Source organism: Sciurus vulgaris, assembly GCF_902686455.1.
Source record: "Sciurus vulgaris genome assembly, chromosome: 10".
NCBI classification, from domain to species: domain Eukaryota; kingdom Metazoa; phylum Chordata; class Mammalia; order Rodentia; family Sciuridae; genus Sciurus; species Sciurus vulgaris.
This window is the reverse complement of record NC_136470.1, coordinates 132,857,381-132,929,469: the sequence shown is the minus strand read 5'-3', so window position 1 is coordinate 132,929,469 and position 72,089 is coordinate 132,857,381. Positions and strand designations below refer to the sequence as shown.

General features: G+C 37.1%; 1 protein-coding gene and 1 long non-coding RNA gene across 2 annotated transcripts; one reads left to right on the top strand and one right to left on the bottom strand.

Moving 5' to 3' along the window:
- Positions 1–14,007: 14,007 nt before the first annotated feature.
- On the top strand, positions 14,008–65,267 carry PLSCR5 (phospholipid scramblase family member 5; the record flags this gene model as incomplete). The annotated part of the gene is made up of 8 exons (XM_079100451.1): positions 14,008–14,079; positions 22,938–23,049; positions 52,277–52,443; positions 56,912–56,954; positions 57,854–58,074; positions 60,367–60,528; positions 62,315–62,476; positions 63,864–65,267. 8 exons carry the CDS (start codon positions 14,008–14,010, stop codon positions 63,900–63,902), a joined length of 978 nt encoding a protein of 325 aa, XP_078956577.1. The 3' UTR covers positions 63,903–65,267.
- A 4-nt stretch (positions 65,268–65,271) lies between these two features.
- Positions 65,272–70,264, bottom strand: LOC306671141. The gene is made up of 3 exons (XR_013766603.1): positions 70,221–70,264; positions 67,076–67,124; positions 65,272–65,880 (listed from the first exon to the last, which is right to left on the bottom strand). It is a non-coding gene; the product is annotated as an uncharacterized lncRNA (long non-coding RNA).
- Between the last annotated feature and the right edge of the window lie 1,825 nt (positions 70,265–72,089).

Below are 72,089 nucleotides of genomic sequence, written 5' to 3'. Positions count from 1 at the left end.
CCTATATAGACAGTAACTGCAGAAACACACCTTCTTTCCAAGTGCAGGCAGTATATTTTCAAGAATCTCAGTTAGATTTCTCTAAGATGGCACATGCATGAAAACTAATGAGTGGGTTCTAGAATATGTTTTAAAGCTAGAAAAGCCCCCAAAGTCAGGACAAGCTTGAAGATAAAGAGCAAGGAAGAGTTACACTTTCAGAAATAAAGAACTATTACAAAGTTTCATTAAGACAGCTAGGTATTTGCAAAATGGACAATGTGAAGGAAAGAAAAAGTAACCAAATGCCAGAACTGTTGAGTCCTATACTTCCTAGCTAGTCTTCTTTCTTTGTGTTAGTGTGTACATGTTATGTTTTATCTTTCATTTTCGCTCTGGGATTGTATATACAAAGTATATCTCCTAAGAAAAAAGTGTGTGTTTACTGGTATGACTATCATAGGATTTTGTTGAGGTATATTTTCCACTCACATTTAACATTGAACTTAAAGTAATGATTCAAATAAAACTGATCCCAGAAACAGAACCCACAAGCTGACATTATTTAAATTATGAGAAAGTTGTTGCTGCAGTACTTTGAGAAAAATAACAGTTTACTTTTATGGAAAGAAGAGTGCTGACTCCTCTTTCAGATCATACGAAAATCAAATCTAAGTGGTTTGTAAACATAAAAGACATCCCAGAGAAAATCTTCATTGGATAGGAAAAGTTTATTTAAGCAGAGCATAAATAAGAATAAAAGCATCTATTGAGAAAAATGGATAAGTACTCTCCATGAAAATCAAAATTTGTTCATCAAATCACCATTACGACTACAAAAGAGATAATCCTCAGAATGGAATAATTTTAATACTTAAATGAGACATGAACATTTATCCAGAATATACAAATTAACAACATAAAGATAATATAACAAAATGAGGGGCAAAAGATTTGAACAGACTGTTGGTAACAGTGCATATTAGTAAGCATGTGAATAGTGAAATCAAAGTAAAACCCTGAGCTGGGGTGTAGCTCAGAGGTAGAAGACTTGCAGCTTGCCTGGCATGGGCAAGGGGCTGAGTTTGACCCCAGCACCACCACACACACACACACACACAGACAGAGAGAGAGAGAGAGAGAGAGAGAGAGAGAGAGAGAGAGAGAGAAATGGAGCAAAGAAAAGAAAGAAAAAAATAAAACACTAAGAAGGTTCAAGTAGAAAAAAATTTCTACAAAACTATGCTAGGGAGTATGGAATAATATTTGGAGTATTATACTTAGAGGTAGAAATGCAAATGAAAACAGCAACTTATAAAATACTTGGGCATTATGTATTAAAGTTGAGTATGTGTGATGACCTAGCAATTCTGCAATTTCATTTCTAGTTATGTATCCATGACCAAAGCATATTTATATGCATAAAATACATACAAGAATCTTCATAAAAGCCCAATGGTCAAAATCTGCAAGGGGTAATTATGTTTATTGATGATAGAATTGATAAATAAATTGGGTGTATCAATAAAATGGAAATCTCTCCTTCAATGAAGATAAACTATTACTGCATACAATAACATGGAGATACTTCCCATTTATCTATTTTTGTGGGGGAGGGGGAATGGTACACACATTTATTTTTTGAAAAACATATAAATCTATGCTAAAATTAAAGTTCACCCAGATGTTTTGAGAACAATTCTGGGGATGCAGTCAAGAGCAGAAAGAAAGTGATAAGAAAGAGGCCATGCTGGTCCCCCCAGCCCTGGATCCTTTTGTCTCCAACACAGTAGGTCAAGCTTTGAATAAAAGTGAATGAATTCACTCACAGGTTAGGAGGGCTGTGAGAGAAAGATGCAATTCAAAGATCATCCCAGTATTTCACTTTGAGGACCAGGAAGAAAGAAGTTGCTATCAAATGAGAAGAAAAAGGCCCAGGTGGATAAGGTGTTGAGGGGTAAAATAAGCAACTCAGTTTTGTAGCTGTCGTGTTGATTATATAAAACATCCAAGTGGAGCTGTTGAGTACATAATTGCATATAAAAATCCAAATTTCCCACAATGGCGGATACATGTAGATAAAAAAATAAGCTCAAGTAACCCATGTAGGATTGTATTGGATGAGTGAATTCAACAATATAATGCTATTTATGACTTCATAATAAAACTGGTGGAGAGTGGAATGAGAAAGACTAAAATGCAGGCAAAGAGAATAGATATATTATTTTAAAACTCTAAGACATGTACATAGGATAATGATGTCTGTCTCATTCTACCATCCTTCTTACCCCCGCCCCCTCCTCCCTTTCATTTTTCTCTATGTAATCTAAAGAACGGTATGAATCTATGTCGTGCACAACCATAGAAACGAAAAGTTGTACCCCATTCACGTAAAATGAATCAAAATGTAGTCTGTATAAATAAAAATTAAAATAAAAATTAAAAAGAGTTAACCAGAACCAAAAAAGAAAACAGATCAGATATGGGAATCAAAGGGACTGGATTTTTCTTTTTTATTTTGGAACTGGAACGATAAAAATATTTCTAACTTTAGATAACAAGATGAAAGTGCACTTACATAAAACATTTGTAAAGTATAAAAGCCTTCAATAAAAATTAATCTGTAAAAAACAAAACAATAACAAAATGTGCAAAAGAATATAGGTACAAAAGAGTATGTTCTCTATGGCTTCATTTATGTAAATAATCAAAACACAACCAACCTATGATGTTAAAAGTCAGGCGGGTGAAGGAGTTGTTTCTGCAGGGAGACATGGAGGAGATCTCCGATGTGCTGGAAATGTCATAATCTGATAACTATTTTCATGAGTATATCCAATTTGTGAAAAATCATTAAGATATAACCTTGCAACACGTGCATTATTTCTGTTTTAAATCAAGATGTGTGGACGAGAACTGGAGACAAAAATGTGGTAGGTTCTTTTAAAGACTTCATGCATTGAAACAAAAATATAAGGTGGTAGTGGGTTGGGGAAATGGAACCCAGGTTAATTTTTGTTGCTTTTTGTTTGTTTGTTTGTTTTAGTGGGAGGAATAAGATGTCTCTGTATAACCAGGATGATTCAGTTAGAAATGGGAAGACGAGGATGTAAGGGAAAGAAAATAAAACGGTTTGGAGTCATGTCTTTGTGAAGGTAGGAGAGAATGAAATCCAGCCAAGAGCAAAGGGTGAGCTAGGGAAGGAGGGTAGATCGCTCTCCGTGGTAATAAGGGAGAAGGTGATTTTGGATGACAGAAATGTGTGAAATGTTTTCTTTAAAAGGCTTTGATTTTCCCAGTTGAATAAAAAGCAGCATCGGTAGCAGGAGTGAGGTTAGGCAGGAGGTGAAGAGAAATGATCAGGGGACAGCTAAGATGGGGACAGGGATGGGATGTGGTGGGACCAGGCAGTGGTGAAGTCCCTTTCCAGGTCATCCATTTAAAACCAGGACTAATCAGCTCCATGGTTTGATTTTTCTCCTGCAATTGAGCGTCAGAGGTGGAGGTGGGGGAAGGTGATGAGTAGGGTTTCAACTATCTACTGACTTTGCCGTGAAAGGGAAAGAGGTTGGGGAAGGCAACAGAGAGGAGGGCGTACACAAGGATGCTTATGAGACCCAGGCTGCAGAGAGGAACGAGGCAGGAGGAGGAGGATCAGATGAATCCACTGCGAGTCCACGTGGGACTGAAAAGTTTGGGAAATCAGGCTTTTAATTGTATGTCACAAATATGCACGTGACATAAAAACCATCATTACCATTTTATCAAACAGTATGAAGTATGATTTCTCAGTGTTCCTTTTTGCATTCTAAACTGAATCTCTCCTCTTCCCAAAGCATCTTTTAGGACTTTTCTGAAAATGAGAGTCTACTTGGTAGTAAACGCTCAGTTTTTATTTAATTGAAAATGTCTTGTTTCTGTTCAAAGACATTTTTGCTGAAGATCCAGGTTGGCAGTCTTTTTCTCCCAGATCTTGGCCCTCTTCCACTGTCTCCTGACTTCCAGAACAGCTATGGATGAACCATTCTTTGTTCTGACTGTGAATGCTTCATGGGTGATTTTCCTTTTCTTTCTGGTGTGGTGTTTTGTGTTTTGTTGTTGCTGCTGTCATTTTATCTACCAGTTTTCCTTGGTGTTCTGCAAATTTGCCAGCATGTGTCTAAATGTGGGTTCATTTTTATTTATCCTACCTTGAATTTGTTGACCGATGTGAATCTGAAGACGGTTTGATTTTGATTATATTCTCTGAGGATAAATAAATGTGATTGACTATTTAAAAAAAATAAAAGTGGGGAGAGGGGCAAGGAGGGAATCCATAACTGATGGAAGTAGCTAGCTATGTTCGTGAGACTCAAAAGCACTCCAACCATGTTTTGGGGTGCACCTTAAGAACAGAGTTACCATCACTGAGAAGTCCAAATTTGAGTGTCTTTATTAGCGTGCTGGCTGACTCACACAATGCCCCAAAAATGGCTACAGGGAGGACAGTCCTGAGTGTAAGTTTTCAGGGGTATTTATACCATAAGTAAAGCATGTCAGTACATTGATCATAAGTGGTTGTTGCTATGATTCAAAACTACAAACTAACATCATGAGATCTAAAATCATAAGCAGAAGGAGAAGTGGGTTAATATGACCTTAGTCGGGTACCAGTAAAAGAATGGGTACTGACATCTAGACAATCATTCTCTGACTGGGCACATTGTCCGGGAAAAATAGGAACCAAAAAGAGAAAAATTTTACATTATATCAGAGTTGTCATTTTGTGTTGTCAAACATGCTAAGCAACTGTTGGTGGGTACAGAGGCAGGTGTTCCCACAGGAGAAGCATTTCCTACACGACATGGAGTCTCAGGGTAAAAGAGAGTCTGTTTGGTCATTGCCCAGATAGCCTGGCCCATAACACCCACAGCACATATCCATTGTTATGATTGCCCAGAATATCTCTACCGGCCTCTTGTCTGTGTCTCACACATGTGTGAGTAAAGGTGGAAACTCTGGCACCCTTTGGGACTCATGGAACACAAGATCTGTTTATGTCTCATCTTTTGTGTTCCTGTCCTCCCAGAGTCCCCTCTTGTCCCTTCCCTGGCACTGTTGTTCTTAATTGATCCTGAAAGGGCGGACTGACTACCTCAGGTAAGGGTAATTGAGTTTCAGCTAGAATGTTTCACGAGCTAGTTTTCCAGCACTTATACTTTAAGCCTTTCTGTCAATTAGTGGATTAAAAATACGTGCCACTAGCAAAAGGGAATTTCAGTCATGGTCCAATATTTAAGAAGAGCTGGGAATGGACAAATGAAGCAAAAAGCACACTATGCTGAGGTCTTGGGGAGTTCCCTGAAATCCCTCTCAGGACGGGTGTGCCGTAACCATACCCATACATACGGAACACAAGGTGGTTCCTGTTTGGTCTTTTTTAGAATGGACCGAGAATGGGAAATCTTTTAACTCATGGTCCATAACCTCTCTTGCTTTTGTTTTTCACCAGCTTCCCAAGATGAAGAGGAGGAGAATTACTTGGGAGTTGTTAAGGTTGGAAGAGTGTTTCTCAATTTCCTGAATCTGCAGAACCCAGATGCCTTGGGTCATGTACATTTGGCAGGATGCCTTTCTCCAGAGTTTCCTGGGATCTCCATTCTTTTTTTGGTTTCTCATTAAATCTTATGGAAATTTTGTATTTTAGTACAAAAATTCTGTACTTTTATAAAGTTGCTGATTTTTCTATTATGGTTTTTATTAATGCATTATAATAGCACCATATTTTATTCCAAATGTTTTGAACTGTCTCAAAGTGAACATAAAAGTAAAATATGACCACTGCCAGGCCTAGGCTTTTCATGTAATTTCTGGAATGAGCTATGTTGACAAAGTGTAAGAGAGTTGCTAGCAACATTGATTCTGGAAGCAGAAAGACCTGCACTCAGTACTAATTTCATCCTTTATTTCCTGAAGTTTCCTTATCTATAAAATGAGAGCGATCACCTGGAGGTCACTTACCATAAAGATAATGAAACTTAAATTGTGCAATGTGTCCATGAGGACTTGTTTCTCTAACACTTTGTAAAAGTAGATATTTTTCTACTCTTTTTCTTAAGCTCCTACCCCAAACTTTATAAGCTTATAAAACCTCCCACAAAGTCCATTCCTTCGGTGATGGTAACGATAAATGTTTGTGAACAGAATTAAATAGGGTAAAACTTCTTTTATCTTCTCTTATCCTCTCCCTTTGCCACCTAACCTTCTCTTATTTCTTATATTTCAACTTAATACCACTTCCTCTGAGAAGTTTTCCAGATCCCACCTCTGCCCCAGGCCAGGGGTGGGATTTGATGTTATTGAGCATTCTGCACTTTCACTTCCTGGAATTTATCAAACAATAATTAACCAATTACTTCTATAATTGGTTGCTTTCACGTATGTGTCCTCCTCCAGAGTTTGAAGTCCGTGAAAGCCCTCTGAATTGATAGTTTGCCACTGTATTTCTGATGCTTATGCTTAAGTCAAAAAATTAAGTAACTTATTCTTGATGAATCGGTAATCAATGAATTAATATCTACTTAGTAAGAGCAAATAAATACCCTCTGTTTTTTTAATGCACAACCACTCCACTAACATACATGTCAATTTATAATTAAAAATATTAAAATTATATGTAAAAAGCATTTTCAAATAATTGAGATAATTTATTTTATTTAATACTTAAGAAAATCCTAGCAACCTCATGAAGGTCTATGTATGGGGATGAAAACAAATTTATGAATTATCACCATATAATTCACTTGTGAATTTCATTTTCATTAATGGCCATGGAATTTCTTTAGTACTACAGAGAGACATTACCACATAATTCATCTCACACAAAAAAGGTCAAAATTCAGTGATGAGATAATCAACTCAAGTGTTGGCATGTAGCTACTGGGAATAGAAATGATTGGGGGGATACCCTTTGAGATCAAGTTTTGGTGTCAGAATTGGGTTCAAGGTCATGCTCAGACACCTGTGGGTTGTTGGGAAAAGTCCCTTAACTACTCTGACTTGGAGTTTCCTCATAAAATTGTGACAACATTCACTTCACAGTGTTTTGGTGAACACCCTTTAAGTCATTGGATAAAAAGTTACTGAAATACTTGGCATAAAGTGTTCTGTAATTGGTAGTTACTTTTGCCTTAAAACTTATTATAAATCAATGGCAATGAAAATTTGCAATTAACCTAAGCTATTTAGCAGTAACAAATAGATAGCACCTTTGTTTTACTGCAAAACAGAAAAACTCTATTTACAAGTTCGATGAATTAATTATTTTAAGCACATTTTGGGGGATTTATACAAAGATGTGACCACTTTGCCCAACTCCTGTACTATACAAGAAGCTAAACTTCATATCAAAACTTGAGTTTGAGTTACTACTCTAATTTGAAAAAAAGAAAAAGAAATAATATGGACCAGGAACACAGGCCATAGTAATATGGTAATTGTCAGGAACAGAATGTAAATGCTTAAAAATTCTTTTTGAGATCTCAACAGCATTATGTCAGAGCTTTGTCTAAAATCAAGGATGAGTATGTTTTCCTAGGATGACTCAAAAACACTCAGCAGCACCTCCTGAACTAAGAAAATGCTGCTGACGATATTCCAATAATCCTACGGGCAATGTGGAATGCTGGATCCTGAGAAAATAGAGAGCTTCTCGTGAGAATGTTTGAAATGTCACTCCGGTTCACTTTAGATCAGAGTGCAGGTGGCCCTACAAAGCGTTCGCTGGAGGCTTTGTGTTTATACAGTTGCTGCTTCCAGGATGGTATTGATTGGTTAGGCAACTAATAAAACAAGCAGCCTGGCTTTCATCTGTGAGCATCCTGGACCTTTGTAAAGATAGAAAAGTGGTTTTAATTAGGACTTGCTGCCTTCACGTATTTTATCTTTCCTTTTTCTTTTCCTCCTTGAACATTCCAATGCACATCCTTCTTGTATTCTGAGTTTCTCTCCCTGATCCTGGCTCCCAGCCCCCAGATACTTTAAAAGCCAAACAATCATGAGGATATTCCTGCTGGATCCTCAACCAGACAAAACCCTAAACATCAGTGAAACTGACACGCTTTATTGTCACTATTTCATTCAGTTCTATTCAGGGTCACATACTTTACTTGTATTTTGAGACTATATATCAAAGTGTCTCACTTTAAAATGAACTGAAATTTATCATGGAATCTTATGAAAAAAATATTCAGTGTAGAATGTTCTACAGCTTCCATGACAGCTCTTGAAGACATGGAAGCACCTTGGGTTCTGTAATGTACACGATTGAGAAAGAACCTCTTAAACATATAATTTTGTATTTTTGGATTGTTTGCCCTTATTTTCTGTGGGTTCTGTTCTTAATTTATATTTTCATATTTCTTATCACATCATTCTAACTCAATATTTATCTTATTTTAAACTGTCCAATATATGATGTTTGCTGATAAATAATGTCCAAGGAAAATTGAACACAATCAAAAAATATATTTAGAGACTATTGATAGGCTTGTCATCTGTACAGAATATGCTGTGAAGGAAAACGTGATTTTGTTTTTCCAAAGACACTAAAATATAGGAAAAGGGGGTAAATACTAAAATCTGATCATATAAATTAGTATATGAACTGGGAACTAAAGTGTTCCCAAAAACGGACATAAAATATGGAAGCGCTAGTGTGAATCAAATAATGTTAAGCATGTAGGTAAGAAAGCGAATTATCACATAATTACTCTATCTTTTGGCTCAAATAAGGCAATTCTTCTTTCATTTATAATTCATTTAAAGTGTCTTGAGGATCTAAAGCGGAAGACAAGAATTCATTTTAATTGAACTTAAGCTATGTTTTTGAAATGCGAAGGCCGAATATTGAAAACATTTCTATAGAATGTGATTTAATTAATTTGAATGAACACTTCTAAAAGAATTCATGGATGATCAACATCCCGAGGCAGCAGGCAGCGAGGACATTGTAGTGTTCTCACCCCGAGGCTTCTGCACAGCAACCAGGAGCAACCTGAAGGAGCATTTGACTTAAGGGGGCCCAGATTGCATGGGGATTCGGGGCGGGGCCTGAGCTGTGCGCTAACACGCTCTCCAGGTGGCGCTCTAGAGCCAGATGGACAGATTTCAACATTGCTACCGGTTAGCAGGGTGCCTTTGGTCAAGTCATTTTTAACTCACTGTTCTTTTTACAAGCTAGAGCAAAAATATTACCTCATATATTGTGAAAATTAACTGAATTATGAATTAGAGAGAACCTGGGTCACTTTTTTTATACACAGGCAACAGTAAATATTGTAAATATTGTTATTTATTTGAAGATAAGTTCCACTGAAACTAAGTGATACAGGTGGGCCACACCTGTGATCCCAGCTACTGGGGAGACTGAGGCAGGAGGATCCCAAGTTTGAGGCCAGCCTGGACAACTAGGAGACATCCTGTTTCAAAATAAAATAAAATGGGCTGGGGAAACAGCTCAGTGTAAAGAACCCCACAAAGAAAGAAGGAAAGCAGAAACAGAAGAAGCCAAGTGAGTTGGTCAGGTTTATACAGCTAGTGTCACATAAGAAACCCCCATTTTTCCTCAGTTATAAGCAGTATGCTCTGCACACTTGTTAAGTTGTTCAAGACCACCACAATTTGCCTAAATGGCTAAGAAGTAAATTAACCATATTAACGACAAAATTTGTATATTACATATTTCTTGGTCCATATCGTCATTTTGCATTTTTAATAATATGTACTCAGCATCCTGTACTGTTTTCATGAAACCTTTGAGTAGTAACCTACTAATCTCTCTTTTGGTTTTTCAAGAGTGACAACCCACAAATTCCTTTATTTCATAATCTATATTGGGCATTACCATAAATTATGGAAAGGTTGTGTGAAACCCTCACATAGCAAAGGTACTATGTTTACAATCAGGTAACTTTCATTCTGGCCCTTGGCATGAGATAGATGCCTTGACTTTAGTACCAGAGTTTCTTCCATTAACATTAAATATTAAATTATTAAAATATTCCTAGCAAAGTCAACCCAATAACAATATTGTAATTACAAGCCAATGGGAAATAAAATTTAAAAGAATGTTCTGGCCCATTTAGACAGCCAAAATTCATAAAATAAGTCAAGAAATTAGAAAATATTTTTAAATCCTTCTAAAAGAAATCCTTGTTTAGATAAACATGAGGTTTTGTTTGTTTTCTCTAATTATCTCAAAATTCTGCTTCAAACATCAAGAAAATGTTCTCAAGAGAAAAAGAGGAAATCTGTAATATTTGAACTAAAATAACTCCTCCAGAATGCATGACTTCCTTCACGCTTTGCTGTTCTGATAGTTCAGTATGTTTCCACCTAGAACTCACTTCCTCCAACATGCAGGAAATGAGACCCCTCCAAGTCAAGCAGGATGCCGAGTTTCACACAATGAAGAACCAGGGATGAGAGGGGGGGGGTTCAGCTCCCCCTCGTAGGCATCAGAGTAGACTTGTAGCTTCACTTCCACTCCTGCCTCCTCCATCCGGCTTGCAAACTGTGCAGAATCTGCAAGAACACGAACCATGTGAACTAAAAGTGGTCCCACAGACAGACCCTCTAAGGAGTTGCATAAGACAAAACAAGGAAGTCACTCGAGTTTGATTTGGAATTCTCTAAGTTGCCCCCTCCCCCACGCGTGCACACACATACACACACACACATTCAGGACTGTTCCTTTCTCTGCTAACATTTGCTCACTGGGCCTCTAAGTGTTCTTCATGGTACTTAACTCTTTACAGACACTAGGCCAGCATTTTGCAATATAATAATCAATGTTTAAAAAAAAAAATCTCACATAGTAGTTGTTCAATAAATGTTAGTTCATAAATCTCATCAGAAATGTTTGCCCTACTGTAAAAGGATCTTAGACTTTGATTCATCTAAACTCTATAATATTAAGGAATGAAATTTTACTTATAAAATCCTATTTCATTACAGGCATTTAGGGAGAGCTTTGAGGGCAACACAGATCTCAAGCAGTCAGACCACATAAATTGTTACCTACACACGAAGATTTCCTCTGAAATCAGTGGTTCAGGAATCACCGCGTTGAAGGGTCAGCAGCTCTTCCTCTGCTCCCCACCAGAGCATAGCTTTTGTTAAATATTGTAGCAGGCAGTTTCATGTCACGGCACTCCCCATTTCTGTAGCTGCCTCCTCATGGGAGAGAAGCAATTCAAGATGGAGCATCCCTTCTCAGAGCGTGTGAAATTAGCATTATTTCAAATGCCTGTAGCCCTATGGCTTCCAGGACACTTCATGAGGAAATTAGTAGTGCCTGAACTTTTAATTATTCTTAATTGTATTGATTGTCAGCAGATTGTAAATGTAGTCTGATTGCTATTTTAAGTAACGGGTTTGCAATTCTATAAACTATAAAGTGGAGTACATGAGCAGGCTGGGAAGAAACTCATTTTGAAAAGTCTTAGATGTCAGTTCTAATCAAAAGCAACCCTCTCCTGGCGGCTTCAGGCAGCTAACTCAATAGCCTGCCAGTCCAGGAGACTTTTTGACCAGATACAGCTCTAGCTTCCAGAGTCCAAAAAATCAATAGCCATTTTCTAAGGGGAAAGTAGATTAGGAAATATGTGTGCATTTTGATTCACATCATTACAATATAAAGACTTTTAATAACAGTGGCCAACATTCTAAGTGTTATGCAGTATGTGGCAGATCCTTGTACCAATGTCCTCTTTTCCTGAATATGAGTTTGTAACTCTTATTTTCATTTTTATATTTTTCGTATTTTATTTTTATATTGCTAAAGTCTAGCAATGAAATTCTATATCCATTCCATTTCTTCACAAACGCATACATAGGGAGAACACCAATCTGCATGGCCACACTGCTGGCAAGGACAGAAAGCCTCAAGGGTCTGCCTCATTGTTGGAAGCATTTCATGTGTGGTGCAATGACTTAAATACACACCAGAAAGTACTTTTGATTTCACTATTGGCCCCAAATCCAAAAGTAAGGAAGAGAGAAAGAGTTGAGAATTTTAAACATGAAGGTTACTTTACACCACCTTTCGAAATTCTTTAGATTTAACAGCAACCAATTCTAAACCCAGATTTCAGAGGGTAAATATTTCCTTCAGCTTCTCTATCATACCCTGATCTTAGCCTAAGGCTTCCTATTTGGGCTATATTAATGGTCTGTTTATCCTGGCAAAATAAAATATAGTACAATCTGTTTCTCAGTTGTTAAACACATTCAGTATAAAACATTAATTTTCCATAATTATAAAACGATCACTATCATTTTGAAAGCAGTATCTTTGTTCTATTTTGCCCTTTTTAGCTTATATGGTGGATGTGGTTCAATGGTATTGATGCTATTCTGTTGACTATATAAATTCCATTCACCTGCATACCAGATGTGTGAAAAGTGAACTTCCCATTCAAATTTCTTCATAGAAATCAGGACCTATGGCACTGAACTATCAAAATAAGAAACGTTCACGGCAGATCAGTGGTTTCTTTCCAATGTGACGTGGGGATGAGTAAGTCAGTAGTGACAAAAGGACTCAGGAAACTCTTTGGAAAAATGGTCCTTAAAATATCAAATATACAAATTGAGGGTAATCTGGCAAGTATTTATTCAGTCTTGATAACACTATGAAAGAAGAAGCAAAAGAAGGAAAGGAAGGAAAAAAGAATGAAAAGGAAGGCAGAGGAACGAACATCAATTTCATAATTTCCTAGAGCACATTCAGGTGGGAATTCGGATTAGGAATGAAAACCATAAAATGACAGATGTGTACTCCCTGTCTTTGGAAACTTAGGGATGATCACCACCATGGTGGAAGCAGGTGGATCTGGAAGAAATAAGCCTTGAGTGCCATTACCAGTAGAGACCCACATTCATGAGCCAAAACACAAAATCCATATATTTCCATCTAATGAATTGGCATAAGCCTTATGATTTGTTCAGGTTTTGCTCCCAGCTTCATTAGAGTGAGGTGACCCACAGCAAAGGACCCTCAGCCACCTCGGCGGCAGTTAAGATGTACCTGTTCTGAGTCTCACCTCACCCTCAACTCCAATATCTAAACCATCTTGCGTAGTATCATTTAGTCTGTTGGAAAACAATCCTTATTGTGATTTTAAGTATAGCCTCTTCATATCAGGAGATTGTTATCTGTACTCAAGATAAATTAGAGATAACTTTTTGTGTTCTGTAGAATTCATCATAATTGGAAGTTTTTCCTCACCCTAATCTTAATTTTTTCCAGAAACTTCCATCCATCTCTTCCACTAAATAGGACACCAACAGGCAAGGAAACAAAAAGAACACTAATTTCTGACTAAAAGAAAACATGAGAAATTCAAAGAATCAAACTGAAAATATTCCAAAGTGTCCTTGTTTTGCTTAATTCACAACAGGACATCACATCTGTTAAAATAATGGACTTTACTTTCATCAACTCGCTCCCATCTCTTTGGCATCTCTGTTTAGCTGTAAGAATAGAGACCTACTAAATAGTATTAGCAATCAAAGTTTTCTCGGCCAAGCTGAGTCCTTTGACTGGAATGTTGTCTTCTCTCCACACTAGTTTTAAATCATTCATTGTCTCCTACTGTAGGAAAATCACAGGGACAGAACTTTAATTAAAATACACACTGATATGTTTTAAATTCACTTTAGTGTGTATTTTTCTGATTAAAAGTACATTAATTCAAAGATTACTTACTGATTTCCAACAACTTGTGCCCTGCTGGTTGGGGATATTAAGATGAACAATAAATAGATCCTACTTCATACATCCTTATTGGTTTGTTGGAATATTATGTACTTCTATACTGCTCAGCAAAGAGCCACTGCCCATGTTCTCTGGGCACTTTCCAGAGCGCTGGGACACCTTGAATTTCCCAGAACCCAGCAACTAAAAGCTTTAATGTGCCGCACAGCTGAGGAGCTCCGAGCCTCTGCATTTACCATCATCTGCACCCCATGACCACACTGGTCACGATGGAGATTCATTTTGTGAAGTGTTCCAGGAAACCAGAGCATGAGGCAATTTACCCCAGCTCTGAAGATCAGGTAGCCCATAGGAAGCAGATGAAATGAGAGTTGAGTTGTGTCATGGCAAAAACAAACCTTCTTTCTCTTCTATACTCTTCTCCTTGACATTTTTAACTGCCTCTCTGTAAGGAAATAAAGAAGGTATATTGCTTATTTGGTTGTCTTCTAGAATGGTGCATTAAATACAACAAAGAGGTTTCTCATAGGAGGCTAGGGTCCTCTCCTGGACCCTGTTTGTGTGGTGGCCCTGAAGTCCTCAGCCAGCAGCTTCAGTATGGCAGGAAACATTCTGTCCATTTCCTAGTCCTTGAGTCTGCTCCGATTGAGATTAGAGAGGAAGAACTCAGTAAGCAGATACCAACATCATTCTGAAAATGTTTTCAAATAAAGCGACTACTGAAGTCAGTGTGACAAAACTACAGCTGAACTCACATTGGAGTTGACATCTCCCTTTTTAATGCTACTACGCCTACTACCTTTAGGAATGTTCGTGAAAAGACAAGATTTTTTCCAATATTTTTGTCAAACCAAATCTGCACCAAGGAGATTTTGTTGTTACCCATCACATGTGCCTTGGAATATGAAAATGATAAAAGAAAGATTTCAGAATAAACCTGTAAGGAGGCTGGTCATTTAAGCATCGTACTTAAAAGCTCTGTTGGGGAGGCAAGTCCAGTTTAAAACATAAGTCACGTTTTTACACAATATTAAAATGAGAAATCTTCGATGATAGTTGCTTTAAAATGTCGCGCAATTATATAGGATTCGGAAGGGCGACCCCCCACTGCTCTCCATTCAAATGAATGGGAAGCACATGGGTAAATTACCGCCCGCGGTGCCAGATAGGGGACATGGTATGCGGCTGTCACCGCAGCCCTGTAATTATGCACGTACCCTTCCACTATTATACAATTAGAGGGACCTATCTTTCTTTCTCCCACTAGGTAATGTTTTTGTTGGTGTCAAGTGTAGGCACTCTACTTGTTCAATCACTTGTGTTTGAGTTGAATATATCCAGCATATTACAGGGGACCCATTTTTTCAATATCATCTTGGGGATCCCTATGAGAAAGTTCTATCATGAGAAAGCTTATCTTACTCCAGTTAACCCTAATTCAATTTAAAAAAATCAACTTCTACCTCCGTCTAAGTGGTCAACTCCACTGGACCCTCTGAAGATGGAGGAGAGAAGATCAAACATTTTAGAAAATTTTTTGAATACTTTATGTCAATCAGAGGACAGAAGTAAATGCATTCATCAAGTGTCTTTTTCCATGTTACCATTATAATTTCAAAAATAGATTTTAAAAATCCAGAGACTAGTAAGTGTTTAAATTTCAAAATATTTCAAGACTATGGATGCATGAAACACTCCTTGAATTTTATTTGAAGTGAATTATGAATTACCAAAAATAAGAACATAAGACCTAATAGAAGATTATATGTCAGAAGGCACCTGGTTAAACAGATAAACATTTTGGCTTCACTCAAAACTAGTCTGCAATAGGCACAAATAGTGACCAGGTCATGAATTTGAGTCATTTTTATAAGAGAAAGAGTTGGGTGATTGGTTACTAAAAACAGTCTTCAATAACATTGCATATATGTTAGTTGCTAACAATATTTTTCTATGTACATATATATAAGAATATATTCAATATATGTTCTTCCTGAGTTCACTAATTTTACATTAGCATTTACTTAGCAAGACTAAATTAAGAATGAATGAAAGGTCACATACAAAACCAAAAAAGAGTCATTTTAAAATGCTGACAATCAGGTAATTGAGCATTTGAACTCAGCATATAATTAGAAAAAAGTAAATTTCAAACAAGTTCAATATCACATGCTAATTAAACATATTCATCACCAACAGTCAATTAATAATCAACAGTCAATGAATAATCAGGTAATATCAATAAGTCAGTGATTAATGCTGCCCAGATTACTTAAGTATAAAAGAAGCAGTTATAACAAAGCACACAAAACTTTAAAAATGAGTTGTTTTATTTTAAGAGGCTTATCTCCTAACACGTTTACATTTTTAAAGAATTACTGCATTAACTTCAACACAGGAAAAATAATTTCAAAAGCATTGAAAATTTGAAGTTGTTTTAATTTCATAAGTCGGAAAACATAAATTGTTACAATATACAGCTTAAGCCAGGCTCCTTTGATTGTTAGAAGATGCTTTTATATTATATTTCAGAGAAGAATGCCATAGATTTAGGACTGAGGACTTTTTAAATCTCAGAATTTAATATTCAGTACCTATTTGAAAAATGAATTGTCTCAGCAATGGTAAATTTCTCTTTATATTGAACATAGTGTCCATCAGTCCTTGGTGGCAAGCATCCTTCTATCAAGCAAATAAGACAATTATTTTGTATCCCAATTTTTCAGATGCTGATTCTGGGGTTCCAAGATCCCAAGAAATGGGCAGAAATTAAATAAATCATTAGTGGCCAAGATGGAATTTTGATCAAGTTTTGACTTTCATTAACCTTGACATTGTGTGATGTAACGGTGAAGTTCACTGACCTGCTTCAAGCAGGCAGTCAAAGCTGGTGTCTTCTTGTTGTTAATGGTTTTAATTTGTTACTGCTTCTCCGTGTATTAACTAAGTCCAATCAGGGCCATGCTCCTCCAGTGTGCCTTGGATTTTATATTCTTCAATGCCCCGAGTTCCAGTCCTCGCATAGGCCCTCCTTCTGTTAATGCTGTAGGTTTTGTGTCCATGAGGGATTTTTGCCTTTCAGGTGGCAGAAAATTTTCAGCTGAGCAGGTTGAAACCACACAGGTCTAGGCTGCTACAGGTAACTGACTTATCTCCAGGTGCATTTGACAGTAGGAGTTGGGTCCACCCTGTGGCCCTGCATTCCTAGGTGGGCTTCGTTTTCACCCTGGCCTTGTCTTTAAGGTGGTAACACACCTGCTACCAATTCTAGACTTTTAACAGACAGTTTGAAAGCCAACAAAATGGGACTATTCTTCCCAGCAGTTGGAGCTAAAATCCTGCGCCTCATTCTTCTGGGTTGAAAGTAAGTCCTGCAGCCTCTTCTAAAATGATGAAATGGACTTGCGTTTAACCAAGCTGGAATCACCGAGGACCTCCAGAGTCAGAACAGAATGAAGGAAAACAGACCTGCAGGGGCGAGGTATGAAAAAGAGATTATTTTTTCCTCGAGCCACACTGTCTAATGGAAATATAATGTGAGCTGCATGTGTGATTTTTTTAAAGGTTTTAGTGACCACCTTTTTAAAAAGTAAAAAGAAAGCGGTGCAGCTGATGCATGAGTTGTAATTTATATTTCATGTAACTCAGTGTATCAAACATGTTTTCATTTCAGCATCTTATTAATATATAAACACTTGTTAGAGATATTTTACATTTTATTTAAATCTGGACTAAATGTTCAAAATTTGAGGGTAGATTTTACCCTTTCAGTACATGGCAGTTCAAAACTGAGTCTCTCAATGGCACTGGCCTCGTGTCAGCTGGGAAGTCATCAGTGGCCACTGGCCTCTGTGCTGGGTGGCATGACTCCAGTCCACAGGGCACTGGAGTGTAATGTTATCTGAGGAAAAGGAAATGCTACAGGTTGGCAAAACAACACACGCACATTGAGGCCTCCCAGTTGATTTCCCTCTTTTCTGTCTCTCAACGTCCAATAAGGAGCTCAACAGTGTGACCAAGAAGTTTCAACAGTCTGTTAACAAACTCCCTTACCAATTGGTCTCGATTTCTTTTTGTAAAACTAACTCATCACAATATGTCTATACCTAGTTCTGATCCAAACTAAAAGCGGTCACAACTGGACTGTCAGAGGTGGCTTAGACATCCCTACAGAAGTGGGTGTCATTTGCAAATATCTTTTAAGAGCATTTGAATCTTACAGGTTTGAATCTTAGGGTTTGCTGTTGGTCTTTCCTGGGCAGCTGTCAGAGATACCATTCATTTCACAATGAGTAGGAAAACCCCACAGGAAGAGTTTACCTAAAAGAAATGCCAATAGTGTTTCCACTTAAGAAAAACTCACTGATACACTCGGAGCAAGCCTCCAGAAGAAGAAATGCCCAGATTTCCAGAGTTTCCCAAATTTCCATGGTACAAATACTATCATTACTGCTATGTTCAAACCAACAACCAATATTTTTAAAAATGTGTACAGGTACAAAAATCACCAGCTGGAAAAAACTATCAGTGATTAGAAATTTTAAAAAACCTACATCCTAGTCATCTTTACCTGAATTATTAAAAATTCAGAATGTACGACAAATGCATAAGGATGATTATCTAAAAAAGGGATTGGGACTAGAAAAGGAAATTAAAAGTTGATATTAAACTATTATTTAATATTTTAATTTTATAAACGAAGGTAATAAGATAATGTTATTTGTGTGTGTGCGTGTGTGTACACGAATATATATTACTTCAATAAAACTTGGAGTATTGATAACTGTTAAACTATTTTGGATGGAGACAGAAACCATGGTTCTAGACTAGACCTGCCTTATCCTCGGTTTCCTTATATCTGCTTAAAGAAATATACGAAAGAGATGTTCCACATTATAAAACATTCTTTTCCCATGCAAACTTTCCATTTTTAACTTAAATATTTAATTTACCACATTTTACTTACCTCTCATAATTTGACAGTTAAATCTCAGGTAAACCTTGAAAATATGCCATACATTTGAAAGAACTATAATTTCAGTATAACTATGAAAATATTTTTTATTTAAAGTAATGCACCATAGTTGTCTCAAGATTTCACACTTTCATGAAACTAAGCCCAAAATTTCATGATTTCAATCTTGAGTAACAAAAACTTACATTCACGATAACATGTAATGAAAGATTATTTTAAAATATTTGGAAATGGAGGAACGACCTCAGTTTAACGAAGACAAAAGCCAAATTATGTCTTGAAACTATATATTCCTGATTAACTATAAATTTATTTGGATTTTTATCACATTAGGAATATGTATATATAGTGAAATAGACACAGTTATTTTTCTCTTCAGAAATTAAATCCCTAAAGTATATATAATGAGCATGATGTTTATTGGAAACATTGTCAGAATGAATCAAATATCCTTTAGAAATTAGAGGAGTTATTTTTTTCAAGAAGAAAAACCAAGTTTTTTTCTATGAATTAAAACACATTCCTGCTGAGAGGGAACCCAAACGTGACCTCGTAACGCCCCCTATGGTTTACAGTGGGGTATGCGTCAGAGATCGTTCCAAACCGAATGCAAATAAAGGGACATTTTATAAATTATGATAGCTTTCAGAACAGACACAAATATTTAAAAAAAAAAAAACCTTAGACTTTTGAAGAAAACACTTCCAAAAAGTTTAAAGGTTTGTAACTTGAATAGTTGACCTATATAAAGTAGAAAATTCTAAGAACGCCCAAAGATACAGATTAAAATCCAGTTGTGAAAAATAACAGTAAGTTTATTTACTGTTTATTTTGAATTATTATGCTTTAAAAATTCTTATTGTATTAAAATAATGTCCCCTCCGGGCACCATACCTCCCGCAACCCTCAAGCACGTTATAAAATCAGCCCCAAGCTGAGTCTCTCCCTGAGGACCGGGGACGGGGCCATGGGCAAAGTGGCCACACGATGGCAGCATTTCACCATACAAATGCAAATCAGCTGCCATGTGAGGCTGGAAATCCCCTTTTATTAAAGACAGTGCAAGAAACAAGTAATCACCATTTTCTATAGTAAAGTAAATAAATAAAATCCTTCCAGGTATTCCCATTTTAGTATGAATAAATATCCATTTTACTGTGCGGCTAAGTAGGTCCATTTCCACACATAATATCGTTTACAGGTAATATCCAGTTTATTTTCATGTTTTACAATAGTCCGTTAAACTTGAATTGTCAGCAGGTGAAGGATTTGTGGATGCTTGGAAGAGTGAAAGGTTCCTGGACACTGGGTCGTGGAACTGTGGGTCGCCAAAATATATTCCAGATCGATGCCTCCACTCAATCCCTCCTGAGACCCCTTCCTGGTGGGGGAATCCTCTGAACCCCTTCTGGACAGCCCAGCTGTTCCTGGCACCCACTCTGCCAACAGCCCCGGGGTTGAGGGACTGTGATTATGCTTCCGTGGAATGGCCCCCGAGTGGGAAAATAAGACATTCCAGTTCTCCTGACAGCTGGGCCCAAAGTGCTTTCCCAACAAAATCTTTGTTTGTGATATCGTTGACAATTAAGTCCAGAGCATTTAAAAGAACCAAGAGGTAAGGTCTGATTATTTACTGTGATAAAGATAAAAGTAAGTGATGTAGGTTTCTGAAGAGTAGTTAACTACATGTAGAGAAGTTTGAAAACCCACTTTGAAGTCTCCTGGTGTAGGTATCAGTCACTCGTTCATCCATTGATTTATAAAGTGATATCGGTATTAAACTCTATTCATTAGCATGTAGTCCAGATCAAAGATGCTCTCTTCCTAGAAATTACCTAACATTTATGTATCATTCTAAGAACAGCCTCCCGCTGCCCCTCGCAGGTGGTGCCCGGTGTGACAGCCCTAAAGGAAAAATAGTCGTCTTTTTACAAACACAATGCTGTTGGAGGAGTAGTCTCCATGACACATTCCAAAAATTCACCAATTGCAACATATTGACTTAGAACACACTAACGTCCTATCACTCAAAAATAAGTTGAAAAGCAGTAAGCGTAAAAGCGTGTATATAATTAGAACTAAATTGCAATTTACAGGACACATTTATGATGGCTCAAGAGAATGGTGGTTATATGCCTTCCAAGGAAATCAATTTTATATGAAATATTTATAATCCGGCATATAACAGCTAAGAGTTTCCTGTGAATATCAGAGTCAAATCTGTGTGTGTATCTATGTTTTCATGTATGTATGTGCATATACATATTTGAAATTACAGAAAGATGAAAGGAAGCATACTGAATTATTCATAAACCTTTCTGTACTTTTATCCTACTTATATTCAAGATCCCCAAACGTAACCTCCCCCCGAAATCAGATGGAGCAAATATAGTACAGCAATTTGAACATAATAAAAGACCATTATGTATACTTGTGAAATAGAGGGACATTTTCTTGTTCTATTTTTGCCCTGGGATAGTTCTAAAACTTAACATTACATAAGGAAAATTTGTGTTAATAATTTTCTTTTGTACACAAATGGGGTAAATCATTTCATTTCTATGGTTGTACACGATGTAGATTCACACCATTCATGTAAGCATATGTGCACATAGGGTAATGATGTCTGTCTCATTCCACCATGTACAATGAATCAAAATACAGTCTGTAAAAGGAAAAAAAAAAAATGTAGGCATATTAAAAATAAAAGAATGAAAAAAGTTTTTTTCTTTTATTTATTAATTTCTGGAACTGAGGATCGAACCCAGGTTCACTTACCACTGAGCTATAATTCCCAGCCCATTTTATTTTGAGAGGACTTTGCTAAGTTGCGTAGGGATTATTGATTAATCACTGAGGCTGACCTTGAACTTGCAATCCTCCTGCTTCAGCCTCCCAAGATGCTGGAATCACAGGCATGCACCATGGTGCTGGCAATAATTTTCTTTTAATTTAGAGTTAACAAAGAACTATAAGATACTTTATCAATGTCGTTGCACAGGTCAGGGACCTTTGGAAATGTCAGTAAGCCTAATTTATAGGTAGGGCAACTGAGATGTACAAAAAGCTCATGACTAAGTTCGGTACTATTGACCTGTTTTAGAGGAAAAAAAGGAAAAAGGATCTAAAAATTTTGCACATGGAAATTTTGTTCTTGGGTAGTAAGAAGTACTTACATTGTAAACACTGAAATTCACATCACTTCCTATCATTATATATATTCAAATATTTACATATTATAATTCTTCATTTATCATCTAAGAAGGACAGGTAAAATAATGAAAAGTTACTAGCAAAATTATACTTTGTATTTTCTATTACTTATATATTATAGAAGTTATCACTTGCATCTTAAATATTATTTCATAAAAGTGGAATACCCAAACACTAAATAATTTTTGTATCTACTGCATATTCTCCTCCCCACTAGATGGCTCTGTTATGGAAATTTCTCCCCTTAATTTTACAATTATGAATATTTATAGTTTTCTACTATATAGATAGATTTACAAAATATACATTTATAGTGTTCTAGGCTTAGGTATTTATTTTTTAATGTTTCTTTTCAGTGTTACATGAAAAAAGCAAAAATAAGTAAATCAATAAATAATTCAAGTATTTGTTTTAATGTAATGAATATTACCTAACTGATCTTGATTGTTGTTTCATGTTAGGGAAACAAAGTTTTACCCTAATTTATTTCACTACAGTAGCCATTTTACAGTCTATGTCTCCAATATTAGTATGTTTTAAACCTCAAATATGCATAATAAAATTTATTGAAAATTGTAATTTTGGTTGCATTTTGCATAAAAGCAAATTCAAAGTTGACTAAATAAAAAGGAAATTTTGGTGCTTACATAGCAGACAGTCCAAAGTGGAATAAACTATCTGTTCTTCTAGGTCATGAAGCGCTGACTGTTTTCTTCTCTTCGTTCAACCATGAACAGTTCCAATGGAAGGTGGCTTCCAACATCATGGTTTTAAGATAATTACTTGTACTGATCAAAACCACTTGTCTTCTTGTTTGTATCCTGCACAAGAAAACACCTCTATCCAATGAAATTCCTTCTATTAGACTAACCGAGTCTTTAGGTTATATGCCCAGAAATTGTCACCGGGGGATGCAGTGCACGGTTTGACTGACACCTAAGTTCCCCAACACAACTAGAGAAGCAGGAATTTCAGGATTGCTTTAGACCCCTTGTCTCTATTTGGATTCAGGTACAGCTTGGTGAACTGCATGGCAGCTTCATATCTGTGGGAAATGCAGGATGCTTGTCAGTCAACACAAGTGCTGTTCCCCCACAGAGCAAGAATGCCCCCCTCACCTCAGGTACCGAACACCCATACACGACACTTACGATCCCAATGCTAACCCAGTATCTTTTAATGCATTTATATTTAACTTCCCTCTGAAATTCTCTAGAGGGTTTTCTTCACAACAAAAACTTAGTCTCAACTCCCAAGAACGTCCCTTTTAATGCAGAAATAATGGAATGTACCTCCCAGCTGACAAATGGATGTGAAGAAAGCATTTTACTTTCAGCATAGAAAATATATTTAGTTCTACTCTACATTCGCATTAAAATTAACTTGTATGTAAGTGTTTTCTGATAATTTAGATGCAAAATCATGTGTCTGTTTTTCCATTCTAGATACATTTTCTTCAGTATCACCTAAACTGTGTGCAGGATATGTCATGGTTTTCACAATCAATTCCTGATCAACAGATAACTTGGTGATTTCCTATTGGGGCCGTTGCCAATTGGGACTAAACTTTAGATAGAGACTCTGGAAGGGAAAGAGAGAGAAGAATCTGGGAACTGGGCAGGGAACAAAGTTCGTAAGGCTTTGAAGATCAAAATATGTTTGGGTGTTTTTCTAAGGGTATCCATAGTATTGAAAAGTTTCAAACAGAAAACTGACATGATGTAATTTTGGGTTTTTTCCTATGGTGTGAATTGAATAAGAAAGGTCCAGAAAGGCTGTCTATAAATTTTAATTTATAAGCATTATAAATTATTTTTCTGATTATTATTAGTTATATTATTTTAAGTTATATTTATAAGCATAAATTATAAGAATTTTTTGCTAGGAAGATAATTTCTATATGTGAAGTACATATTTTGCTTACCCTGAAATCCATGACTTGAAATAATTTTCTAGGAGAGCAGATTGATGCAGCCCATTAGGATTCTCGAGATAACTTCAAAGGAGTTCTCTAAGAATAAATGTTCAAAATAGATTTTGACACTGTTCACATTTAGAATAATGCGAAGATCCCCATAGGTCATAATCTATTTACGAATCGAATTCTGTGGTTACGAAGGCAGAATTGTAAACAGTGTTATGATCAAAGAGAATCCTGAAAGTCAGTTGGCTTTTCAGAAACTACAATTTTTTTTTAAATGCCATTAGCTCACCAAACGCATAACCATACTGTACATTAGAGCTAGTAGTACAGTTTCATGGCCTGTGTTGATTCACAGTGACCTATTTCCCCAGAGTGACCTCATTTTAGACACCTACAGCCAATTCTATTTTGCACATGTATGTGTTCATATTAAAGTATCCAAAATAAAATGATCACTGAAGATAAGTCTTCTGTTTAAGGAAATTGCAGATTTATTATTAAATAACCAAACTTTCAATTTCATGGAAGATCTAAGTTGTTTAAAAAGAAAATGTGTGGTCTTCACTGAAAGAGTCAGATTCCTTTATTATAGCAGTTATTAATCAAGAGGATTTTAAAATTTATTCTCCTCTTATTTGACATACCTTTTATTGCCTTTGGAAAATGTATTAATTCTTTCTCCAAAAACTGGAAAAATAATTGTATTTTACTAATCTAACTACAAATATTTAATCTTACTGGAGACCCTGGTACCTGAAGTAAAAATTGATACTAGGACAACCACTACTGAATACCCATTCTAAGTCTGCCATGTGCCAGGAACTGAGCTGTCACCATAACATGGACGTTTTATCATCCTTAACCAGTGTGGTAAAGGATCTGTCATTATTACAATTGCAATGGTGTGAAACCAATGTTCTGACAAGTTAAAGAACTTGCCCAAGAATCATGCAGCCGTTGACAAACCAAGATGGGAAGCCAGGTTTAGCTCACAAAGAAGTTCCAAGCTAGCGGTGGGTGGCAGTATGTAATACCATGGAAGAATTCTAAGTTCTTTGTTGTTTAGCGTGTAAATTAAATGAATTTCTAATATTTAAAAGTTGGGATTATTATTTTACAAATGTAGTTCTACCTTCTCTGAAAGGTCAGAAGATTAGCCCCCTTGGACCATACTCCCCCTTGTCTACAAACCTTGGTGATATCCCCAAGACCCAGAATGTACCCCTGGCACTTGTTCCTGCTGGTCTATGCAGTGCTGAAGCTGGGACTCATGGTTCTTTTTTTAATTTGATTTGTTCTATTTAGTTGTATCGGTCATGCAGTCATTCATGTACATGAGGTGACAATGCCTGTTTCACTCCACTATCATTCCTTCCCCCATTCCCCTTCCCCTCCTTTTACTTCCACCTGCCTAAACTGAAGTCACTCTCTTTTTCCCTATCTACCCTTGTGAATTAGCTTCCACATATCAGAGAAAACATTCTGCCTTTGGGGTTTGGGTTTAGCTTATATCACTTAGCACAATATTCTCTAACTCCATCCATTTAGCAACAAATGCCATAGTTTCATCTTCTTTAAAGCTGAGTAATATTCTATCATGTATGTAAACCACATTTTCTTTATCCATTCATCTGTGAAGGGCATCTAGCTTGGTTGTATAGTTTAGTTACTGTGAATCGAGCTGCTATAAACATTGATGTGGCTGTGTCACTGTTGTATGTTGATTTGAAATTCTTTTGGGTATAAACCATGGAATGGGATAACTGGGTCAAATGGTGGAATATGCTATTTTCTTAACCCCAGTCAATACCAAACCTTTTGATCAGCAGACTAGTAGGAATAGATTGAAAGGTCAGAGACAAAAATACACATGTCGAAGTGTCACCTGTCTGGACACATGGCGTGAGAGATACTGAGATTTTTAAAATCAATATTAATATCCACCAGAAAACATGCATGGAAAAGGAACCGGACAACCAAGCAGACAAAATTACTTGACCAACTGACGTTAGCAAATATCATCAGCAGAAACTCCAGACATAGGACAGGAAGCACACTGGGGAATGGTCACAATTGCAGAGTTAAAAGCCACATATGGACTGTGAGCAGTGACTCCCATTTAGCCAGTTCTATATGCTGTTCTTGCTCCTGAATGTGTAACGTACTCAACAACAGACCAACTGTGCACTGATGGTTGAAAACAATTATCCATGTGTCTCACACATGTCTGAACGTTTTATTAGCAGAGGCACTGGTTGCTTTTATTCAGGACTTTGGTTTTAAGGGCTTTTTAAATAGCGAACATGTTTGAGCGTTAGATTGTCTCTCGGATGGGAACAAGTACAGGTTAGTTTATTGTTTGGGGTAAAAATGATAACACCTCTCCCAGTCAACTGATGTAAGCTTACTTCCCATTATGAAATAGCTGGATTCCCTAACCCTGTCCTGTGATTCAACTCATTAAGTGTGCATTATTCTTTACAAACTTCTTTGGGAAAGAAGTCCAGGGAAACCAGAGCAAAATGATGATACATTTTAAAGAATAGAGTGAAATGATAGTTATCAGAGGCTGGGGGTTGGGTGGGGAGGTGGATGGAACAAGAGAATAAGGAAATGCTGTTCAAAGAGTATAAAATTTCAGTTAGATAGGAAGAATGAGTTTTGAGATTGAACAGCAGGGCGACTATAGTCAATAAGAAGGCATTGCAAATTTCAAAATATATGTGTGAATTTCGAATGTATCATCACAAAAATGATAAGGGAGGTGATAGATATGCTCATTAGCTTGGTTTAATTATTCTACATTATATACATATATCAAAACTTCTCATTGTGTAGCAAAAATGTAATACAGTTAAGATTTGTCCATTAAAATAATATAAATTGATTCTGACTATTGCAATTTCCAGAAGTAATAACTCCTTATTGTCTCTGATCCAGGAATCTCATGTCTTCTGCCAAAATATCCGAAACTGTGGCAGGCAAATATATCAACTTGCACGTAGGTTAGACTATCAGATCCTTCCCAATCTTGATGTCAGTATGGCAATATTACTTAAGGAAAAACTGACCACCTGGAGACAGGAGACTACATAGACCTCTGCCATATTTGAAAAGCCCATCAGGACACCTTATTTTAAAGGAACAGATGCATATTCTTGGTATGGATTTGCCATTCTTACCTACACAGATTCAATCATCACCACTTTTAAGTGTTTTATTATGAAATCCAAAGGTAAGGATTTCATGTAACACAGCATCTGAACAGTGGGAAAGGTATGAGAGTGAGTGCTTAAATCACACTGACTGCCCGATAATAGATGGTTTCATGGAACGCTGGAATAGGTCTATAGAGCTTCTCAGCCCATTGTCAATTCTATTACAGAATGAAAGCATGGGATGTCATTTTTTGGTATGAATTATAGGCATTGAATCAGAAACCTCAGTTCGATGTTGCATCCCCAACAGGAAACATACATAATTTGAGAACCAGGAATAGATGCAAGAGTGACCTTCCCTTCCCTTACTCCAAATGATACCCTGGATGATTTTGCACAGCTCTTGGACTGTGCAGGGATGGTTGTCCTGAAACCTCCACCGCCTCCCCCAAAAGCATGCTCGTACCAAGCGGAACAGCAATGGTCCCATCCAATTACAAACTGTATCTGCCACCAAGGCTTCTTATCCTCCAGGGCACCCCATGTCCAAGAATCACAGACAAGACTAAGAATCCCCATCCTAGCAGGGGTAATTGATCCCAGGAAGCAGGGGAGGGGAGGGATGCTCTCACACATTACAAGCAGGAAGCAGAATATGTGAAACTCAGATTATCCACAAGGGCCCCTCCTGATACTCTCCTGCCTCATTGAACATGTGCAGGCAGCAACACAGAAATGAGATGGGAAGGATCACCCAGCAATGAATGAGACTCCCAGGAATAAAGGATAAGATCAGGAAAGCAAATACTGTTTTCTGAGGTGAGAGTAGAGCACACAGATATTTAGAAAGAGTTGTGTGGGAGAAAAATGATGAGTACCAGTAGCCTGGTATCAACTGCAGCGAGGGGAGTTCTACTTCACCCCACCTATTTCTCCTTTCCAAGTTTTCCTCTCAAGAAAAGAAACTCATTAAGAACCACGGAGGAGCTCTCCCCAAACCAGCGTGGGGCAAGTGGTAAGCAGTGTCCACCAGGAAATGCACCACTCCGACCTCTTGCTGAAGGGAGTGTAATTGATTGGCGGTCTGGCTTTCGCATGGGACTCTACCAACAAAACTGAGCTGAGGCCAAACAAGCACAGCAGGAACTTCTCTTATGGGTCACTTTGGCTCAAGGACTCCAGATTGATTTGTCTGAAACTTTCCTCACACTGCATGAAACATCATATTGTACCCCACAAATATGTGCAATTTTTGGTGTGTTGATTAAAAATTATAATAATAATTTTTTTTAAATCTGTATTATAAGACCTTTCTTTCTTCCCTTATTTCTTCATAGAGATCAGAGAACTGCATGACAGCCTTAAGGTTCTCCCCACATCTTCCAGCTCCTCCTCCTTTGTCACATTAGTACAATTCCCCTCATTCATCTTGTGCATATCTAAGTCCGTCATGGTGCCTGCTTCTTACATCAACTTAGTGGATTAATATAAATAAGCACAACAAGAATAAAGACTTTATATTAGGTAAAGCACTACTGAGGGTCTCAATCATTGTCTTTTATGACAAATCATCAATTCTGTGAATTTGCATCAGAAATAGGAACTTAATATTCTGACTTTTTCTAATACACAGAAATTCTGAAGCTCAGTTTTGACATTTTTTTTGGCTTTTTTTGGCACCAGGGCAAAGAGTGAAATTTTGTATTGGAGAAGAATTGCCTTGAACCACTATTTTGCCTTGAACCACTGAATTCCTCTGAAAATTACATTTTCCCATTAGTTTGAGAATGTTCTTTATTAATCTGGCCTAAAATTGGAAGTTACCTACACTAATACACAAAATGTATATTACAGGAAAATCTTGGCATGACAATTCACGTTGAAGCACAAATGATATTAAGCCACTTCATACACTTCTGGGGCAATCAGAACTTAAGATCAAAAGGAATACTGCCATTCCCACATAATCTTGGCAGGAGCTATACTTTTCAAATTTCAACCCGTAGTTCCATAGTTTCAACTTCAAAGGAAATTTCCGTATTTCAGAATCCATTCGTGTGTGTAAGTGAGGAGCTTCCACCCAATTTTCAATTAGAAGTGAACGATCTGAATTGAGATGACATGCTAAAGAATCTGGCAAGTTCTACAAGCCCCTCCATATGCCGGTGAGTCCATGTCCGCCTTTAGCAGTGTCGATCTATGAAAGTGCATTTTCAAAGATGAACTACATAAAATCTCTTTATAGATCAGCATTGACAGGCAAACATTTGCAATTGATTTTGATTGACAAATCAAAGTTTGTCAGGAGACAAACTTTGAACTTCAGTTAAATGCAATATTCCTTCTAAAACAGATTCCATTTTATTAGTAGACCACTATTACCAAGGTTATCTTCAATTATTGTTCCTTTTGAATCACATCAAGATTTGTTAAGACCTGAGTCTGATCTACTATTTAATGACTTCCCTAATACTCTTAATTTTGCCTCTTAGCCCATAAGCCTACCCACTACATGCCCTTTATCTATGCCCTTTATCTATGACGGCATAGAGTGTGACAGATTCAAAAACAGAAACCATACATGCCATGTCCATTTGTTTTTAAGTTTGATGTTGACTGAATATCAGTTCTATTGAGAATAATTCTGTGATGCTTTTGACTACAACATGCTGGCAACATAACATCCCTAAGTGGGAAGATTCTAGGAGGACTTTCAGAATCAAGCCATTTTGCTGTCTTAATCCAGCCCCTCTAATCTTAAACTGCCTGAAGACATCATTTGTGGCTGGATGGAAGAGAATTATTTGAAATTACTAAACATTTTCCACCATGTTAGTGCTTTCAATGCATTAGATGCACAGTTAATCTTTTAATTATAGTGTTGCCTAAACTGTTTTAGCTGCATTAAAGATAGTCTTAAAAGTGCAAGAATATGCCAATAGCAGCAGTGTAGGGGGGAAAAAAATGACCATGCAGAAATGACAGGTTTGGGCCGAACAGGAAGTTATTTACAGATTGTATGCACATTACTGCCTAGTTATACCAAGTAGTAGATCAGAAAAAAAAAAAAAAAAAATGGGGAATGAAATATATATAAGATTTATGCTCAACAGGAAGTTTAATAATATAATATTAAATGAACTCATGCTGATATTAATAATCGTTAAAAGATACAATATTAGAATTACAGTGCCACTAATAACAAAGCTTGTAAAATATACACACTAAAAATAAAGCTTTAAATTAAAAATAATTCATAGTACTTATATTACTCTTCTAGATGAAATTTCAAGACTTATTAAATGTGTAAAACAAATTAGATCAAGATTGTTAATGCTCTTTTTATTATTGTAGAAGAGAAATGCTTTGTTGGAATTAAAGTCATCTCTAACTTCTTTCTTCCACATGCTAATTAATAGAACAGGATCATGGATTTGTTAATTAAAATAAGATACCTCAGGGAATTGAAATTAATTTTGATGTCCTAATAGATACTCTTATATCAATAAATCTCCCAGATGTTTTGTCAGCATTATATAAACATGGATAAAGGCATTTTTTGCTTGACTTTGGCAAAAGTGAGAGGGAATTATCCATTTTAGACTAATCACAATGCATGAGGTAGATTAATGTAGTTTTTCATTAAGACTAATCTCCATGGATATGTTAGAAATTTCACAATAAGCTTTCAAACACTATATATCTAAGTCATTTGTTCAAATGCGATCCAGTTTAATAGTTACTGAGAGCTATAACCATCTGGCAGATGTTTTCTGGTCTATGTGAAATGAGTTGAGGGGCTCATTTCTGTTTCTATTGAACACATGTCCAGGTCACCAGAAATACCACCACAATTTGCACCCTAATTAGCAATATCAAGCACGTTGTGGGCTGCATGGTAATGGAACATGGGCTACCCTCCAAATTTGGAAATGAGTCTATTCAAATACAAATGGAAATGCCCTTCTGGGGTCAGCATCCAGAAAGCTTGCATTTCTGTGTAGTGTAAATTTCAAGACCAAAAGAGAATTTTTTATTTTTGCTTAAGGTATTCATTTGCCATTTTCTTTGAAAATGTTTTTTGGTAATATTGCAAAATACAAGTCGGAGCAAAGAGTATTGTCAGCGTGGTCCTCAACAGTTTAAGAAAAACAGATCACTTCAATAATTTGAAAAAAGTCACAGAGCTTCTCCAATAAAATTATTTGTATACATACACATCTGTATACAATGTCAGACTTCCAAGAATATCCTTACCCTAGCAGAAGTAAAACTGATGTGAATTACGATCCATTTTTTCACTGTGATTCTTAGGGGAGTAGCAGTTAACTTATCTTTTTTTTTTTTTTTTTTTTTTTCACTGTAATACCAGGCCCAATAAAATTACATTATAAGAATTTTTAAATGAAAATATTTAATAAACTCTGTGTCATTTCTTTCATACTCTAACCGAAATGGTACATCACACACACACACACACACACACACACACACACACACACACTCACACACACCAAGAATTCTAGATGCTTTCATGAGTCAGTGCTTTACTTTTTTTTTTTTTTTTTTGTCTGTTTGTTTTTTATTTTGTTGCTTTGATTTTGTTTTTCTCATACATTAGGCTGCATTTATGGGTCTTTGGTGACATAAGTCAGTCCCTTACCAGAAGTCACCTGGATTTTTTAGGAATCTGTCCTTTTTTGTTCATATATATCAAACACATACTTTGATTGGTATATAGAATGTTCTCAACATGCTAGAAAAAACTAATTGCAGAAGTATGAAAATGTAACTCAGGGGAGAACAAGAATTTTCTTTGAATATCAAATTTGTATAATATTTCGGTGGATGCTGTGGTCTGGGTACTAAAATTCACTTGGCAAAGCCCTAGTCTTTAAGTTGATGGTATTAATTTATGGAGATCTGGGGGTGATTAAATCATGAGGACGGAGTCCCCACAAACGGAATTGGTGCCTTTCAGAAGTGGATTGAGTAGCACCCGGCCCCTTCCACCATGTAAACAGCAAAAGGAGAAGCTCTCCTTCGTAAACCAGGGGTAAGAACTCACCATGCATCAGATCTTCCAGTGCCCTTATCATGGATTTCTTGATCTCCAAAATGGTGAGACTACATTTCTCTTATTTTATGCTACTGAGTTTATGGTGTTTTTTTGTTTGTTTGTTTGTTTGTTTGTTTATAGCAACCCAAACAGACTGAGACAGTGGATGTGTACTTGGGCAAAAATCCATTCACCAAAGTCGGCTAACGTATATTTGTAAAGAAACATAAAATACACAGAATTCCTGTTCTTTCAGTCATCTGTAAGAGAAGCCATGAGGAAATGGGCAGTTACAACAGAGCATAATGCAGCCTTGATGGGTAGGGCCAGTTGGCTTCACAGCCTCTCAGAGAGAGCTCCTGGGCAGCCATGGGGGTATTTCATTTGCTTCTAAGTCCTGTGTTCAGTATCATAACTGGCCCATAGAAAGGAACATGGCAGAGTTTTAGGGTCGCTGAAAATCCAAATTATCATGGAATTATCATTGTGGATACTGGCGATGTGGGCATGCATGCACATGTACATAGGTATGTACAATGTATACACTACCAGTAAGTGTGTGTGTGTGTGTGTGTGTGTGTGTGTGTGTTCCAGGACATGGAACCTGGGAGCTCTACCACTGAGCTACATCCTTAGCCCTTTTCATTTTATTTTGAGACAGAGTCTCCTAAGTTTCCCAGACTGGCCTCAAACTTGAAATCCCCCTGCCTCAGCCTCCCGAATACAGCTGGGATTGCTGGTGTGCACCACCACGCCCAGTCGATCAGAATTTGGGGGAGAAATCAGTATGGGTAATTATGTAAACAATTTAATTAAAAAATTTTGTACAACTCTGAAGACCAGGTGAGCTGTATTCTGTAGTATTTTGAATTTTGGAGTTGAGCAAGATCAGAGCCAGAACATAGACAAGCTCGTTCAGGGCTAGAATACACAATGATAAAATTAAAAAGCACAAGGATACCTCCTAGATGTACCAGAACAAAAAGCAAAGAAAGCCATCCGAGTCATTAAAGCAAAACCAGGAGGAAATAACGTTAAATAAGCCAAAGAAGAAAAGTTTTGAAGCAAAGGAGGTCAGCAGTTAAGCGCCCAGAGAGGTCAAGTGAATCAGGATTTCAAAGCATACTTGGTTCTGGCAGCCCAGCGCCATGTGTTGCCTAGGAAACAGCAGTCTCCAAGAAGGGAGAGCTTCAGACCTGGGGAGTGCAGGCAGATTGCTCCTGTCTCTCTGGTGCATGGTGGGTAGGCAGCGGAAGCAAAGAAGGCAAATATTGACAAATATTTTAGGAAGCTTCTGTTCAGTGAAAGAGGCAAAGGGCCAGGCATGTCAAGTGACAGCCGCATCAGGGAGAGAGATATTCCTTCACCTTTTCTTTAATGGAGACTGAAGTTCCTATACAGAGCGTTTCACCTAGATTTTAAGAACTTCCTGCCATATGGAGGTTAACTGAACAGCACAAAGAATTACCAGGAATGATTTCTGGGATCACCGTCCCTCTAGGTTCATCTGCCCAAATGACTTGTTCAACATGCTTGAAGGTGAAGAGAGGGAGCAGGGAGCCCCCCGGACCCTGGCCAGCTCTGCAGAGCTATCATTTGTGTTTGCTATTTTAATGAACCTTCTGGGGAGCAACTGGGAAGGGCCAGTGCGACATTTCACAGGTTCTTACTGGTCACAAAGAAGATAAAATATGAGGGGACAAATTAAACCCATAATATGTAAGCCCTGACCCCGTCTCTTTGTCGGTAAATTGACAGCCAAATTCTACTACTGTGTTGACATTTTTTCCCGGCTGTTTTTATTTATTTGTTTGTTTGTTTGTTTGTTTATTTATTTTGTTTCTTTCTTAACTGTTTCGAGGTTTTCTTCCTCGAGTTCTCTTGTACACTAATATACGTAAGTATAAATAAACTAAAGCAGTTAAAAAAAAGGAATTAAAGTCCTCTTTGGCTATATATAATAATTTCTAAAACTGCCAACTCTCAAGCACAGTTTTTGTTGTAGACTCTGATCTTTTCCTTTTGCCAGCAGGCTCACAGAAGGGAAGGGTGTGGTGGGTGGGCTTCTGTGAGATCTCCTAGGGTCTCCTACTTTGTTAATTACATTTTAGTTATAAAAAAAAAAAAAATCGAACTGTTAGGAATTATTTTCCCCCCAACTCTTTCCTCAGTGTCTTGGTGGCAGAGTCACCAGACATTTTGTGTAAATAGATGGTCGGGTTTCACACCTTTACCTGATACGGAGGGCTTCTAGATGCTTTCAAATGCAGGATTCATACAACACATGGAGAGATTGTGTTGCTCATTAATTCAATTAATTCCTTGACTCTCTTTCCTTTTGTTTACTACATATATATATATTTTTTTTTTGGTTGTATATATATATATATTTTTTTTTTTTGGCTGTGGATGAACCTTTATTTTTATTTATTTATTTTTATGTGGTGCGGGAATCAAACCTGGTGCCTCACACGTGCTAGGCAAGCACTCTACCACTGAGCCACAATGCCAGCTCCTAAACAGTCTTTTGTTGATAAATATAAGAGGCTCCAACAGAGTGGACAAATGTCAGGTCCTGGGGCGCAACGTGAAACTCCTTGTTGTTTCAGATCACATGGTTGTTCATGCACTGGCTTTAAATGAGTTAAGCCACCTTATGAAACAAAATAGACAATACTAGGTTTTACGTGGATAGCAAATTGGTTATGGGATCATTTTAACTGTAGTAGCCTTTGAAAGCGTGTGCCATTGATATATTCAATTCAAACTGATCCAACAATTTTTATATATGCTATCCCAATGTTTTTAAGAAAATTATGAAGCAGTTACAATGAACCTTCCCTGTTTGAAAAGAGAGAGGAGGAAACCCACAGTCTCCATCCTTTGGCCTCACTTCGTCTGCCCCACTCTTGGTCTGCCCCTGACATTCAGAGGACCCAGAGGCCCTTCTTGGAAAATGAGGACTTCCCAGGGAACATTTTGAAATTCAGTGATCTACTCTAATCTTCTCTCACATTTTGTTCCTGTCCTATCTTGTGTTATTTTATGGCTCATAATCACCTTCAACTGAATCCCAGTCAACATACATGATTGGAATCAAATTTTGTAGAAAACATATGCAGCATTTATAAAATGGAGAGACAATTACTCACCTTGCCAGTTTGCTGTGATTCACTAACTTAAATGAAGCATCCATCTATCTGAAGTTGCATTAGCAACACGTAAATCAAAAGATACTAAATGCACGGGATTTTCCTTCCTTCCTCTTTTCATCCTCCAAACACTTCTTTTCCCAAGTGAAACAGGACTTTAGAAGCTTCCTGCAAGCATGCTTTGAAGGAAAAGGTCTTTATTTAAAGTCATTGTTCCCATGGTAGGAATTATTTCGTTGACCTCCCAAAGCAGGGAAATAAAGGATAGATAGGTAGATAGTAGATAGATAGATAGATATCCTAAATAAAGGCTGGAGAAAAAGCAATTCAAAGAAATTCTACCTTAGACCTCTGTGGGGTTAGTTCTCCATCTCTTGAGTTCCCTCAGGATGTCCCTTTGATGCAATGAAATTTAAATTCAAAGTAGTGACCTTTTTACTAAACAGCATGTCATTGTAACTAAAAGACGTCCTACACAGGGCCAGGCAAGTTCCTTCATTCTGAACGTTTGCTCAGACCCAGGGCATCGCTTAGCTGGTTGCACAGTGTATGATGTTCCCTATCACAGACGAGGTCACTCACACTTTAGACACAGCAGATATGTATATTGATTACAATTTTTCTGACAGATGGAAAATTCTATTTCGAACAAAATCAGAAAAGGGTCTTCTTTTTGCCTAAAGATCTATCCCCACCTTTCTCCACCCATCCCCACCCCGCCAAGCTGACTTCTAGCCAAGCTGACTTCTTTCCTCTGCAACAGAGAACCTCATTCTCCAGCTTCCTGATGGAATTTAGCCACCCAGGAGGTGGGAAGAGAACGTGGTGGTCAGAGTAGCTCTCTTCCTCTTACCCTCTCCAGGAAGTCAATATCTGTGGCTCTCTCCTGTGGTTCCCTTCTGTCATCTACCTGCGGGTGGGTCTCTGTGAGACTGAGTAGTGGACTAAGGTGAATCATTCTGGAACTCACGTTCACATGTCTATAAATAATCCCTTCATAATGAAGCCTTCCTGATCTATCCTGAAGTGTCTCTTGGTTCCTCTTGTTTGCCTAACTCCTGGAGGTCATTATGTGATTCACATACATGTCTGGACAACCTTCTGCTCATGCACCACATTCAGGCCCTGGATTCCACTCATGCCCACCTCTTATTAGGAAAAAAATAAAAAATGAAAAATAAATGAAGAGACAATCCAAAAGCTGTGCGGGCAATGGGATCCTTCCACAAGATCTGTCACGGGTGACGATGTTCATCTTCAACTAGGGAGGACAAAAATGTCTACACATTCCTCGTGAAAAACTTCCCTCCACATTGCAAAAGAGCAAAGACACTGATTTAAAGTTTGTTTCAAGCACTGAGTACTGGAAAAATAAACGCCAAAACATATAAAAGTTTTAAAATGGAGTCTCAGATCTTCAACTCCAACCTCTGGGTCCATTGTCTTTTTTATCTGGTGGGGGGATAGGGGACTGAACTCAGGGGGACTCGACCACTGAGCCACATCCCCAGCCCTATTTAGTATTTTATTTAGAGACAGGGTCTCACTGAGTTGACCACTCGAACTTACTGCCTCAGCCTCCTGAGCCACTGGGATTACGGGCATCCGCCACTGTGCCCCGCTCCATTGTCCTTTTAACAGTTTATGTTTTTTTGTTTGTTTGCCTTTGGGTGGGTATCCGAAGTTATTTTTAAAACATTCTAAAATTATTCAAATATTTAAATGCTATGAATATCTGAAAATATAAGATGATTCTAAGATACACTTCAGATTCCTGATTTGTTAAATAGTGCCGACTCTCAACAATATTGATTAGATTGGCTATTTCATGAAATCTCGTTTCCTTTTACTAGGCTTTACGTACATACACACAATGACTTTTATGCTTTCAGGGGTTCTACAATGTATCTTCCATTGTTTGTCTAAAACCAGGTCCTCTGTGCTCTGTCCATGGGTGGATTACGAAAATTGAAGACCATAATAGCATTTATAATATTAAGGGCATACAATTCTGCAGAATGAAGTCATGTGAAGGAAAAAAAGAAAAAAGTAACCTGAAGCTACCAAATAGGTACTAAAGGGAAATTATTCCCAGCCTCAGTGTCTAATTAATTCTCTTGCCAGACAATCAATTGCTCAAAATATTATCATGCTAGTGTGTTTATCTTTACATCTTGAACTATATATGCAGCTATGTATAAATTTAAATGGGAGAGAATTTAAAAAAACCTTATACCAATCCATAATCATACACAAATATAGCATTATTTATGTCAAAATTTCAAAGAATTTATTAATCCTAGGAAAAGCTGATAATGAGAATGAAATAATGGTTTCAGGAGGTAACCTTGGTAACAGTTTGGCTTGGTTTCCATGGTTACAAAGAGTACAGCTGAGAGGCTCAAAGAATCACAATTTCCTTTGATTGGTAGATTCTCAAAAATGATGATTTGGAAAGTGACAGGGGATTTGAAAAAAGAAAAAGATTTCCCTTATGAGGAATGAGACATTAAGTGTAATAATAGCACATTGATGGTCGGACACAGACAGGCCTTTGAAATTTAATGAAACCTCCCTTTGCTCCTTCATAAAAAATTGGGTAGAATATCTCAATTTATAACAGCATGAATCTGTAGACTAAATTTCCTGCTCCTGATTAATAGCCACTGTATACTGGATTACTTATAAGGTACTCATAAAATTAGCTTAAAATTCTATTCAATGAAAAATTATGAATAAATTCACAGAATAAAATAAATATTTTGTGAAGCTTAATAGGAAAAAATGGGTAAAATAGAAAATATAGTGAAAAGGAAATTAAGAAATCCAGAAAAATCAAGAGAAATCTCTGTAGCTAGTTGTATGAACTCGGACATATGATTTTACTTGCCGCTAGCTTTTCTACTCACTAAGTAACTACCAGTACTTACTATCAAAAACAACACAATCTGAATAATTACCAAAGCTGCTCAGCTGTTCATTGGGAAATAGCATATAGATTCTCCTTGCCTTTACAATGGATAAATCCATTGGAAATTGAAAATACTGTAAGTTGGAAATGCATCTAACCTGTAGCTTAGCAACGAGGCAAACATGAGAGTCTCAGTTCTTGAAACTCGTGATAGCATGGAGACAGGATCAGCTTCACACTGCTACTACCCAGTGTCAAAAGAAAATGACACCATGTCACCAGCCTGGGAAAAAAAATCATATTGAATTATAGACAAAAAGTCTATTGAATGCTTATTATTTTTGTACCCAAATAAGGTAAAAATATAAATTGAATCATGATAAGTCAGGAACATCTGTAACACGTTATTTTAAGGATCTCTTTTCTGTTTGAATTGTATGATTTTAAAATATTTTTCACCAATGTGAAACACAAACTTGGAGAGATGTACAGACAGGCTAGGAAAACTCTGGATGAAACTCTGGATATTGAGCTCCTGTTTACCATGGCAGAGTCTCACAGAAAGAACAACAACAGCAAACCCTCTTCATTGAGATTTTCCTAGGAGAAAGGATGTTTAAAGGAAAGAAAGATTGAACAATATTTCCCAGATGGTTTACATCTGGAAGACAAAGCACTGAATGATAAACAATTGCAAAATCAACACAAGCCTCTGCAAGGAGGAGGTAGACTGGATAGACTAAAGGCCTTGGGTCTAGGCATCTTACTAGTAGTCTCTTGCACACAACTAATGGAATAGGAAAGTTTCCTTATGTGAAAGCATAAACATATGTACAGATCAAAAGTTTATGTGCTTCAAAAAAGAAGTACTGTAAAACAATAAGCTATTTGACATATGCTAGTCAACATCTTAAAATCCAAGGATAAGGAAAGCCTTCTTCAGTCATGAGCAAGGGACTCATGAGGCAGAAATGCCTACTATTTTCAGATATCTACACAAATACTCAAGAGCAATAGGAGAATCTACAGTTATCTACAGGAAACTGAAATGGCAATCCTGCAATGTGATACCCAGCCAATGTGTCCATCAAGTGCAATGGTAACAATGTTTGCAGGTATGACTGCCTGAATTAAGGAAACAAGCATATATAAGACCTTCTAGAAAACACAATATTATGGCAACTCATGACATGGCAAAATTGTGACTAAAGGGTTAATGTTAATTATTGAAATTTTATATTTAGGACTTGAACAAATGCTGTTAATATACATAGTTGTAGAAAAATTACTTTAGAGTTTATTACATAAACATGCCCAGGGCTAGAGAAATATAGGTCACTGATAAAACACTTAGCTAGCATGTTCGAGGCCCTGAGTTCTATCCCCAACACTGAATTTTAAAATAAATAAATAAATACATTTAATATGTAAGGTTCTATAAGAATAGATATACGATCTGTAATTTAAAAGTCAAGAGAGGACAAGAAAATAAGAAGAAAGAATAATGAAATCCTTATCCAATAATAATTCTAAAAGTAAAAGAATCACACATAACATAATATTATAGAAATCAGCCTGTATAAGTCAAAAATTGTAATGAATACAGAAGAATAGCTCAGTGAAATATCGATTTTATCAGATTAGATGGTGTATTAGTCCATTTCTTGTGACTATAATAAAATACCTGAGGCTGAAACTTTACAAGGAAAAAAGGTTTGTTTAGCTCACAGTATTGAGATCAGTTCAGTCAAGCAAGGACCTTGTAGCAGACTACATCGCTATTGAGAGGATGACATCTGAGAGAAAGAGATCCTGTTGTAAAACAGGAATACAAAGAGGGTTGGGATTCAAAGAAGTTTCTTCAGCCTCAACCTTGTTATAAAAACTAACTCAGAGTCCCCATAAAAGCACCTTAACTTCCAAAGTGATCTAATGACCTCCCGCTAGGCCTCACCTCTTACATCCCATGCCTCTCTTAACTTCGCCACTTAGAGGACCAACTTTGGGTCAGTAAATATTTACTGAGTGCTCGCTCTGAGACAGGCACTGCTTAGATGGTTAGGATGTGTCAGGAGTAATAAAGACAAAGACCCCTGCTCCCAAGAACTTGTGTCTTGCCAGGAGGGACAGGTGATATGTAATAAACACAATAAACAAAATAAACATATCGTGTATTGGAAATGCTAGTGCATAATAAGAGAAAGAAAAATGAGGAAGGATTAGAAGGTCAGGGGAACCCCAGATAGAGGACTGTGTAGTAGTAGAAGGCCTGTTCACAGGGTGCACAGGAGAGTGAAGTGATCTGACTTAGAGTTTCAAACAGAAATTTTGCTGCCATCCATGAGAATCTGGTAAAGGGGAGACGGAAACAGGAGATGCATTCAGGAGACTGGTGCAATAACCAGGATGAGATAGATCATTGCAGCTGCCAGAGGAGGCCGCAATCAAAGTGGGGAGGACTCCTTTGAGTCACAGGCTGTGACGTGTGGTCGATGGCGCGTGGGAGGAAGAAACTGGAGAGCAGAGACTGGGGAATTTTCAAGAGAAAAAAATCAAATTCTATGAAGCAGAAATGTGCATTGCATCATACAGAATAGAATTTAACACGGTTTTCATAGAAGCTGGAGACCTAGGAACTGTTTTGAAAATCAAGCAATCCACAGTGATGTGTTGGAGAAATTCATATATTTTAAAGGTGTTCACGTGCACTTTTTAGGCATATACATACATTTTGTACAAGCCCACTATGGGCAAAAGGCTGCCTCTTAGCAATGCTACTCAATCAGCCCAGAAGACTCTCCTTCCTTTCCTCCACCTTGCAAATACATTCTGATCTTTCAAAAATAATGTGTGAAATTCCACATTCTTAGTGTCTTCAATGTTCCAAGACCAGCAGGAGTTATTAATGTCCTCATCTTTGTTTGGTGCATGCTTTGTGGGCCTTTTTACGTGCTATGCTTTGCCCCAGATTTCATTACCCAGCTGTTTCTCACCGGGACTGCTCTTCCCATCCCTTGCTTATCTTCTCAGCCCCAGAACACAGTACAGAGCTTGGCATATCCAAAAGAGTCAAGCGATGCCTTAGAACTGACATTTAGTGGACACTTCTTAACAGGTATAGGCCAAGGTGACATGTCAGAAAAACTTGTCTCAGTTGTATGTGTCCATAAGTAGAGCAGGAAGACAAATCTGCAAAATTCATCTCAGTTGTATGTGTCCATAAGTAGAGCAGGAAGATAAATCTGCAAGTAGTTAGATACAAACCTGAGCCTAAATTTTTGCCATGCCCATTTGATCACATTTTATTTCTGCAAAGAACACTTTAAAAATGCGCTATCAAAAAGTTGTAACAGCCTATATTTCTAGTCACCCTAAAAGCACAGAGGTGTGTGTGTGTGTGTGTGTGTGTGTGTGTGTGTGTGTGTGTGTGTGATATACACAGCCATACATTTGCTAGTATGCAGAATAATTAAGGGTGGAAAGCTCAAGTCATAGACGATGCAACCTGTGGCGTCTACACCATCGTTCTCCAGTGAGCCTTTCCTGAAAGCAGGTCATGCATCAGTATCTGTACTAGGTGACAGTACCTCCACTAGACAATGAGAAAAAGGAAAAGAATATACACAAATAGCAACCACAGACCTTGCTTTTCCACCCAACCTGAGCCTCCCATTCAGAAAGTATCATTCTCCAGATCCATGGGACTCATTCCACTGTTTAAACCTCTGCTTAGAGCAGCATGACCTTGAATGTGGCAAAGTTTCCTCAAGGACTTAGCCTACTGACCCCATCAGAAGTAACCTTCCACATGCACTATTAAACGCCAATCAACTGAAACATGTTTTGCCTGTATGCTTAGTGTATATTTATTGCAATAATTATCTCTGTTCCTTGGGAACTTTGCTCTTGGGGAATCCCAGCTCAGGGAAGCAAATTTCAATGCTGGACATGTGAAGAAAATGTACTGCAGAAAACTCCCAGTGCATGCTGGCTGGCCCTGAACTGCAGCTTCCCTGGCTGTGCGTGATGCGGCTCAGTGGAGGGAGGCAGTCGGGTGCAGAGCTGCCGGGCTGGCGCTGCAGCTGCTGAAGGGCTTGGTGCAGCATTTTGGTGACATCTGAAAATGCAGACAGATGTTGGAAGGACAAAATGACCACACTGAGCAAAGCACAAGGTAAATATAATTTAAATAATGGTAGAAATAAAGAGCTTTTCACAATGATAAAGCAGTTCCTGTTGGGGAGTACCGGTGTCTCTGAAGATTGTTTGTTCTCTTAATTCTCCCTTTCCATCTACTAGCTGCAAATCCTCTCTCTCTCTTTCCTTCCAACCTCCCCTTTATCTTTAATCACACACATTAACATACACCCTGAAGAACGTGTAGACGTTCTACACGTTCTAATTGCTGACTTGTCTTATTTCTGCAGAGCACAGTTTTCTGCTAGTAATTTCTGTCTCCCTCTGTAATACATCCTCAAATGTTTGCCTAAGCCAGGAACTCTCGGAACATTCTCCTTTCATTTGGACTCTTTGCAGGAAAATAACCTTAGGAATTATTCAAAGTGCAGTGAGCACAACAGACCAGGTGAAGACCAGATGACAAAGATGCTAGAGAGCTGGATCATTTCAAAGAAAACTGGTCAACTTAGTTTTCTTGAAGAAAATATATAAGACTGAAAATTTGAAAAGAACTTCTACGTATGTGCTAAAATTTTACTCCTGCCTTGGCCTAAAAATCTTGATTATGGAATACATTTTCCCCAGGGAACCTTCATGCACAAAACCTCAAATTAAGAGTCTTTTCCATGTCATCTTAATGAAGAGGGACCCTCCAGATAGAATTGCTCCAGAACCATGTCTTCCTTAGTTTCAGGCAAACTCTGCTGTGTATCCAGAATTCTTTTCCTTTCTGGTTCTTTGCATCATGCCTTTTTTACATAGTCTGAAAAGAGAGGATGTGAAATCTCTTCCTTAACTAAAGGGTGGTCCCTGTCCCAGCCTTCAGTACTCAAGCACAGGTATCTCAATAGCTATTCCTTTCCTGCTTTAAAGAAACACAAAAGTTAGCATGCACATCTGAGACAATGAATTGCTAATTCAAATGGCACATTATTGATTCTATTATTTTCTTTTCAGAAAGGGGATGAGTTACATCATTTTATTTTTAATTAGAAAGCGACCCACAATTAAAAAAATAATAATAAATAGAATATCGATTCCTGTGCTATGCCGCTCCACTTGAGCACAATTTTCCAGAGTGAGGCTCTGGCCGACACAGTTCAGAGTCCTGGGGATATACCGAAAAGCTAATAAATGTTTACTGAATGAATACATGAAGGAAGCGCTGTATCAAAAGAGAAGGTTTCAGTAAGATGTAAAGAAATGCACTTTGATACAAAGTTTATTCACCAGGGGGAATAAGTTAATGAAATACAAGTTGCACTTCCCCAGAGGAAAAACAACCCCCATTTACATTACAGGACTGGATCTTCCATATTTAATAGAGTGTTATAAATCAGAAAAAACACCCATAATTATGACTTTTCTTCCCTTATTTGTTTTTCTTCCTTCCTCTTTTATTTATTCACGACTTATCTCATTCTACAGAGAATTTTACTATAGGAAAGTATAAATCCAGGGTCCAGAGTTATGCTTAGAGACGCATGTCTTTAGGTGTGGCCTGGAATCCTTAACTGGATTCTTATTTTAATAGGCCAGGCCATGGATATTGCGGAGTCAAAGACACTATTCCATCAGTGAAATGCAGTCCATTTGCACACCATGCTCCTGTCCAGTAGTTACTTTCTAACTGGCTATTCATATAATTTGTTATTAATTATTATTACATGACACGGTGTGACAGGACAGAAGAAAGCCACAATACAAAGGTGTTTGCATTAATGCAAGCACGACCTTTGGGTACTGCCTTCTCGTACATTAATATTTAGAAGTCTTCCAGTCAATCCCCCACTACACTGACCAAGCCTGTACAGGACAGGCCTGTGGAGAGGAGAGCTCTCACCCAGTGCTGTCAGTAATGTAAAGTTGGGACGAGTACCTTGAAGATCAACTCAGTGGTTTTCACTAGGGATGAAACACTTCCTATCCCGTAAGCGGGCAATTTCAATCCTGGACTTATAGCTCCACAGGACAAGTCTGCATGTTCCTAAGAACCATCCACCGTGGAAACTCTGTAACTGTCCATTAAAGGACAGCGGCACAACTTTTGTTCATTATTTTTATAAAATGGAAAAGCATGCAGTGATTTAATATAATTGTATACATTGCTATGTATTTTTTACTTAAAAACGTAATTTTAAGTGCATAAAATGTACTTTAGATTCCATTTAAAATAACATTTATATAAATCAAGAAACAAATAATTTTCACTCACTTCATACATATTTGCATATATACCTAGGTCTATGTTTGTGTATTTGTGTTGTGTGTGGAATTTTGGGGAACACACACAAAATCAGAGGCAGAACAACCATAAACCTAGGGAAGTATTCCTAAAAGTAGCTCACGTGGTCCTTGTTCTGCCTCCACCTGGCTGACGTCTTACTCCATCCCTCATCTTTTTCCCAGGATGCCGTCTGGAGCGTATCACTGTTTTCGATTTTGCTTTGTTTTATAACAGGTAACGTTGCTTTTCTATTACTAGACAGATTTAAGCAAATTTGCAATCTTTCCCCTTAGAAATGAAAGAGACTTTTTAGATAAACCTCTCTGCCATGAAACTCTAAAGCCAAATATCTCACCATTAAGTACAGGGTGAAATTCTGAACAACGAGACGCTCCTGAGCAGACAGGCTTTCAGAAACCGCTCTGATATGTGCTAGAAAAATGTCCCAAGCAGGGGATTACTTTGCAAGAATTATGTTGCGATTTCTTCCGCGCTTCTGTTGACAAGGACTGAGGCTGGGGACGAAAGAGGCTTTTCTTTCAGGAGAGACAAGGACAGCAACACAGAGCTTCCTAGGTATAGGAGGAAGCCCACCCAGCAGAGCAGCAGGATGATCAGTAGGGAGTTTCCTGGGAGGGGTCAAGTCCTCGGACCCTAAGTTTTCTGAGATTCATTTTCAAGTTTTGTTTTTCAAAACTGCAATACCACTCTGTGATTTTCAGTTTTGCACTTTATCAGTTGACATGCCCACCTTGTATAGGCTGATTCATGGAATCAAAGTGGAGACCAGAAAAACAGCAGCTTGGTGGGCAAAGTGAAATGGATGCCCCCTGAAAAGTCATAGCATGGCCCGGCATAGTGGCCCAGGCCTGTAATCCCAGGAGCTCGGGAGGCTGAGGCAGGAGGATCACAAGTTCAAAGCCAGCCTCACCAACTTAGCGAGGCCCCAAGCAATTTAGCGATAAAAATTTTTAAAAATAATAAAAAAAGCTGGGGTTCGGCTCAGTGGGTAAGCGTCCCGGGTTCAATCCCCCCAGTAAATGCCCCCTCCCCCCAAAAAAAGAAAAGTCACATCACAGAGCTGAGTGGATGGTGTGGACTTCCTGAGAATTAACAGTGGCCCTGGTTCTTCTGTGGGCAGGAGGTGTTAGATGAGGAGCGCCAGTAGCAGGAAGGTAAAGTGAGTAACAACGCCAATTTCAGCAGGAGACCAGGCCAGGCTGGCTCATGGGGCTCCGAGAAGAGTCAGGACACACGGAACAGCTGGGAGTTTCAGCAAGGAGGATTTGTAGTCCCTCCTTCAGAAAGACTAAGAAACAGAAAGGACTGGAGAGAAGGCAGCTGCCAGTAAGTGAAGTCTAGGCCTTAAAAGGAAATAAACAAGCTCTCCAAGGTGGTACATGACTGTAATCCCTGCCACTCTGGAGGCTGAGGCATGAGGATTGTGAGTTAGAGGCCAGGTCAGGCAATTTAGGGAGACCTTGTCTCAAAATGTGAAAAGAAAGAAGGACTGGGGATGAAGCTCAGTGGTGGAGTGCTTGCCTAGCATGCAGGAGGCCCTGGGTTAAACCCCCAGGGAAGGAAGGGAGTTGATACTGCCTGGCAGGACAGAGGCAGAATGCACAAGAAAAGGGGACAGTGATGACCAATAGCCTTACTAAGTGAGATGGTCTGGACAGGCTCCATTGCAAATTAAATATTGAAAGATCCCTCCCGTCATTTATATGGACATATTCAAATAAAGTGATAAATCACCTTTTAGAGGTCATATGTGATCAATCCATTTGGATTTTTATTTTGAAGTTGGTGCTCGGAAGAACAGTCAGAATTAACTAGTCAATTATGACCACAGGTTAAAACTCCTTGTTTGACAGTGTAAATAATGTCTTTGGATGAAAGTTTTTGCTAATGTCCATGAAAATATTAAGAAATTTAACACATATATAGTTTCATTTAAAAATAAAACTCATATTTATATATCCTTTCTGCAATATGACAAATAAGGTAGACTTTTCAAGCATCCAAAAGAAGGAAAAAAAAAAAAAAAAATTCCTCTTTGCCAAAAAAGAAAAATCTAAAATTTTGACAATCTATAACCTGTGAGGATCACTTTTAATTTTTCATTGCTACACCTTCAGAGGCCACTTAACTACTTCTTTAAAAGCACGCGGTGCTGCTGATATTGCAATATATCCTGAGGTTCTACCTCGGTGAATCAAGCAGACTTAGTAAGCCACATCTATGTGGTCACGTGTGCAGTTGCACTTGGAAACGTGAGCCCTGTAGTCAAGGAAGGACTTATTTTCTAGTAAACAGTGCAGTTCAATTGATTTACTTTGTGAGGTTATTGAAGTGAGGTTTATATTTCCCAATGCTTCTAATTAATCAAATTTAAATTTAAAATGAAAAGTAAAAGTTTACTTGCGTGCATAAAATTGGGAATACATTCTCTTCTTGTTTTTCTTTCTTTTTTTGTGTGGGGGTTGGGATGGGGGTGGAAAGAAATCCTGAGAGAAAAGTAAGAATAATGATGTCCAAATCATTTTTAACATATAAAGGATCGCATTTACAATTGTGAAAATCTTACACATACGATGTGTTACCACAGCCTCTGGCACTGGAGACTTCTAGAAATTAAAAACCGTCTTGCTGATGTAAAACTGAATGTGAACGTGCAGGTTCCAAGACATATACAGCAACTAAGTGGAAATCAGACTCTTAAAATAAATGTCATCTGCCTTTCCTTCTGGCTTTTATTAATTTTAGGAGCTTTCCTCAGACACTTAGTTTTATGATGGTTTCCAAGTAGTGATCACCTTTGGTGACAGATTCGTCTCCCCCTGTTGTCCAAACAGATAAAATCAAGCAGTGTAGAGACAGCGAGGCGTTCCCTGCCTGTTATTTGTAAGCTGACAACAGGCAGACAGACACCTTCTGAAGTTTTATGCATGCTGTTTTCTCTCCTCACTGCAACAAGAAAAGCCTTTTATTTTAACCTGGCTGTCTTTGAAGAAGTGACTCAGACACCTTCATGGCCTCAAAAGGTAAGAGTAAATATAGCTAGCTAATAAATTTTCCTTATGTATGACTAAAAAGACACAGTGGTTGAGGTGTTATACTCAGCAAGATTGGTGCACTGAGGGCTGCCATTTCTTGCTTTTGAATTTTGCAATTTAAAATCTTTAACTTCAAGGGGTATGCAGCATTAGACACACACACACACAAACACACAATCTCATAGAATGTAAACGTTCAAACATAACATACGTGTTTGTTGTGATGAGCAACAAAAAGAGCTTCATACCAAAATTGAGAGTGCAAATATTTAATGTCAAACCTAAGGAAAAGACAAAATTCCAAATGTAAAGGGATCTGAAAAAAAAACTTTTCACATCTTGTGAGAAGGCTTGAAAGTACAATTCCATGATTTTTAATTTCCCATTTGTTGTACAAACTATGTTATACAGGTATTTACTATGAAGAACACAAGAATATAAAGTATTCAGAGAAGAAAATTAAGAATGTGTTACTTTTGAACTTTAAATTTGATTAACCAGAAATGAATATTTCTTCTGGTTCATGAATTAAAAATCTTCCAAAATTTCTTTGATAGTTAATTAAAAAGAATCAAAAATATTTATTTAAGCAAGTGAATCAATTAGGGACTTTTGGGGAGAGGGAGCTGTTAAACTGTTTTCTTACATCCCTAAAACTATAGAAATACCATAGTGTTGCCTTAAGTTCTCAAAAGATGTGTTCCACCCCCAACCCCCGCAAGGGAAATAAGTTACAATTTCACAGAAATCACTTGTGTAACTTGTATAAAAACGAAACTATAATATGCTTTTATTCCATTGTCAGAACAAACCATTAAACTCAAGGCTAAAATGCATTAACATAAAGAATTATGGTTTGTATAATCGGCAGAAACTTTTAAACATATTTAAAAATAGGATAAGTTCACAAGTTTATAATATCCTAAATTAAATTAATGATCGATTAAAATATTCATATTTACTTCCTTTATGAAAGCACGATTTAGACAGTATTTAATATTAAACAAATGAGGTATTCTTTCCATTTTTCTTCACTGTTTAATTTAGGCCAGTCCCTGAGAATAATAGGGAAAACTTACAGGCCAATTTTAAAATACATACAAGAAACAGCAAAATGTGAATTTTAATGCATGCATGCTCCATTTTCTATATTTAAAGACGAAAACCTGGATGAGAATTTTCTTTCACTTGAGACTAACGCTAACACTTATTCCAAAACTCTTTATCACTTCATAAAATAAGAGTTACAGCAACACAGTAGCCTGTAAGGTAAAGAGTTGCAGAATACATAAAATATTTATAAGCTAGTTATACATTTTTAAAAGAGTAGATAGAAATTCAAAGCCAGATAGAAATTCAAAGGATTTCCTCCTTCATCTGGTGGTCTGGGTCTTTGAAGAAACTTGTGACTAGAAAGCAATGCTATGATCAAAATGTGATTAATCTACCCCAAAAAAGCAGTGATGTTCGGTAATGATAAGGACTTAAGACTAAACTTGGAGGCAAAACTTTGGGTTGAAAAATAACCCCCCTCCTGCCGTCTATGGTAAAGTTTAACTCGTGGTGTGGACATAACACCTATAATAGGCCCACTGGTCCTCAAAACAATTGAAGTGACAATTAAGTTATATTTTGAGTTAGAAATATTGTTTGAGAGGACAAGTCAGATTATCATCTTCATATCTGTGAAACATTTTTGAGGATAGTTTTCTTCAAGTATACTTAAAGATACTATCTGTAACTCCTTGGTCCATGGACGTATACTGTCAGTATCTCCCAGAGAATATAGCTGACGTGGGCATTTCATAAGCAGGTCCATCTGCACGACTAAAGCAGAGGGCCATCTGAACTGATGACATCGTGAGGAAACATGAGGTCTGGAACCCCCCACCCCGTTCAGTATAAATACATACATTTAGGAACAAGTTGGTCTGTTAGTTTGAGAAGAGCAAAAGTTTCCAGGCGGATCTAAACGGAAGATAACCTATCTCCAAAGGTGGTTGCCATGTAAACTGATATCCCAGAGAAGGAAGCAAGTGATCTCAAGATACAATTTCTCTCAACAGTCTCAGAAACAGCCATTTTCCATTCCCAAATAAAGACTTTGGGCTTAGTGTCCTCTGAGTTACAAGTGCATTAATGCCTAAAAGCTGCTGTGAGTTTTAAAGACCTAAAGACCTCGGTGAGGAATGTATAGTCACTTCCTGACACTTAATAAATTAATGCATTGTGTTATAGCAGCATAGCTTACAAGAAAAAATTGGGGCCATTTGACACTCCGCTTAATGAAAAAGGGAATTGAGAGAGAATCTAATAATATTCTACCACCTATTGTGTTAGATATTAATCTTATGTACTTTTTAAATTACAAGATAACATATGATCACTGAAGTACATCAAGAGCACCATTTTTTTTTTAAATAAATATACATCCATGTAACCATCAGCAAAAGCAAGATATGTAACTTTTCTGGCACCCATAAAACTCTTTTTCAGATCAGTAATCATGCATGTCCATTCCCAAAATGAACCTCTATTCTGAATTTTATCATGGTGAGCTAGTTTTCTCTGCTTCATGATTTTGCCTCTGTGTTTTCTGGAAATTAATGGATAACAGTGCTTTTGGCACTGATACTAAAAAATGATGTTTATTGCCTTTTAATATTTTCCAGATGCCATTGCTATATTGGCCCTTTGCTCACCTCCCAATTCTGACCTAGTGTTGCGTAAGTCTTCCAGTGGGATTCACACTTGGGATTCCAGGGCCCCTTCCCAAGAGTAAGAGGAGTTCTAAGGCTTGTCTTTTCTGTCTGCCAAAAATCTAAGAGAAGATCAGGAAGGGAGAGCTGGAAGAAGCAAACTGCTAGAGTATCATCGGCTCTGTTTCAATGGGACCAAATGACATATTTTTCCATTTGGTCATAAGAGCTAAACATCTCCTCTAAGATTCTAAATGTCACAGACCAATACAAACTTAGCCATCACACATTAAGAGTAATAAGCCCAATTTTTTCCAACACTTCACATTCAATAAGTAAATGAATCATCTGGCAATTGTCCTTCATTAACATTATATGTACATTCAATGTCAATGAGCCTGTCATATCTAGAATAAAATTATTCAAGGTCCAAAAGCTCATTCCTTCAGTGTCTTTATTTCTTCATCATTTTTTATCCCCTTCCAGTTGCTTATCCAGAGTATACTTGAGTTTTCTTGGTGATGAGAAATTTATTATCTTCAAAAGGAAACTATGCATTTTTAAAATTTATTATTATTATAATTGAGATGTAACAGATACAGAAAATATGCCTCATATTAGTCAACTTTTCATTGCTGTGACAAAAATATTCAAGAAGAACCACTTAGAGGAGGAAAAGTTTGTTTTGGCTTATGGTTTCAGGTTTACTCAGTGGACCAACTCCATGGCACTGCCCCAAGATGAGGAACACATCATGCAGAAAGAACATGGTGCAGGAAAGCTGCTCAGCTCCTGGGACCATCAGGAAGTGGGGCTGGGGATTCATGCGCCAGGGAAAGATGACCCACCTCCTCCAGTCACACCCCACCTACTACAGTTACCACCCAGTTAGTCCATTCAAACTAGGAAGGACTGATTAGTTTATAGCTATCATAATCTAATCTGCTTATCTCCAACATTCCTGCATTAGCACAGGAGCTTTGGGGAAACACCTCATACCCAAACCTTAACACCTCCCATAAACACACTTTCATGAGTTCCTGTGTCATTCTTGAATTAAGAGGACTATGATATATTGTTAATGATATCTATATCCCTCCAATATTAGTATATGCATGATGAAATGTAATGTAATACTTGTTCAAAAACTTGAGTAGGTATTGTAAGTGTCTCTCTTGTATAAATCCAGAAAGAGTGTCCTTGTCCCTCCCATTCACTTGTCTTTAGAACAGTCTAAATTACATGCACCCATTGCATAAAGAGATTGCAGCCAACAAGATGGAACAAATATGGCAATATTCCCATAAGGTTATTGCCCACTGATGTCACAACTCTCTTAGTTTGCGAAGTGCACTTTATGGTGTTCACACAATGAAATTGCCCAGTGACACATTTCTCAGAACATATTCCCATTGTTAAGCAAGGCTCTACTGTACTTTGTTTACGTAACACCCTCTATCATTTCCAAAAATACCTCATTGTTAGCTTTGCTCTCCACCTACACCCAACTCAAAATGGCACAACATACTGGCTAAATGTACTTGCAAAATTCTTATTCTTTATGAAAAAGGATGAGAAGTAAAAACACTTTTAGTCCTTGAAAAAAGAAAACTTGATGTCCAATGACAGAGATACCCAAATGGTAGTTACATGAGAAGAAAAAGAGAGACTAATAGTAGCAAGTCTATCATAATTTATATTTTTAAATAAAAAAAAAACTTGTATCTATCACATTTAGGGCTTATGCATAATATTATGCAGAATAATGTATAATATATAGCATAACTACAAATTTCAATTTGAAATTCCTTTTTCTCTGACTTAGGGATCAAAAGACAGTGGCAAAAGGAGTGAAAATAAAAGAAAGGGCACTCACATGAGAGCTGCAGGAGATTATCTGAGTTAAGAAGTAACACGCTTTAAGAAGGATTAAATGAGATGGCCTTAAGAATTAAACATGTGTTGAGACTTTCATTCTCTTGCAGATGCACTGAACCAAAAAAGCAGAGGTCTACCTGGTCTTCTTCCGGGAGCTGCAGACCCAGAGCAAAGCCCTAGTCCGGGGAACCACGCATGGCGGCCGGGTCTCACTCCACCTCGCAGCTTCTTGCCAACAGTCAATCTCCCTCCTGGCCTAGAGTATTTAAGCGAGGTATTTATATCTTTCTGTTACTACAAATGTTTTCCCCTTAAAATTAATATAAACTTGATTTCTTGCTTTCTAACCACGTTGAAAGATCTCAACCAATAATTTGCTAATGTGAGGAAGACATTATAAAGCTTGAAATTATAAAATAATGATTTTATGTTGGAAGTTATTTTGGAAGACATTTGTTTTATTGCTGCTTTTATTTTCCTTATTTACTTGACAGAGTGATGAGACTAAATATTTTGATGGATCTATTTAACACATTTATCCACCTTCTGTTCATTGCTCAAGGTGTTGGGAAATTTACCCTCAAGGAATCATCTCATATGGCTAAGTCACCTACCGCCATTTAATTAAAGAATATTTACTGAGTACTTGCTATATTCAAGGCTTATAAAAAGCATGAAACCTAGTCCCTCTCACCCAAATATTCTGCAATGTAACAGGCAAAACAATAGATAGATAGATAGATAGATAGATAGATAGATAGATAGATAGATAGATAGATAGATAGATAGATAGTACAACCTGTGTACAAAAGCAAGGTAAGCACAAAATTGTAAAACATGCAGGTATACAGAGGAGAGAAATGTTGTTAAGGTTCACAGAACATGGGACACTTCTGCAAAGAACTGAGAATTCAACCTCTTCAATTGACTCTCCAAAGGAAGGTGAACATCCAAAAGAAAGAAAGTCATCAAATTAACATTATCATCTTCTGCCACTGTGCCTCTCAGACCAATGACTCAAAAGATGATGTTATTATTAGGTACAGTCACTGTTCTGGTCATTGCAAAGGAAGTAGTGATTCAAACCTTATAAAAACTCAGCCAGAAAAGAGCATCATCCAAATTACAGAGCAAATAAAAGCAATTGCTACATTTATGTGTGTGTGTGTGTGTGTGTGTGTGTGTGTGTGTGTGTGTATAATTGCTTTTGCATTTTATCCTATAAAAGATTAGAATTACACTAATATTGAGATGTCAGCACATCTGCTGCAATCTTCAGCTTGTCTGGCATTCTTTCAAACTATAAAGTCTATCTCTTTTATCAAAATCAAATCTCTGTGTTAATTCCCTTAAGGTACAAGAGATTTCTGTTATGCCTGATAGGGTTTAAGCTGCATGCAGCATATGTTCCTGGGAAAATGTTTATAATTGCAGATGCCTCCTCCAGAAACCCACTGGCAGACAAATGTACTTTAGAGACTGGAGAGCTCAGGGAGATGTGTAAAAGAGAGAAAAGCCAACCTACCATCTTCCATCTGCAGAAAGGATCAGCTGTAATAGCTGACTAGAGTTGATTAACTGCTGCAAGCTGTTTGGGAATGTTGTCAGACAAGATTTCGCCAAGTATAAAAGTGATATACCAGTGCCAGAGGGCTGAGGTTTGATGATCACATATGGTCATCACATATTCTTCTTCCATCCATGAATGATGACACACCCGGAGCCAGATGCTTGACATGAATACAATTTTTTTTTTTTTTTATCATTCGATGAATAGAGATATGAACTCACTGGTTTCAGTCTAAAAGGTAGAACATTTCCTAGAAATAAATTTTTGCTAAACTTCTTTTCAGAAAACAAAATATACCACAAATTGTCGAACAGTTTACATCTAAAGGGAATAATAATCTACTTTATATTAAAAGACATGTATCTACTTTAAACCAGCACACAACAAAAATGAATAAGCATTTCAAAAGTGTTCCATCATGGATCTGTAAGACACACAATAACAAATGAACTTTTAGGTGCTACTTTTGAACTAAAATTCATAAATATTAAACAAGATCATGAACACTGGTAATATTACATTTTCAATAAATAAAGGAAAATGTATAATAAAATTCCTCTATATTAAAAATGTTAAAAGATTGTTTAAATTTTTATTTTATTTTCTATGAATCAAACCTATCTTATGACAACTGAGAATATCGTTTTTCAATAACAATGTGAAGATAAACATATATACGTACATAAAACATCGGTTAAATATATCTAAGCATAAAATTAATGGATTCTTTCTAGATTGGATTTACATTCATAATAGTCAATGGCATTTTATCCTGTAGAGTGAGGAAAATTAATTAATTATCATAATTTACTCACCTATAGGTTAGAATAGCAAATTAAAGGCACATGTAAATTTGCAATTTATTTTCGAAATACATATGTGAAATGAAATCAATGATACCTGCAAACTTGATTTACAATTAAAAAAAAGAACTGCATCTTAAGCTGAATATCCACGGCTGTCATTGTGTTTTCATTTCTACAGCTCTCATACTTAAGGAATAATTCACTTGCCCCGACACCTGAATATATAATTCAATCTGTTTAAAGTTTGCAACACTTCCTAGTCCATCAGCCAATAGAAAAGGATGGAAAGGGACATTTGGAACTTGATTTATAAGTGCCTCAGGGCTACTTAAAGGAAACTACAAGAACAACCTAAGTCAAGATGCTCAAATCCAGGAGGCTTGCCCACAGAGAGAAATCAAATGCAATCTTATCACAGAGGATGAGGTGAGTATGAGAGTGAGGAAATCAGGGAGGAAAGGCATGTGAGTTTCAGAGTGTCCCTTAAGAGCTGTTTCCCCTCATCCCTCAGTCTACTGATGGCAGTCAAGTGAGAGTCAAAGGTACGTCCGAATTGGTGACCCTTTACATGCTCTGTGATCTTGGGGAATTTCCTTAATTACTCTGGAACTGTTTCCTCATGCATTAAATTTGTGATATCTATCTGGGTTTTCATGAGGATTATATCAGAGATTAGATTAAAATATGTAGCATAGTCACTACGCGCGGTAACAACCACTATTATTGGACATCTGAGAAGTACAAGTCCCTTTTTCATTGTGAAGTAGTTTCAGATTTTCAAGATGAAAATTCGATTCATGACACCAACATTCAAAGTTCCGAAACTCAAGCATCTTAGACTTGACCCTGTAGCTCTCAATCCCGAAGCGACTTCTGCACAGATTCACTGCTAAATAATCATTTAGACCCTTTGGAGATTTACCTCTTCTTTCCCCACGACTCTTCATTTTCCCAGATGTAATGCAACACACTGCAAAAGACTTTTCTAAGTTTCTAAGAAAGTGTCTGCCACAATTGTTGATACGGTTTTAGAATGAAATTATTTTGGGAAAAAATATTTTGGGAATCTTAAAAAAATAGTTCACAAGTACTCTTTTATCAATAATCAGATGTCTTAAAAAAGGAAATGGTATGAGTTTTACCCCCATCTCAGGATATACAAAAAAAGGCGGGGAGAAGGTAGCTTCAAATTGTCTGGTAAATTTGTGGTATCTAATCAAGAACCAAATTTTGGCAGTCATTAGCTTGGCTCAACAATTCCCGGAAAGGGTATTAATATGATGGGAGAACAAAGTGAATGAAACTTCAAGGTGAAATAAAAAGTGAAACATTAGAAAACATAGTGATCATCAGTATTGCCAGTGTTCATGATTTTTCTTAGTGGATTCCCATCCTTTTTTTTTGAGTGTACTGGGTATTGAAATTGAACCCAAGAGTGCTTTACCATTGAGTCACATCATCCCCAGCCTGTTTTTTACTTTTTATTTTGAGACAGGGCTTCACTAAATTGCTTAGGGCCTTGCCGAGTTGCTGAAGCTAGTCTTGAATTTAAAATCCTCCTGCCTCAGCCTCACAAACTGCTGGGATTACAGGCAAGCACCACCATGCCTGGCCCTTCTTATTTCTCTTTTAAAAAGCGGTTTACATTGCATACTTTTTAATGTTATTTCTTACCTGTCTTAGAAAGTTTATGTGTGCAAATTGATTTCATTTTAATTGCACAGGATATATTTTACATTACATATTTAGTAGCAAATCTCTTATTCTGCTTAAATTGATATTTTGTTGGGATCTACAGGTTTTCTCTTTTTTGTAGCCCAAAGGTAAGTATGAATGAGAAATGTTTATAAAATAACCTCTTTCAAAATTAAACAAACTTCATCACTGGGAGGAATAAGCTGTGACTGAGTGACAGGGATTGAAAAAGGAGAGGTCAGGCATTCCAATTATCATCCTGTCACTTCATTTCTTTGAAAAACAATTTTCAGAGTTTTAAAACACCTTATATATTATTACTTAGAGATTAATAGAAATATTTTCAATGGTTACCTCTTTTTCTTTCTTCTTTTTTGTTTTGTTTTGTTTATTGTGACTGAGAAAGTTAGCAAAAAGTTAACCACTGTTTCTCTTCTTATTCTTGGCAAATCTTTCCTGCAATTTTAAGAGTTCATGTAAAATTTTTACATGAATATAAAACATTTTATCCTCTTTTTCATTATGAAATGTGAGCCGTTTTCAACCATTCTAATAGAAAACATGAAAATCATCTATTTTTGTGTAATAAGAGATTAATAGTAATCTCTCCAGAGGTTTTCCAAGTGTTGTGATATAATTCTTTTTGTTCCCTTTCCATCATCTTTTGACAGTTAGACCTGATAATTATACACCAGCAGGTGGAGCTTCTTGGAAGTAAGTAGATTATATTCTACATTTATGAAAACTGTTGAAAAATTTTAGTTCTCAGAAGTTTCTTCACATCTAACTATGTTGTACCATAGAGTTAAACACACATAGTAGAATTATATCAAAATGAACACTTGGTCTATTTTTTTTAATAAAAGGCCAAAGTAAAATTATTAGTATGATTTAAATACGAATAGGAAACTCTTAAGTCTTTGGTGCCATTACCATCACAATTCTAACATTTAATTTAGTGTTAAAATAATAAAAAGTATTTTATCAAAGATGTTAGTCATTTACATTTCTAATCAGGTTTAGAAATGGAAATCAGGTTTGAGACTAAATAACAAAAATCGGTCAATATATAATACCATCATTTTGTCATTTCCTCACTGATTCACCAAATAGGAAAATTATTTCTCAGAACACGAATATATGAGGATGACTAACTGATTTCAAATTACTTGTGTTTTCTGTTCTTAATATTCTATGTTATTCCTAAAATGTTTCAAAATTGAAATGCATAGTTGAATAGAACACAGATGTAGATGTATTACCAGATAGAGATTTAGACACAATCATTACTATTACTGTAAATTGTATCAAACTTGCATAATGATGATGGATCTGTTATTTGAATAATAGATTCTGGACAGCATTGGTTCTTTAGTTGGCAAGCACTACTACATGTTTAGTAATAGTTCTGCAGTCACAATTAATTAATTACATAGTTTTATTCTCAGATTTTACTTTGAACTATGGATTCAAATTTTAGAACATGGAAAATAGATTTGTATAAAGAAGAAGCCGTACACTTGAGCATTATTCTATTTCTTTAATAACCTCTACTCATATAAAAGTGTTGATACTGATCATAGCATTATTTTATAATTTTTTTTTTCCATTAGTGATACTTGGTACTGAGACCTCCAACAAATATGAGATTAAAAATGGCTTGGGACAGAGAATTTACTTTGCAGTGGAAGAAAGTATTTGCTTCAATCGTACTTTCTGTTCCACTCTGCGATCCTGCACCCTGAGAATCACGGATAACTCAGGTCGAGAGGTGATCACAGTCAATCGGCCCTTGAGGTGTAACAGCTGCTGGTGCCCTTGCTACCTGCAAGAGGTTAGTCACTGGATTTCTTTTTTTTTGAAGGTTACCAATGTTTCATTAAGTGATATTTGTCTGGAGCTATGGCACAATTAACCTTTCGGTTGTTTAATTTAGTATTTTGCTCTGTAGGATCAGAAGAGCTTGAGGATTTGGTGAGTCACTAAATTTTTCCCTTTCCAACCAAAGACTGGTGCTTTCTGTGATGGTAAATGGTGAAGACAGCTCATGCACATGAGAGCAGCCTCTTGGGCCGCTGTGCTAGCGGCGCTGCTGTGATATCTACACCTTTCACCCTGGACAGATACACCCTTTTCTTCTGCAGGAAGAAAAGGAAGTGCTATTGATGCTGTTTATCTAGAAGGAATAATTCAATCATTTTATCATAAAATACAATCAATTTTTGTCATTATTTAATAGACATACAGCAATAACTTTCATTGACATTCTACATTTAAATTGATACCAGACTTTACCGTGCTTTATTGACTTTTGTATGATATTTCTGTGAGCTAGATAACAGGTTTTATTCTGCACTTTTTGTAGTTAAGGAAACTGGGGTTCACAGAATGGGGGTGCTTGTTCCTGGTCACACACCAGGGAAATGTCCTATGTCGAGCTTGATCTAGGTGTCCTGATCCAGTCCCAAGCTTCTCTGTCAAAGTCCTGTGTCCCAAATGTTGTTCTAAATGTTACAGAAAGTTCTGTTCTTGTCCCCAATGCTAATCCATTAACAAGGACACAGTTTTGAGAAAAAGGAAAAAGCTTTATTGCTTTGCTAGCACAGGAGAAGCAACAGGGGACTCCTGTCCCAGAGGCTGTGATTGTCTCCATTACCCGGGAACAGGGGGCGTTTTAAGAGGTGATTCAAAGGCTACAGTCCACACCTTCTCTGTCCAGAGTTGTAATTCACTTGTTAATTTGGGAGACAGTCATTTCTGAGATCTTCTAGTGCCATTCCCAAAGTCTGAATCACTTTGTCCCTGTGGTGGGTGCGTGCTCAAGGACAGATAACTCTGCCTAGGATGGGGAATAAAGCTAATTCTGTTTCCCCTGAAATCAGGAAGGGGGAGATATTAGGAAAGGAAAACAAAGAAACATGTCCATTTTAAAAATACATTGCAGTAACAGAGCAACAAGGCTATATTCAAAGCACTAAAGTGGACCACTGTTACATAAGGACATGGGAAATAAATATTCAAATGGAAGACAGTTATATAGGGAAGTTTCTAACACCTGTTGAAGTCAATTCTTCAACTGCTTATGGAAAAGTACCTGGCTAAACCATAAGACATCTCACATACTTGTACATGGAGCCCAAGAATTTGTATCCTCTTATGAGGATATTAAAGGTTAAAATGTCCCAAGATGGCATAGTCTGCATAATAATAAGTATGTGTCCATTTGAAATTTGCTAATATTTGGTATTTTATATCATAGTAACATACTGGTACATAAATTAAGATAAGATGTATCTTGATACCCATTAATACTTATTAATTTGGTCAAAAATCAAACCAATTATTTAAAAAGGGATCTCAGGACAAATCCAAAAATGTCCTATTAAATTTACCTCTTTCTATCCAAGAACACAATAGACATGCACACAAGACCATGAATTTAATAAGCGAAGTCTAAAGGACATTAGATAATGGAGAGCTGGTTGAACTTCAAAGCAAAAAATTATCTTTTAATTTGTAACCAACTCCTACTTATTGTACAAAGGAATTTGATTTGACTTCCATAAATAGGAAAGGGTAATGAGTTAACACTTGGGAAGACATGGAACAAAAACCACATTACTATTTGTTTAACGACTGTAACTCTGCAAAAAGAATTTGCTTTAAATCTAGCACAAAGAAACTGGAAAAATTTGTGAGCATTAACGATTGGTAAAGGAGGCTTAAATTGTTGTGTTGTGGCAACAACGAAGAGGAAGTAGGCAGGAAGTAGCCACGTGGTGAATAGCTGTGTGTGACCAACTGCTGTGTCTGAAATGAAAGGTTCTGGTAGCCAGCAGCCCAGGTCAGAACACAGTCCCTGGCGGTTCTCCTGGGAAGTTAGACATGGACTTTCATCCATGCAGAGAATTTCTTTGGTTCTATAACAAAGATGATATGATGTGGGGAAAACAAAACAAAACAAAACAAAACACTGGTTTACATTTTTAGAAGCATATATTTAGAAATATTTGTAGAAAAAATACAAAAATGATACCATAATAGCATACTGTTTAGAGATAAGTTTGCATTAGAATGTAATTGCAATATAATGGCATTTTAAATCTTATCTTTTCTCTTCTGACAGTTAGAAATCCAAGTCCCTCCTGGTACCGTAGTTGGTTATGTTGCTCAGAAGTGGGACCCCTTTCAACCCAAATTCACAATACAAAATGCAAACAAAGAAGATATTTTGAAAATTGTTGGTCCTTGTGTGACATGTGGCTGTTTTGGAGATGTGGATTTTGAGGTATGATTGACAGACTAAAGAACATTTTTCACTTAGGTTCTGATTTTTTGCAATATAATTCAATTTTTAAAACATTCAAATATCCCTGAAATAAATTTAGAAAATAGCATATTAGTGAAATCTAATAAGTCCATATTTTTCACACAAATAATAATGTAAAATTGCAGATACTAAGTTCAACAATTAAAAAAACTATAAAGTATACCACCTTGACCATGATATCTGCAAGCATTTTTCAAAGTAATTTTAATAAAGTAAAAATAATATTAGTTATGAGATAGAACTTTTCCTAAAAGTAAGTATACTTAGCTACTATATCACTTTTCTTAAAATAGTAAATGCCTTATTACTTTTATATGTCTTTTAGCATGAAACTATATATATATATATATATATATATATATGTATATATAAAACTATGACTTTTTTAAATAACCAAATTTCCTCATTTTGAAAAAGAGTGGTACATCCTAATTTTGGTGGATTAGCTTTATATGGAATTATAAACGCACATGGTATGAAGCACATATATATAGTTCAGATCACCTAAATTATATGTCTTCTCTTTTGTAGACCTGATTGTCACAAAACCCAGTTCATATCTCTTCTCAGAAATGTATTCCATTAAAATATTATGAATTTAAAGTCTATGTTTGTGTGAGTTGCTTAATTTGATTGTAAAGTAATCCACTCTCAGTTTTCTGTGATTGAATGTTAAAAGAGATAGTTATAAATTCAATCTATAACAAAATGAAATATCTTTACAGATTCTTCTAGACATCTTTAGGTAGAGGAGACAGCTTAATTTTAAGTGTATATTTTTATTCATTTATTCAGTTTTCAAGACTTCCAGGAACATTATTTATACATTGCAAAATTTGTAAAGTGAGATGAGCTAGTTCCACTAATTTTGAATGGATTTGGTGTGGCTTTTTTAATGGGGGATATAACTGAGGAGAAGTTAAACATAAGTTTTAGTATTCATGGTAGAGAGATGTCCGAGGTAATCTTTGTTATTTTCTATCTTCTACCACCATATAGAAAGTGAAAGTCTATATTGAATAACTTTCAGTACTAGAACAGGAAACAGGGAAAGGAAATACACATTTGATAAAGTTGAATTGTAGACTCTATTTCTCAGAAGGTAGTCTTTAGTGTCAGATCATGATTTCCTATACGATACATTAGCTTAGAGAGTTTTGTAGGGCTAAAATATGACTTCGGGTTGGTTAAACAGGAATGAATTAGTCAATGTCTGAGTATAATGTAAAAAATGTAATTTAATAATGTGTAATGATGCTTAAATGTTTTAATAGTTATAAAATTAATCATAAAAATTTTAAAGTTCGCAAACTCTATGTAGAAACTATTTTAATACTTTCTCAAGTATATCTTTGTGTTCATATATATATTTATGTATATAAAAGTTAAAATCTGGACCACAGGTAAAGGAATTACCTTCATAGTTAGGCCATATATTTGAACTATGTACCTGCTGCCATCTTGTGGTTGCCTGGCCTTAATTATTTATGCTATTATATTCTCCATCTGCATACAAAAAGGAAAAAAAAAAAGAATGATGTTGGATTAGAAAACTGTCAGAAAAGCGTGATTTCTGAAGAGTAAATTGGAAAATTATATTACAATCTTGTGCTTATATAAAAGGAATGAATAACGTGGAACTGTCTTTTGGAAATGATGAATAAAATAATTCATATCTCTCATGAAGTAAACATCCCTGGGAAATGTGCCTTCGAATTTGATGGCCCTTATTGTCTTTTCAAAGGTGAAAACCATGAATGAAAAGCTTACCATTGGGAAGATTTCAAAGTACTGGTCCGGATTCGTGAATGACGTCTTCACCAACGCGGACAACTTTGGCATCCACGTTCCGGCAGATCTAGATGTGACCGTCAAAGCAGCCATGATTGGTGCTTGTTTCCTGTTTGTAAGTGTGGTCTTTGAGGGTTTGGGTGACTTTTCTCCTTCTCACTTGTCAATTGCCACAGAGCTAATCCTGGTTTACACAGTTTCGACCTGCAGAATGTGTTTTGTGCACCGAAGTCTAGTTCAAGCTCAGTGTACTTCATAATTTCTAACGTAATAGCCTTCATTTCTACTGGGTGGCCCTCTCCAGTAGCCTCATGGCCCTCGGGGATCTATGCCCTGGGACATCCTTCTCGTCTTTTTCTCATAAACTGAGTTTCCTACCCTTTTAATGCCAATTTTGATTTTTTGACTTATATTTTCAGTTTAAAACTATGTAAATGTAGATGTCATGTGATTTATCCTGCATAAGGCTCAGAGCAATTCATTGCTTAGCTCTGAGCCAGGTGCTGCTCAGAATAAGAAAAGTGCAGTTTTCTTGCTCTTGTTATCTGATGAATATGGATACATGAGATCCAGAACTTCCAGTTGCCATGATAACAAACATATGCCCTCATCCTTACTTTCCAACTTATAACATTACTAAAAACATCATTTGGTATCTGAAGATTGGTGACCCAATAAGTCAAGGAACACCTGGGCTAAAATGCTTGGTTACCTAAAGATCCTAACACCCCTCTAACATCTTCCTCATTTGCTGCCATTTGCAGACACTCGCAAATACTCACACACTTTTTCAACAAACCAATATTCTTCTCCATATTTTCCTGTTCCTCAGAGTTTTAGGATCCTAAATCTTATAGTTATATTATTGTGCACAGTTGTCAGTCCTATTAACTGATTCTCCCCTAAACACATGGAAAATATATATTAACTAAGAAAAATACTTTAGTAACATCACTGTTGGATACTCAGAGTTTATCACAGAAATAGATGGATTGGGAGAGGAACAGAGTGTCTGAGATACATATTCACTGGGAATAACTAATAGCTCCCACTGACTTCTTTTTTGTAAGATCATAGTATTATAAAACTTTCTTTTTTTTTTTTTTTGTCAATGTAGGTTTTAAAACAGTTTCTCACATGTATTTACAAAGTAAAGTACTTGCTCAGATATATAATTTCAAAGGTTGGAGACTATTCCAACATCCTACCCTGACCTAGAATACCTAGTATCTAATTCTGCTGTCTTGATCACCTCAAATGACAACTGAAGACATAGTACTGATTTAAATGAGGTTTCTAAGTTATTTATACTCTCAAAATTCAACATGTAAGTGTCATAAAGCTTGAAACTTTTCAATTTTCCTCCTACTGATAAATCACATGTTGCCGGAACACCACTGGGAAATATAATTGCTTTATATAATCAAAGCTTACAAGTCAGACTCTTGATCCTAATTGTTGCCTTTTGTAAATTCACTCATACTCAGTTTATTTATTTGTAGGATTTTATGTTCTTTGAACATTCTCTAGCTGGATTGTAACAAGCAAGATGATGAAAACAATAAAATATGCAGAATATATTTCAGTGAGTAAAAGGCAATTTAAATGATCTCTTTCCCTTTGAAGATGTCTATATTTGACGCTATCTAATTCTTTTTCATTTTATTCTAGATATCCCTTGGGCCCTGGATTTCATTTCTGAATGGTTTAAGTTTTTTTTTTTTTCCTTTTTCTTTTTTTGTAACAAAATGTTAATTATTATATTTATTAAAACATAATTTAATGAGGCAATTATCTAGCTGTGAATGCATGACAGCTAAATACACAATTACTAGCCTGAGCACAAGGTTGCTTTGAGAGATTACCATTCTTTCTTTTTATCCTTTTGAAGTTATTGCAATGGTAAGCATGAAAGATGAGAACTAAGGCTTTCAGAATCACTGATGAAAATTCAATGTTTAGAGAACACTTTGAAGTTTTTCTGGTACTAAGGGTAGTTACTAATCAAAAGAACTGAATGTCTAAAATATTTTTTCAAAAGTTGTCCCTTTTGACTTTGTTTGTTAATGTTCTTATTGTAGTGAGATATTTTCACTTTATATTGGAAAAGTTACAGGTTGAATAAATAATATGCTTACAGATGAGGAAGAAGAAAGATGGGTTCAATCAATTCTAGGGGCAAGAGTCACAATTATATTGCATAAGGAAATTCACATTTACAAACTAAAGCATGCTTAAATACCTACTCTTGCCACAGCTTTAAATAATCCTATAAATAGACTTCTAAATTAGTAGAAGTCGTGTTATCTAGCAGGAATTTTATCTTTTTGCAATGAAATTTCAGTCAATTTCAGGGTCTAAATCTCTGAAAATGAAAAAATGGATGACTCTAGTCTTCAAAAACAAGCAAACAAAACCAAACAAATAAAACTCAAACCTTGAGGCAAATGTAGAAATAAGAGCACAGTATACCCAATGCATCGATACCTTCCACTTCTTACCATACCCAGTTACCATACCCCCACTGTCCACCATTTCCAAAGCCCACACAAGAGGAAAATTCTTTTTTATGCATGACAATAATTCTTCTCCCCTTTTGAAATGAGGGAACATATTTTTTAAAGCAAGTCTCTATATTAGAATTACACAACTACCCACATTTCCATACACATGGGAAAATGTTTAGAGAAATGTTAGGTAATTCTCACTCAGAACAGGAAACATATTTCAAGCATCTCTTACTAAGTGGGTTGTTTGAAATTAGGACGCTGTCATCTCCTAGGAATAACATTGTATGTGGCAGATTTTTTTCCTAAATGGTCCACAACTATCCATTTTGTTCTGTGTTCTGAGTTAAGGCCCTTATGTTGTGGAAAGTGGAAAGAAACAGAGCGCCTCTTCCTGGTTCAATGTCCTGTAGCATTTTTCGTGTTTTTTTTTTTTGGTACCAGGGATTGAACCCAGCAGTGATTACCCCCTGAGCCACATCCCCAACCCTATTTCATGTTTTATTTAGAGACAAGGTCTCACTGAGTTTCTTGGTGCCTCACTTTTGCTGAGGCTGGCTTTGAACTCAAGATCCTCCTGCCTCATCTTCCCAAGTCACTGGGATTATAGGCATGCACTACCACGCCCAGCTCCTACAGCATCCTGTGATCTCTCTTCACATCTTCACCCCTTTCATGAGCACCCTCTCTTGGCTTGTAGAAACCATAAATTACCTCCATCAACCACAGCAGATCTTTACCTGGGCATAATTGCCTGAGTACTAACCACCAAAAGTAACCAGATTCCAGAACCGCACACAGCATGTCTCCCAGTCATACTGTCCGTACCTTCTGTGTAACTGAAGTCAGCATCACCAGAATGTGGGAACAACGCAGATATGGAAGGGAACCCAAGTTCCATGTGCAATGGATATCACCTTCAGTCTGGTACTGCTGTTTGCTGGCTGGGCAGCCTTAAACCTGTAGTGCTCCATTCTTGCAGAGATGTGGAAAGGGCAGCTCAACCTTTTCCCTGAGTCAATTTCAAAGAAAGTGTGTCATTTATGATCCTTTATAACAGCCTAAAGGAAATAGCATTTTTAAAGCTGATGCTTACTAACTAATAAAATGGAGAACAATAGTTGCTGTGTTTTGTGTAAGGCAGCTTGGGACCCGCTGCAATTCTAGCCACCGCTGCGTGATCCCGCTGAACTGCCGCCCTCTAGCTCGTCTCAGTTGCAGCTCACCAATAGCTCCCAGAAAAATGCACCGCAGACACGAGGTCTCAAGCAAGAGACTTTATTATGTGGGCAACTAACACATCCGCTCAGGGTGAAAAGAAAGGAAAAAAGAGAGAGATGGCGTTGTACTGCTCCCAGATATTGGAATCTCCTGGGCTGGAAGGAACCAGTAGCGGAGGAGAATACTTGCAAGCTAACTGATGAACCAATAGCTATTTAGCACCTTAGGACATAACGTGGGAAGCAGGAAAATGGCGGCAGCATAAGCCGGAAATTCCTGTAGCGTAAGAGGCGGGCAGAGCACAGATTGACAAGTGGTTGGGAGGCGTAGTATCGGCTTTATATTACATTTTGAATGTTGGCTCCCTCCAAAACTCATGTTAAATTTAATTGCTGTTGTAACAGTAATAAGAGGTCATGAGGATTCCAACCTCGTGAGTGGATTTAATGCTTAATAAAAGGGCATTCGGGCACAGGATAATTTCCTCTTGCCCCTTCCTCCCTTCTGCAATGTATGAAGCAGCAATTCTCCCCACCAGTGAGCACCATCTTGGAAGCTGAGACCAACCCCTTTCTAGGCACCAAACCTCCTAGGGACTTAATGGTGAACTTCCTAGGCTCCAAAACTGAGAGAAATAAACTTCTGGTCTTTGTAATCACTGAGTCTCAGGTATTCTGCTGTAGTAGCCAAAATGGACTGAGACCATAGCTAACATTTCCAAGGACTTATTACATGCCAGGTCCCATGCTCTATGCATTTCTGGTGGGATGTAAAACTTAGTTGACAGGGCTGGGGATATAGCTCAGTTAGGAGAGTGCTTGCCTCACACGCGCAAGGCCCTGGGTTCAATCCCTGCACCACAAAGAAAAAAGAAAGAAATGACAATGAAGGAAACTGTCTTCCCCTGCTGCCCTGCAACCCTGCTCTGTGTTCTAGAGCTTCTTCCTAAAGACTATCCTGCTTGCCTATCTTCGGCTTGTCCTTACCTTTTGATTTTTGTAACTGATGTCACAACATTCACGGCTGAGACTTTCTCTGCGGAGCAAGAATGGAGAAAGGGAAACACCGTTTGTATATATTACATTTTAATATGACAAACTGCTCTGGAGTTTAAAAAAATATTTGAATGAACCTTAAAAGAACTATCAGAAAGAACTATTCAATGCACCCATCCAATGAAGTCTCACTAAAGATAAAACTCCTTCTTAGAGTATAGGACTCATTTTCAAGTTGGCTCCATTTAATTAAATACTCCTATAGTACTTTGTTCCCAGGTTGGTTCATTAGAAAAAACTCAGTCCTATCCTGTCTCTCCTTCCTCATTAAAGGTCAAAATTTATCCATCTATCTCTTTGGTGTTCTGTTTTTTCTCCCTTTTCTACTAAACAAGACCCCAGCAAGACCCTTTGATGTTCAGTGAAATACTCGCTGCTGTACAATGAGGTGGTTCTCCTGTGAGTCCCTTCCTGGTTTCTTACCTTGGCCCCGTGTTGATCCTGGTCATAGGCTCCAGCGTCATTCACTGTGATGTACTGGGAAAGTGGCCAGATTCAAGCACTTCACATTCAATTACTCATTCCTTCATTTGTGCAGTAAATATTTGTGGAGTCCATCTTACATCCCCAAAATAGAGTCCTTTCTCTTATGGCATGGACAATTTAGTGGAGGAGATAGCTAGTAATCCATTAAGGATACAAAGGTTAGAGTTCAAACATGAGAAATGGTCAATGGAGATGGACATCTGACCTGTGTGTGGAGTGAGGAATGGCGTTGGATTTAATACACACAGAGTAAGTAGGAGCAGGGGGAAGGTGTTTAGATGGAGGTACTACCACCATAAGATTCTGTTGGAAGGGTAGGGCATGACAACGAGGAGAATATGCTACAAGATGAAACCAAATAGGTACCAGAGGCCCTGGTAAAGAGTTTAGGCTCTATGGTATTAGCAAAGCATTTAGTAAAATTTATAAAAAGGGTCACTAATTTAAGATTAGGTTAGTGAAACCTAAGTTCCCTTCAAGAAATGAATGGATAAAGAAAATGTGGTACATATACACAATGGACAAGAGTGTACAATATTTATGGACAATACTTACAATACAATGGACCATACTTAGCTCTAGGGAAGAATGAAATCATGGCATTTGCAGGTAAAGGGATGGAACTGAAGACTACATGCTAAGTGAAATAAGACCATCCCAAAAGTCTAAATGCCGAATGTTCCCTGTGATATGTGAATACTAACACACAGTAAGAGGCGGGATAGAAGTTCAGTGGATTAGACAAAGGGGAATGAAGGGAAGGGAGGGGGAAGGAGGGGAATCGGAAAGACAGTAGAATGAGTCGGACATACTTTCCTATGTTCTCAGATGAATACATGACCAGTGTGACTCCACATCATGTACAGACGAGAATGGTACCTTAATCAGAAAAAGTAATGCTCCAAGTATGTATAACATGTCAAAATACACTCCACTGTTGAGTGTATGTAAAAGAACAAATAAAGATTAAAAAAAAGTTTTTTAAAGACTAGGTTGGTGAAATGGCTGGGGAAGATGCTGCTGTACCAGTTAGTAGGTTAGGTGACAGATAGGGTAGCTTGGATAGATGATGTAATCACAGAAAGAGAAAGTGAGCAAACTCAAGACTATTGCAGGAGGTGAAATTATTACTTCAAGCTGAATTGAAAATGGAGATGTGAGGGAAGAGAGGGATCTGGCTGATGCCATTTCCTGACAGAGGGAGTTTTACAAGAGGATCTGGTCTTTTGAAAGATGTCAAGTAGGAAGGTGGAAATTTTTAGCTAATATATTTCTAAGAGGAGATCAATGCATGAGAATTGTATGGACCCACAGAGAGACCTGAATAATTCTTGGTTTATTTGAAGGAAGTCCCTAAAAGTATTTTCAAAAATACTTCAACAATAAAATCATTCATTAGTTCTTATTTACTGATTTTTTTTTTTTTTTTTTTTTTTGGGGCACTGTAGATGGAACCCAAGACCTCACATACACTTGCAATTGCTCTACCATTGAGCTATAACCCCAGAACTACTGCTTATTCACTTTAATTGACAAAAAAAAATCATATATTTATCATCTATTACATAATATTTTGAAATATACATTGTGAAATTGCTAAATTGAACTAATTAATTAATTAATTTTCTCACCTCTCGTTTTGTGGTGAAAACACTTAAAATTTACTGTTCTAGCAAATTTCAGTAATATAAACCATTGTTATTAACTCCAGTCATAATAATGTACAATAGATCTGAAATTTACTTCTATCCATTTATTTTACTAATATTTAGGGAATTACTTCAACAAACGTGTGGAGTGCACACAATGTACCACACATCAGTCTCAGCATTAAGTTATCAGGGTAAACAGGGCAATAAAATACTTGCTCTGGTGGAGCTTGTGTATAATAATAAATAAGACAACAGAAAATAATATAATGTAGCTATAGATAATCCTAAATGTTGCTCGAGTCTACCACTAATATCTAAAACAATAAACTGAGTGTTTTGCTTCCTCAGGCCAGGGTGAATTCGGATTGTAAGAAGAGAGTTTGTCTCGGGTTTGGGGAAAGTGTGAAGCTCAGAAGTTACAGTGTGAACTTGAGTGGACTTCAGCTATGGAATCATGTTCACCAGAGTAAGACAGCAGTTAATTGTCTTTCAAAAATATGATCATTGCACTGAACCTGGTGCTGGTTATCTGATTTTCAGGATTTTGTGACAGGGATGTTACCAAGGGAAGGTCAGAAATGTGTGTACTTTGGTGATCAACACAGATTGACTAAGCAAGTTTAATACTGGTTTTGAAGCTTAGTCATTGTGACAATGAGTTAACAAATAATCAATTTTCTTCCAGGAGGGTAAGAATTTTATAGCCTCAAATCCCTGAAGAAAAATAATTCATAATAAAGAGCTAGAAACAGAGGTTGCCATTTCATTTGTGCATAGACCAGACAAAAAGGAGGCAAGACCTAAGAATATTCGGGAAAAGAGAATTCCAGGCAGTTGGCAAAGCAGGTGTGAAGCCTGCTTCAAGAACATGCCGGGCAGGTTGGCGAAACAGGGAGCCCATGTTACTGGAGCAGAGTGAAGGAAGAGGGAGCCAATACCTGCTGCGGGAAAGACGTTCTCCAGACCAGATCCACAGAGTCCTGCAGGGGAAACGAAGGGAGAGCACTTGAGAAAAGCTGGCGCTTGGCTGGATATGGGATATAAAGGATACTAAAAATCTGGGCCACGTTTCCGCCCAGTCCTACCATCTGCTTTGTGAAACTGAAAATGAGCCATGCCGCCAATCAAAACGGATGCGACCACAGGTTGCAAAGACCAGTGCAAAACAGGTGCAGCGTCGCAGGTGTTATGATGACAGGGGTATGCCGCAGGGACACAGAACAGGAAACGTTCAGTATTATTTAGGACGAGAGGATTACAACCCGTAGACAGCAGAGTAGCAACACAAGATCTGAATATCTGACCTTCAGACCAATGGAGGTCAAAGCCAGGAATTGAAGGTGTGGGAGAATAGTCCATCTCAAGAGCGCAACACGGAGGCATGGAAGTAAGAAACACAAAAGTTAACACCGAGAATACAGAGGCCCCATGAGATTGAAATGTGCCTGATGAGGTCAGACTCCCCTCTTGGGCCGGGAGACCCCGGCTTCCCATGCAATGTGCCGCAGGCTGCTGTTAACTTAGAGTGTTACAGCATGGTTCTGCGTGATCAGCTCTCCTGGTTGATGCACTTTGCCTCTACCTGATCCCAGCAGTCTCTGTGGGCTTTGGGAATTATTGAGACCTGATTTGAAACTCCAAAATTGAGTCTGAGTGAATGAACAGGTATTGAGAAGAGGAAACTAAAGGAAAGAAACTACAACTTATTAGATAAATAGCCCCTATCTCCCTATAAAAGAGAGGTTTTGATAGCTGAGCTGAAGGAGCAGATTGTGACTCAGCATATACAGCCACTCACTGAAACTCTGCTTTACATTTACCAGTAAATGGATGGAACTGGAGATCATTGCGTTAAGTGAAATAAACCAGAGTCAGAAAGTCAAGGGGCGAATGTTTTCTCTGATACATGGAAGCTAGAACAAAATTAGGAAAAAGAAAAAGGAAAAAAGAGGGGAATTCCATGAAAATAGAAGAGTTGAGGAAGGGGATTAAGAGGGAGGGAGGAGGGATGGGAAAAGGGAGACTGACCTAACTCTACCATGTACACATATGAATACACCACAGTGAATCTCGCTTTCATGTATGTTAATGAGGCACTGATTTTAATAAAACCACAAACAAATAGAATAAAGATCAGTAGAGGAAAGAGAATGTTGGAAGGAGGAAGGGAGAGAAAGGGAAGTACTGGGGACTGAATTAGAGCAAATTATATTACATGCTTATCTAATTATGACAAAATAAACCCTAATTTTATGTATAACTAAAATGAGCCAAGAAAAAAATATGGTATTGTAGGCATGCCTGGAATCAAGAAATAGTTAAATATTAAATTAAATATTTCTAAATTAAAAATTCTGCCTCACTTAAGCTTCAATTTATGGTCTATGCACTTATGTTTTGAGATTTATTGTGTTATTTTAAAAATGAGAATAAAGGAAGAAAATGACATAAATTTTGAAGACTTTCACAACTTAGGCCTATTTTTGTAGTTCAATGCTATAGTTTCTTTAGTTGCTAAAATTAGGAGGGAACACAATTATTATTTATAGTATCTTAACTTCTGAATTTAACCTTTGTTTTTCCTTTCTATAAATTTCAACTTATATCCTTTCTAATTACATTTTGTTTTGGAATCTGTGGCTTTTTTCAAAAGGAAAAAGCTTTTTTAATAAAAATTTTATAAAGGAATGCAAACAAATTGTGTGTAGTTCTTATTCTATGATCTTTTTTGCCATTAAAACAGGTGAGGATTGTACTTCATTATGGAGTTTCTTCCACGTTCAGAGTGGGTGAGGGAAGGGGGTCCT